The 72,089-nt window shown below is 35.6% G+C and overlaps 2 protein-coding genes across 3 annotated transcripts; one reads left to right on the top strand and one right to left on the bottom strand.

Annotated features, from left to right (window-relative positions):
* The first annotated feature begins 5,816 nt into the window (after positions 1-5,816).
* Positions 5,817-10,301, top strand: LOC21388448 (calcium-dependent protein kinase 32). Its single transcript, XM_010094619.2, has 8 exons — positions 5,817-6,761; positions 7,342-7,465; positions 7,572-7,715; positions 8,181-8,333; positions 8,449-8,564; positions 8,720-8,887; positions 9,313-9,546; positions 9,699-10,301. The coding sequence occupies exons 1-8, from the start codon at positions 6,264-6,266 to the stop codon at positions 9,852-9,854; spliced, it is 1,593 nt and encodes a 530-aa protein (XP_010092921.1). The 5' UTR covers positions 5,817-6,263; the 3' UTR covers positions 9,855-10,301.
* A 27,953-nt stretch (positions 10,302-38,254) lies between these two features.
* LOC21388445 lies at positions 38,255-71,306 on the bottom strand. Of its 2 annotated transcripts, none has more exons than XM_024163319.1 (20): positions 71,149-71,306; positions 70,591-70,932; positions 68,630-68,704; positions 63,021-63,136; positions 61,637-61,751; positions 61,391-61,519; positions 60,606-60,653; positions 60,174-60,364; positions 59,840-60,036; positions 59,444-59,736; positions 58,895-59,044; positions 58,374-58,802; positions 57,739-57,888; positions 57,494-57,569; positions 41,128-41,255; positions 40,098-40,292; positions 39,803-39,940; positions 39,597-39,719; positions 39,222-39,458; positions 38,255-39,001 (listed from the first exon to the last, which is right to left on the bottom strand). In XM_024163319.1, the coding sequence occupies exons 2-20, from the start codon at positions 70,735-70,737 to the stop codon at positions 38,855-38,857; spliced, it is 3,084 nt and encodes a 1,027-aa protein (XP_024019087.1). In that variant the 5' UTR covers positions 70,738-70,932; positions 71,149-71,306; the 3' UTR covers positions 38,255-38,854. The 2 variants fall into 2 exon arrangements, with proteins under 2 accessions (XP_024019087.1, XP_024019088.1); XM_024163320.1 differs by having other exon boundaries at positions 38,925-39,001; positions 39,359-39,458.
* Positions 71,307-72,089: the final 783 nt, after the last annotated feature.

Genomic DNA, 72,089 nt, shown 5'->3' with positions numbered 1-72,089 from the left:
TATTAGAATATGCTTCTAAGAATATATAATGACTTGTCTGAAAAAAAAAAGTGGATATGTTATAATGACATCAGATAAACATTTGACGATGTTGGAAACATATTTATTAGTCATATATATAAGGTTGATCTTTACAAACATTTCTTAAGAAGTCCCCTGACCTAATGTAGTTGGAATTAACATGCACAAGTGATGTTATCTTACGTAAAGTTATCTTTACGTAACTATATATATATATATATATATACATAGATCAATAATGCACCGTCCAAAAGAGATCATTGTTTACAAGGCATCCATCCCCTCATATTCTCGTGAATGTCACTTTTAATAAGTTCATGTTCACATGCAGCTTAACCGATCGAAAATCCCATTCTTCCAGATATGTGTGTGTCTATACACACACACATACAGGATAATAGGATCACAACTACGTACATTATATTTCAAGCCTAGATTACACGATTGATTTACATAACTCTAAGTCTCCCCCATAATGGCTGTACAAAATAAAGAAGGGGCCAAAAAACAAAGGGAAAAAAATTACATGCATGTCCTGAAGTGTGATCAGACTATCAGTATAATTCCTAGTTCGTTCTAATCACAAAATAACGAAAAAATATATAAAAAAGAATCGAACATAAGTCATAGGTATTGGACCATGGTGTCACTTCCTCCTTAAGGCCTTTGTAGTATCGATCTACTCAATATGTGTTTTATCCCTTCTGCTTTTGTATGTTTATTAAAAAAAAATGGTAATAAATAAGTAAATAAAATTAATAAAAAAAAAGAGCGCAATCTGCCTTGTGTGGGGAAACATCGATCATTAACCAAAATAACATGTGTGGAATATAGCATGTTCAACTATGACTATGAGAAAAGTAGATATTTTTGTCAAATATTAATTTCTTCAACTTAATCTCAAAAGTTTGGAATCAAGGAGCACCGGCATGCATATTAACTCTCAACCCTCAGTTATATTATCATAGAAAAATATTAGCATCATTCTTTCTATCACTCTCTTTATCATTTTCTACGTTCACTGTTTGATACGTATACTGCATTAACATGATATATATTATTATTAAAACAGAAAATGAATTCACGTATTAAACAATTAAAATAGTGATAAAGAATGTGAGAGAAACAGTAGTGATAGTATTTCTCATCATGCGTGTATCCTAGACAAGCAATATTCAATATTTTGGAACCTACTTTCCCACAACTACAACTACGACTACGACCTAGAAAGCAGCATGTTCCAGTCCTTAATAACTCAAAAAGTTGAAAGACGGAGAAAAGACTTCCAGTTACTATTTCAATTTCTGCATCATCAAATATAAAGCAATCTAAGCACCAACACCACGTGAAGTTCACTATCCTATGTTACAAATTATATATATATAAGTTCCAAAGGAATTCTGAGTGATCTACTTGGAAAATAAGAGGTTTTTGTTGCGAGAATATGTATTGAACTATATATGTATTTTTAAAAGGTAACATTATAACCAAACAATCTTGAATTTAATGTAATTGGACAAAAGTTTAATATTTGTATGCTTATCCATAAGATATTTCTTTACCTATTTGATCTTTTCCTTATCCAAAAATTCTTGAAAAGTAAATTTCTTAAGATTTTATACAGGGAGTTATTGCAGATATGAAAACAAAGTAATATTATGCTTGTAATCATATATTACCGTGTGAAATAGTCATGAAAACTAATCAAATTATCATTTTAGTACATTTATTGAATTCCCATTTAATTACTACATTGTTCAAGTGCTTTAATGTATTTTTGTTACATTAAAGCTTTCTTAATATATAGAAAATGGGAGTAACAGAACGGGGTGAATTTATTGGATGGAGAATGGAAGTGACTTGTTTTATTTTATCACTCTAGTTGGATACACATGAAAATTACTCTTCTTCTTCTTGTTTTTTTTTTTTTTTTTTTTTTTTTTTAAAAATTTTTTTTTTTTTTTTTTTTTTTTTTTTTTTTTTTTTTTTTGAAACATTCATTTTCTTTAGTTTCTTTCTTTTCTTTCTATTTTTTTTTAAAGAGTATTTTCCTTTTTTCTTGGAATGCAACTTTTTGTTTCTAATCATGTGATAATGTATGTATATGCCATACACATATTCACTAAAGAGTATATGAATTCCGGTTGGTTTTAAAAAAAAAAAGTATTTAAACCTCAGATCATAGATAATAATTATATTAAATTAAAAAAATATACAACATCACATATTCACTAAAGAGTATATGAATTCCGGTTGGTTTTAAAAAAAAAAGTATTTAAACCTCAGATCATAGATAATAATTATATTAAATTAAAAAAATATACAACAGTTTAATGAAAATCCAACGGTTTAAAACAATAAAAGTAAGTCTCTTTCTTATTCTATGAGAAAATTTCTTAATAAATATATTTTTATTCCGTTTTTCTTCGACCTTCTTATCAGTATAGTCAATTTTTAAACGTTAAATTTAGTCAAAAATTATATTAAATTAAAAAATAGACAGAATAAATAATTTATAATTTAAATTTGACAAATAGAAACACACTGTTCATTTTTTGTAAACTCTATTTTTATTACGCCAATCACTACCATATGTTAGGTAAGTAATTAATGTGTGTTGTGAACGTGGAACCTTTGCGGGCGGCAACAAGGGCACAGTCAGAGACTCTAATAAGTTGGTTAAAGTTGTTCAAACATAACGTTCCAAGTCAAAATCGTCCAGTTTGACTGGCCACTCAAAGTTGGCCGGTGTTTTTTTTTTTGGTGCTGATTCTGAGAAGTATTGAGAAAATGACGAGATTACCCTTTCCCACCCTTTCTCGAAACCAGACAGAAAATGACTTTTATATTTCTTTATATTTTCTCAGGGTCCACTTTTTATCTCGAGGTAAAGAAAAATAAGGGCCCGTTTGATAACCTTTTTAAAATAATTTTATTTTCAATATACAAATAAAAATAAGATTATTTTGAAAATTATTTTGTGATCGATTCTGAAATTATATATAGTTAGTTTTTTTGAGAGACTATTTTGAATATAATAACAAAATAAAATAATATTTTATTATAATTATTAATTAATATATTATAACATTATTGATAACTACTAGAAAATGAAAAAGAAAGGAGAAAATAACTTTTAACCGTTTTCTAATTCTGTCCACAAAAACCATTCTCACTAGGTGCATTAGAATTTCAAAATGATTTTATTTTTTGTATGAAAATGGAAATGAAAACGTTTTCAATCTCAGACAGAAATTATTTTTGAAAATGCATTTATTAGTTTATTAAGAGATTATTTTCAGTATAAAAAAATTCATTAATGTCTCTCTCTCTACTCAAGAAAGGAGAAAACGAGAAGCAAAAAATGAAAAATGACTAAAAGTCATTTTTCATTTCTCTCATTTTACACTAAACCAAAAACTCATTTTTATTTCCGTTTTTTATTTTTAATTGTATCAAACGTCGTTTCTCTCCTGTTTTTATTTTTTCTTTTTCAAAAAACGTGAACAACAAAAACAAAAACAACTCCAAATGCAACTACTGTTTTTATTTTCTTTTTCAAAATATTTATTAAACAAATACTATTTACAGACTGTTTTCATTTTCGTAACTTAAAAGACGTGCATAAACGTTTTTAAAAATAAGCAAAAATCAATTTCAAACATACCAAAGATGTCTAGCTGAAATTCCAATTATCTCCCAGTCAAACCTCTCAAAGCAAAGTAGAAAAACCATTCAAGGCCTAGTTCACTTCGCGGATTCGAGTTTTTAATTTAAGTTGAGATGTGACATTTTCTGAGAGTTTTTAACTGTAAAAACTTAAAACTAAAAACTCGAATCGATAAAATGAACGAAACCAAGTGTATAAAGTCGCCCAAGGGCCAAATTGCATTTAAACCACCACGTTCAATTTACATAATTAATTCGCCTGACGAAATTGCCCTTTGAAAATAAAAAATGGTTTATTGGCATGGGTATATTCGTGGAATTCAGGCCCCGTTCACTTCGCTGATTCGAGTTTAGAATTCGAGTTTTTCTACAGTAAAAAGTTCTCATAAACAATCACATCTAACTTTTTTACTACAGTAAAAAGCTCTCACATAAAGTCACATATAAACTCGAATTCTAAACTCAAATCAGTGAAGTGAACGGGACCTCAATCTTGCTTATGTATTTACTCCAACTCTAACTAGTTTTGTTGCGTTGTCTTATCACAAAAGAAATAGTTTTGGTTGGCTTCTAGAAGGCCAAGTGTCCGCAGCTCCTCTGGCCAATTAGATTAGGCCACGTGTCAGTACATGTAGCAACGAGCAGATCACTTTTGCCAACTGAATATACGACGTGTCGGCTTATTATATTGAACTCCATGCTGGTAGTTATGATTACGATAGTACCCCCAAGTCATCTTGGTATTTACTGCCATTTAGGATTAAATTGTCTTAAAATATATATATATATATATATATTATGAGTTAATTTTAAAATTCGGCCCTTAAGAATAATGATTATCTCACTTTACCTGTGAAACTCAAAAATAACATGAAACTCCCTCCAAAACTTATAATAAATTGTAATTTTGATATTTTGGTCAATGTTCTTAAGACATTACGGGCTTATTCTTTTAGAGTTTAATTTGAGTATAATTATTGAGTTAAATTTGAGTTATAACTTGAGTTAAACTTGTAACTTGAGTTTGTATTTGGTTGTGTACATTTGAGTTATGGTTTGAGATAAGAATCTTTCAGAGTTTGTATTTAAGTGAGTCAAAACTTAAATTTATATTTAGATAGTATTTTAATAAAAACTCAATGTTGATGAAAAATTTTAAAAGGGCATAGAAAAAAAATCATCTCAATCAGAATTAAAACGAAAAAGTTATAACATTTTTAAGAATAGAAAAAATACTGTTCATTAATTTGAGTTCGAGTTTCTGAACTCGAGTTGAAGGAGAAACTTGAACTAGGCTCCGTTCATTTCGCTGATTCGAGTTTAGAATTTGAGTTTTGCTATAGTAAAAAGCTCTCACAAACAATCACATTTAACTTTTTTGCTACAATAACAAACTCTCACATAAAATCACATCTAAACTCAAATTAAAAACTCGAATCAACGAACTAAACGGGTCCTAAACTTGAGTTTGAACTCGAGTTTAAACTTAAAAGAACATGAACTCAAATAAAATTGTAACTCGAGTTGTATTTTTTTGAGTTTTTCACTCAAAAGAACAAGCCATATATTTTTAACAGTTTAAACATTTTTAGGTAACTTAATTACTTAATAGAGGATAATACAAATTTTAAAGAATAGATTTTAAAACTAAAAAATAAAAACAAATACAAAGTTTTTCTAGTTTTAATTGCATCACTTTCTTCTTTATTCGCAGTTCTCATAGTATCATCGTCCTCATATATTGTCTTTTACCAACCAATATCATAACGTACACGTGACTACAATTTTTAAAAGTTGATGTCTCATTAATGAAATTGTCAAATTGTACGTTTTGATAAATTAGGCATAATCTTGGGTCAAATTATAACCGATAAAAAAATGACGCAACGCTGTTTTTTAAGAAAAAAATTGAAATTAATCCTTGAATTATTTTATTTGATTTATCATATTACCAAATAAAGAGAAGAAAACTTTGAGGGTACTTTGGGAATAAGAAGCTCATGATTTATGTTTTGGATATTTTGGGAAACGACAAAAAAGCCATCTTCCCCAGCTGATCCTTGCATGTACATCTCTCTCTCCTGAAGGTGAAAATCTAGAGAGAGAAAGGAAGAAGAAAAAAATAAAAGGGTAGTCTCTGCGAAAGGAAGGAGGTTGGACTTTCTAGTTCCTGATTTTCTCTCTCTCTCTCTCTCTCTCTCTCTTAATCTTCTTAATCAAAAAAACTATGGAGGATTTCACACGCTAAAAAAAAAAAAAAGAAGAAGAAAAGAAAAGAAAAGAAAATTCCCATTTTCATCGTCTTCTTCTCTTCTTCCTCGCCAAAATTCCCTTCATTTCCCTTTTATATTCACTTCTCTCCCTCCAAACCTTTCAAACCTTTTCTTCTCTCTCTCTACAATTCTCCATTTTCTCTCTCTAGGATTACGCGTTCCTGAATTTCTTTCCCCTCTCCCAAGAAAATTTCTCGATCGAATTTGGATCACAAGAAGAGCAAATTGGGATCTCGATTTTCCGATTCCGATCTCTAATTCACGACCGGAATTCCGACGAATCGTTAGGGTTTCGATTCCATGGGAAATTGTTGCGCAACGCCGGCTCCGAACAAGAAGGGGAAGAAGAACAAGCAGAACCCTTTCGCCCCAGATTATGGCGGGAACCACCATGGAAACGGCGGGAGCAAGCTCTCCGTGCTGAAGGACCCGACCGGCGAAGAAATCGAGCTCAGTTACGAGCTTGGCCGCGAGCTCGGGAGAGGAGAGTTCGGGATTACGTATCTCTGTACGGACAAGGCCACTGGGGAGACTTTCGCCTGCAAGTCGATTTCGAAGAAGAAGCTGAGGACGGCTATAGATATTGAGGACGTGAGGAGGGAGGTGGAGATCATGAGGCAAATGCCAAGACACCCCAACATAGTGACCTTGAAGGACACTTATGAGGACGACAATGCCGTTCATCTGGTTATGGAGCTCTGTGAAGGTGGGGAATTGTTTGATCGGATTGTGGCTAGGGGTCATTACACCGAAAGAGCTGCTGCGGCGGTTACCAAGACTATCGTGGAAGTTGTTCAGGTGAGAATCTGAGGATTTTTTTTTTTTTTTTTTTTTTTTTTTTTTTTTTTTTTTTTTTTTTTTTTTTTTTTTTTTTTTTTTTTTTTGGATCTGTGTTAATTACTGAACTTTTGGAGTTTGATTTTGTGTTATGGGTCTTAAGTATTTGATATCTTTTATGGGTATTGATTAAACCCTAGGATCATATATAGAAGTACTTTGATTGTGATACTTAGTGGAAGCTTTTATTTTTATCCTTTTTAATTTAATTTTGGTTGCATGAAGTTAAGATGCATTTGTGCAAGTACAGAAGTATTTGAGTTGGATATTGGTGGTCAAATTGTGATGTGGTTTGTGTTGTTTGGATTCTGTGAATTGATACTTTTACCTTTTTATTTGCCTTGTGGATTCTGCTTTATTCAATTTCTCTGCTGATCAAAGCCACTTTTTTCTGTTTGGTTAGAGTGTGCACCAATTTTTTATCGTGAAAATATTGAAATTAAATAATAATTGGATATATTTTTCCCCCTCATTTAGCTGCTTTATTTTTATTTTTATTTTCCTGTTCTGATCGATCTCTCTTTTCCTTTTTTTTTTCCAGGTTTGCCACAAGCATGGTGTGATGCACCGGGATCTGAAACCCGAGAACTTTCTGTTTGGGAGCAAGAAGGAGACGGCACCACTGAAGGCAATTGATTTTGGGTTGTCTGTCTTTTTCAAACCTGGTAATTTGCTGTTAAAGCTTTAGTTGCTTGCAATATTTGTTTCAGTATTGTTATCGTTATGTTGCTTTCTTCCGAGTATTTTGGCTGAAGTTTGGCACTTATGCAGGCGAAAGATTCACTGAGATTGTTGGAAGCCCGTATTACATGGCTCCCGAGGTGCTAAAACGAAATTACGGCCCAGAAGTAGATGTTTGGAGTGCTGGAGTAATTCTGTACATCTTGCTTTGTGGTGTTCCACCTTTTTGGGCAGGTTGGTTTTCTTCATCGTTAGGGTGACGTTTGTACATGTCCACTTGAAAGACTTGAAACTGCTAGGGAAATAATTATTCTCATATTCATAATATACAGTTTCTGGTGCAACAAAAGTGTTTATGTTTCAAGTCAAAAATTTGCAGCGGTTTGTCTGAAGCTGTTTTTATATCGTTTCCCAAAGGGAGTGGTCATGTATCCGTACTGATTATCTCACTCACATGGTTATATTCTTTTTCACTTATGAAATGGTTATTTCTGTCTTCAAGGAGTTCTGTTGTTGGGGGCAAGTTATGTTTGTTGCTAATTGCTATACATTTGAAAGGAAGATTGAAAGGGCTTCCTGAATTTCAAGATCAGAAAATTTGAAGAATGTTTTTCTTTTTCACAATGTACAATAATATAGGAACTGTTTACTTTGCTTTTGGCTAACTTTTAATTCTAAATGTATAATCTTATGGTGCAGAAACTGAACAGGGAGTAGCACAAGCAATTATACGGTCTGTTCTGGATTTTAAGAGGGATCCTTGGCCTAAAGTTTCTGAGAATGCAAAAGACCTTGTAAGAAAGATGCTTGATCCTGATCCTAGGCGTAGACTCACGGCTCAGGAAGTACTAGGTAACATTCTACTTAATATGGTTGAATAACCTTTTTCACTTGTGAACTTTGTTAGAAACTTCTTGAGTTGAAAAATAGAAAAATGAGTAAAAAATTTCTGCTCTTCCAAATGCAGATCATCCTTGGTTGCAAAATGCAAAGAAAGCTCCTAATGTTTCTTTGGGAGAAACTGTTAGAGCAAGGCTCAAGCAATTCTCTGTTATGAACAAGCTCAAGAAAAGGGCACTGAGGGTAATGTTCAGTCCAATCTCTTTTTGTTTGATCTTTTTGTTGAGAAAATCTTATCAGGCCTCCCAGTCTGTTTTGATTTTTTTTTTCCTCTTCTATTTGATGTGGTGGTGAATGATTTTCTTCTCCCTTTTCTTTTGAAATGTCAAAATTAACAGGTGATAGCTGAGCATTTATCCGTGGAAGAAGTTGCTGGAATAAAAGAAGGATTTCTTCTTATGGATACTAGCAAGAGAGGAAAGATTAACGTGGATGAGCTAAGAACCGGATTGCATAAGCTTGGCCATCAGATTCCTGACGCAGATCTTCAAATTTTGATGGAAGCTGTAAGTAATACCCGTGTTTTTGTAGCTTTGGACTTGTTGATACTGATACAAACTCAATATGAGACATTCATGTATTCACTCACATGCATATGAAACCATCGCCTTTAATGCTTCTGTTAAAGATCCTAATAAGCACAATATGAAACATATTACTGTTGATCACCGTAGTCAGTAATGACAGTTTTTCTTCTTTCCACTTTTCATTCTCTTTTGGGTCAAAATTGGTTCTTCTGGATGGTCTTGTTTAAAATTTGTCTAACATGAACAATGTTGTGCGTCAACAAAAATTCATAACATTTATGATCTTCATACCATATTTGCCATCTCCATGCACTGTATGGGATAGTATGTGCTAGAACACGTAATTTATGGATAAGAAACTCAACAAGGTGTACACCCCGGACTAACTAGAATTTGGCTTTCAGGGTGACGTGGATAAGGATGGATATCTAGACTATGGGGAATTTGTAGCCATCTCTGTTCACCTAAGAAAGATGGGAAATGATGAAGAACACCTTCACAAAGCCTTTGAATTCTTTGACAAAAACCAAACCGGATATATCGAAATTGAAGAGCTAAGACATGCCTTGGCCGATGAAGTTGAAGACAACAATGAAGAAGTCATCAACGCTATTATGCAAGACGTGGACACAGACAAGGTTTGTGCTGTCTCTATGAATGTCTTCTGTAAGTGGCTATTCTTGATATATATATATATATATATTTGTTTTTGTACCCTGATTATACTACCCAATATAGCCAATTGTTCTTGTTCAAAGTCCATACTCAATTCCCTTCTATTCACTTGCAGGATGGACGAATAAGTTACGAAGAGTTCGCCACAATGATGAAGGCTGGCACAGACTGGAGGAAAGCATCAAGGCAGTACTCGCGAGAGCTGTTCAATAGTCTCAGTTTGAGACTGATGAAGGAAGGATCATTGCAGTTAGACAATGAAAGTAGATAGAACTCAAAGAACAACGGGGAGAAGTTGCATTTAAAAAAAAAAAAAAGAATCTTTTTTTTTCTTTATTGGGTAATTGTTTCCGTAATTATTCTCCTTTTCACTCTTTAGTTCCTCCCCTGATGATTTTCTAATCCTTTTTGAGAGATTATTTTCCTTTTTTGTTTTTTGGGGATGGGGGATTTGATTAGGATTTGTTGCACAGTTTGTTGGTGTCCTTAATTGGTATATGTTTCATTTTGTTTGTTGTGAGAGTAGTTGGAAAAAGGAGTGCGTTCGACAAGAAAGTTAATTGTGATTGTAAATATGTTTTGGAAAAAAAAAAAGGCATATTTTTATCAGAATCATTATCTTGTATTCGTGAGGTGAATTATTGGTGGAGACGTTATGGTTCTCGTGAATCTTACTTGAGATGTAAAAGCTGGCAAAAAACAAGCTTTGTTTGTTGTATTTCATGTCTTTCTCATGCATCAATTAAGGAAGTTGCTCTTAGCGAGCCTTATACAATAAATGGCTGCATTTCTTTGGCAGGTTTCAAAATTCAAAGAATATTATTGATGGTTAAAAATTAGAGCATTCTCTGGTGACCCATTAATTTGTGAATCATAAACGAAGCTTATAAACTTAAAATAAAAAGAAACCACAACTTTAACAGAACTCGGATTCCATTTTAGTGATATATATATATATATATATATATTTTATAAACACAAATGTTATTGGAATACGTCCACAGTAAATAATAAAGAACATTCACATTCACTTAAAATAATTAAAAGGACTCACACAATACGTCCATAACTCAAAAACACAAATTTAAATATTAAAAAGTATTGATGGGTTGAAGGATTATGGGGTTGAGTCCGTCCAAAGTTGACCCTACATTAACGTGAGTCAATTTCGCAGTTAATTTGACTATATACCATTTCATAGAGGTGGTTGTTAATTTTTACTATTTTATTTGATTTCCTTTGATTCACATCACTTTCAAGTGGTCTAATATTTATATTATCCTTCATTTATATCTAAATTCTCAACCCTTCAATCAATCGCAAATTAACTCTAATTAATCAGTGATTAACCATATATGGTTGTCTGGGGTAAAATTGTCTTTTTATGCATTGTAAGAGATGTTAAAACGTTTCCAAGAAGTAGTAAAATTAGATGACATTATTACAGTAGTGATATTTTCTTAATTGACCCCTCAATTTCGTGTTTAGTGGTTTGAGCTTTGATTCTAGCCATATTTCAAACGTCGCTAAATGAACCCTACGTCACCCTTTTTTCCCAACTCTATTATGCAATTTTTTATGTCGTGATTAAGTTGAGTTTGTGTCGTAAACCGAATTGCGATGCTGAGAAAGGGAATATCTATGCATGATACATACTCATGTACATATCCATCTATTACCTCCTATAAAAGGAGAATGCGTTTCAGCGTGTGCCTAACGAAGCCTTTCGTGGTGGTTTTCTTATTTTATTTATTTATTTTTTTTTTCTTTGAATTCCTTCTTTTTTTCCTAGCAAATTTTTTTCTTCTTCCTCTCGTCCTTTCTTTTCCTTCTTTTTACTTTTTTTTTTCTTCCAACAATTTTTTTAATTGGGTTTTTTTTTTTTTAATTTCATCCATATTTATTTGCACAATTTTGTTCCATTTTTTTTCTTTTCTTTCTTTTTTTCATGTTGTTTTCTTTCCCTTTATACATACTTTTTTTTTTCATTGGGCAATCTTTTGAAGTGTGTGTAATCAAAATAGATCTTGTATCTTCATTTTAAAATGTGTATGATCAAATAATTTTTCTCAAATATGTAACCGCGTAAACTTTTTTTCTTGCAGGTACTGCTTTTTCTCTAATGTGGTTATCGTAATTATGGCCTCGTTCGTTTCGTTGATTCGAGTTTAGAATTTGAGTTGAAATGTGATTTTATGTGAGAGTTTTTTACTGTAGTAAAAAAGTTAAATGTGACTGTTTGTGAGAATTTTTTACTGTAATAAAACTCAAATTCTAAACTCAAATCAGCGAAACGAACGATGCCTATATTTACTGTAACAAAACTCAAATTCTAAACTCAAATCAGCGAAACGAACGATGCCTATGTTTCTCTAATTTCCCTGTTGAAATAATTTCTTTTAAATATGATACTACACAAACATTACACTCCTAACTACTTTTTTCCATAGGAACCCAATGAATAATTCAATTTGTAATTTATCACAACAAAAACCCTTTTTCTCTATAAGTGTGCTCTACTTCAATATATATATTTTTTTACCAAGTTAAACTCTTAAAGAAATAATGAATCAAAAAAGGAACCTAAATTGTTAAAGAAATTTTATATTTTCATATCCAAAAGGATAATCACAAAGTAGTTTCAACTAATATATATATCTCGAATGTTGTACGATTACATAATGATCATCCTAGAAAAGGACACAATTACACTAATTGATGACGTCCCTCGGCGTTAAGCGTATAATTAAGAATACCACTACATGAGTTGTAACTTTCCTCTACTAACATGTACAATATGCTTTTTTTGCTCAACACGTGTACAGTATGCTTACTACAATTTGTTCTTTCAAAAAAAAAATTACATTTTGTTCAGTGTAATGTTGGAGAACATTAGTGCCTTTAATTAATTGACTGTTTTGCGGATGTCTACTTCTTAAATTCTTTGGGTGGAAAATAACATAGGCTTGTTCAGTTGCATTTTTAAGTTATGGTAACTTAAGTGTAAATTTTGAGTTGAATTTGAGTTATAACTTGAGTTAAAATTGTAATTTGAGTTTGTGTTTAGTTGTGTACATTTGAGTTATAGTTTGAGATGAGAATCTTTCTGAGTTTGTGTTTGAGTGTGTCAAAACTTGAGTTTGTATTTAAATAACATTTTAATAAAAACTCAATGATGATGAAAAATTTTAATAGGATATAGAATCATCTTAATCGGAATTAAAACGAAAAAGTTATAGTGGTTTTAAGAATAAAAAAATACTGTTTATTAACTTGAGTTTGAATTTACAAAAAAATATTTAATTAAATAAAATTGTAACTTGAGCTCAAACTTTTTTTGAGTTTAAGTGCAAATGAACAAGCCCATAATCTCCTTCTAACTTAAGGTCATCTCATGATTTTCAGATGGCTTTCACGAACTACCCATTATAATTTTTTTTTTTTTTAAAACGAGGCGTGCGGTAGACAATATTTTACTGTTGCTCGTTTTAGTACTCTAAATGAAGTGAAAATATTGTTAGATTGTGAATTTATCCTACATCGTTAAGTTATTGGGTTGTTGGAATGTTTATATGTAGTGCACAAGTGACAAATACTCTTTTAGAATACATATTTTTATCACTTAATATTTATTAATATTCTTTTTAGTTAAATAATTATATTAGTCAAAAAGATATTAATTAAGAGTAAGATGTAAAGATCCTAATTTATACACTCGGGTAAGTTTAACAATTTTCTCTTATAATGTACATTCTCTCCCTTTGAACTAGCCTTTGGAGGTGAGTTCAACCCAAGACCTATTCAACAAATGCTCTTCTTCAACAAGACATTCATCCCAATGTTAATACTGATGCCCAAAATGCTTAAGAAGAAAAATAAAATCCAACATAGTTTTGTAGCACTTAAGCTCGACATGAACAAAGTTTAATGAGCGGGGTGAACAAAATTTTGTCCTTAATGATGCTTAAGATTAGTTTCAATTCCAAGTGTGTGAACTTAATTTATAGCTCTCTTTTCGATCTTAAAAACTCTAAATCGAGTACTAAGTTGTCAGGTGTAAATATTCATATTTAATACCATTAAAAGGAGAAAAAAACTCATCAATTCTTCAAATTTGACTACATGCATGTCCACCATAGTGATTAATAATTACCTCTAAATCACGCCCTCTGTGGTTCATCGAGTATGACTTTAGTTTGTTGCATTCTTTCCGTTTAGTATGAGGATTCTCACGGTTTGAACCATGGTTCTAGTTTAAATCAATGTTTGTTTGTAAAAAGTAAAAAGTGGTTTAAATCCAACATAACAAAATCAATGTTTGATTTAGAAAGAAAAGATTTAAGATTTAAACCTAGATGTGATATTTTAACCTTTTTGAATTCCTAAAATTAAAACCACCTCCTCCTTTGGTTTTAGTTGATTCGAACTCGAGGTTCAAATTACACATGATTCGAACTCAAAGATTCATAGTTTAAACCTCAAGTTCAAACTACACATTTCAAAACCACATGGTTCAAACCATAACCCTCATGCCAAACAGTCATGTTTTTCATGAAGAACAGTCTCTCTAGGGACTTTCGAGGTAGTCTGTCTTATCACTGGTTCCTATTTGGGCTAAGAGATCTGCTCTTATGATTAAAGTAAGCTCATAAGGAACCTAAATCTCATTGAAATGAAACTAATATCTCTTATAGTGGTTTAATTGTGCAACAAAGTCTGCCGTCCAATAATAATAAGAGGCCCAATTTCCAACTCTTTTTCTTTCAAAAATGATGGTGATCACAAGTATCCTTTGTTGGCGAACATTAAGGCCTTCCATTTTTTGTTTACCGTATGTCTTTGAGATGGCTAGTAAACAGAGGCGCGTGCTTGTTTTATGTATTTCTAATGACATTTTTGTTTTGTTATATATGTGTATATATATATATATATATATATATATATATATATATATGAGAACATTAAACCCATAACTTCCATTTCACAGTTCACACGAATTCTAAACATTATGTGCTATAGGAGTATTTTCATTCTTTACCTTATGTGAAGATGGGCATGTGCTTAAGCACGTGCCTTGTTTGTATTCATATTGCAAATATTGACGGTAGAATATATTATTCTGTGTTTGATTGAATTTTTTTTTTTTTTTTTAAAAGGAACAAAAAATTATATTTATAAATTATGTTTTACAACTATGTAATTAACTTGAATAGGATGAATAATATTCTAGATTTTATATCATCAAAATATCTTTTTTCTCTTAATTTATCATTGACTTCTCCATTCATATTTGTCTTCTCTCTATTAAAATCACTTTAAATCTATGCCTATAGGGAAACATTTTAAAAATTTTAAATAACATTTTCCTACTAAAACACCAGGAAAACTCTGCTAACATTTTTCTACTGTTTTTAATATAATTTTCTTATATTTTTTTTTTCTAAAAACATATTATATTTGTTTTTTTCTCTCCGATCCATTTTCTTATTTTTTTTATTTTAAATGTAATTAGTGTTTTTATTAACATTTTCTGTTTTTGATGTTTTTTTATATTATCTACATATAATATATATTATCAAACAAATTAAAATAGTGCTAAATTATTTCTATCAGCACATATAAGATTCAAATTTAACACCCTAACTGTTGAGTAATTTTTATATATAGTCTAATATATATTAGCCATTCTTCTAAAAATACATACAAATAATTATATATATATATGTATTATATATCAATTTTATAAAAACACGGGGTAGATAATATTGAAAACAACGGCCTTTTTTTAAAAAAATTTTAGTCAGTACACAAAAAAATAAAAAATAAAAATAACAATTTAGTTATTGTCCGATTATACATCTTGTTAATTATTTGTATTGATATATACGTGTGTAATTGGTAGAAGTTCCAGCAATGTTGATGTTGTTATTTACACGTGTTTAAATAGTTCGATCGCTATTTTGCACGCATCACACTTATATATAGGAAGATATACAAAGAAAACTAAATGAAAAACAAGAGATTATCATTTGTTACGCGTGATCTTTTCATCCGCTGCATATTATAGAGCATATAGAAATAGCCTTTGTAAATACTAGCGATGCGGGATTTAATCTTTTAGACACTTGCATTGATAAGTACAAAAAAAAAAAAAAAAAATCATAAACATCAAAATTGCAAGCCATGAGCTTTGTAAGGTTTCTGATAACTAGTAATATCTTCTATTCCTAAAGTAGAATCTCTTATAATATAGACGATCATCGGTCAAGATAAGTGATGATCAAGATAAGTCCGCTGACACAATAAGACTATCAAATTTGACACTACAAATCGTTTCTATTGACCGAAAACTTTGTTAGTCTTAAAGTTCGATTATAAAAAACGTACGTTGATACTTTGATAGCAAAGTTCCTGTGCAAATTATGAACTCTGACTGGATTGCTAGAAATAATAGGTTCTCAATTGTAAATAAAATTAAAAAACCAATTAAACCACACACTATTAAATTGGATCTTGAAGCATATAGAAAATTGATGGTTTTAGAATTACCTCCTCCTGCCGGCAACTGAATAACGTCGGTCATTTTGGCCGGAATCCGATTAGCAAACTGAGAAAATCAAAGGGAGCTTGGAGGGGTTTTTGAGCTCTTCTCTTCTCGTCCTCTCTCCACACTCACACAGACCACACACGCTCATGCACAGGGGTTAAGCACAAAATCCCCTTTTGTTTTTTTTTCTTTTGTTTGCAACCTTGAAAATGGGCCTTGTTGGGCCTTAACGAAAAGGTTGAGATAGAGAGAGGGAATTTGACCCAATAGGCTGACTAAATATTTAGAGAGAGTGAGTCTAAAGGCTTTAAGCACATTAATAATAAAATTGTCCATCCCATTATGTTATAATCCCATGCATAAACCCTATTAAAATATAATTGTCCATAAAGTTATGCTCTAATTTGTAACATATTTGAGTGAATTAACAATAATTTATGCTAGTCTATATAAATATTCCAACATTCTCCCACTTGTACAGAACAAATCAAACAATAAATATACATTCACTCAATATAAGATGTCCACAAATAAAAATCTCACACAAGAAACAAATGCCCAAAACAATTATGCATAATAATGCACCGGTAGGATGCAAATATTATACATAATCATGCTTTTGAGATTCAGATAGCACTGCAGCGATAATTATCTGGATCCAATAACAAAATGAGACTAAAACCAAATGTCTCCAACCAAATCGTCACTTTACATGCAAACATGTGTGCATATCATACAACAAAGTGACAATGATCCATAATATGCATGTATTATATATAACACATGAGCAGTCCATACAAAACGACATGCCAATCATACATCAAATTGTGGACTCCCACTAAATCAATACAACTCTAGGCTTATAACAATCCCATATTAGAGACGTGCTCCTAAAACACACATATAGGTAAGCCTTTGGTTAGTGGGTCTGCCAACATGTAGTTGGTAGGCGTGTATACAACATCAATGAGAGATTATGTAACTTTCTCTTTAACAAAATAGTACTTGATATCAATGTGCTCGGAGCGAGAAGTGCCTCCTAGCCTTTTTAGAGAAAGATACAGCTGCTGAATTGTCACAAAAGAGTTTCAGCGGTCTATGAATTGAGTCAACAACTCCCAAAGCTGAAACGAAATTCTGTAGCCATATTGCATGACAAGGAGCCTCATAACACGCCACATACTCTGCCTCCATGGTCGAGGAAGCTGTAAGTGTCTGTTTGACACTTTTCCATGAGACAGCTCCTCCTACCATCATAAAAATATACCCAGAAGTGGATCTCTTATCATCCACACAGCCTGCATAGTCAGCGTCACAAAATCCAACAATGTGAAGAGTGTCGGAACGCTTATATGTCAATATATGATCCTTGGTAACCTGAAGATACCTCATGACTTTCTTAGCTACTTTCCAATGGCTTAGTCCAGGATCACTCAAGTATCTACCAAGCATGACCACAACAAATGCAATATCAGGTCGTGTACATACTTGAGTGTACATGAGGCTGGCAACAACTGATGCATATGGGATAACTTTCATCTGATATCTCTTTTTATCATTTTGTGGACATTGAGCCTTAGAAAACTTATCACCTTTAACAATTGGTGCCTTACCAGGAGACAAGAGTGCATATTGAACCTCTTTAGAACACGATCAATGTAGGTTTTCTGAGACAATATGAGAATACCATTAGTCCTGTTTCGAAGGATCTGTATTCCCAAAACATAAGAGGCTTCCCCAAGATCCTTCATATCAAAATGGCCAAATAGCATTTGCTTTGTCTCAAGCAACAAGTCATTGGATGCGAGCAAAACATCATTAACATACAAAACCAGAAATATGTAACTACTCCTACTGACCTTCATATATATGCACTGATAAACAACATTCTCCTTGAAGCCATTGGTGGTGACTATATGATCAAACTTCAAATACCATTACCTTGATCCTTGTTTCAATCCATAAATAGATCTCTTGACATAGAACCCATCTCATCTTTCATGGCATCTATCCAGAATGAGGATTGAGAACTACTAAGGCTTCCTGGTAAGTGACTAGATCAGAGGCATCACTAATATCATACTCATGTTCCTGCAAATAAACAACATAGTCATCTGGAATTATAGTTCTACGAACCCTCTGTGACCTCCTTAAAAGAATATCACCACCATCTATACTGCCTGATCCATGGGCACATCATGAGTAACAACTTGTCCTCCATCTATTGCTGGACCAACCACTAGAGTATCAAACACAAGTATAGGGACAATAACACATTCTTCCCTGAATACAATCTCTCTTGGTCCCTGACTAGAAAAGAAATCATCCTCAATAGACAGCTCTGTCAGACTCAATCACTCTGGTGGTGTGATCTGGACAATAAAACCTGGAGCCTCTTGATCCGACACAATAACCAACAAAGAAACCACTAATGGTCTTCGGATTACAGGGTCTCACTTTCGCTTTACAACCCCAAACATGAAGATGCCGTAAGCTTGGCTTCTTACTTGACCATAACTCATAAGGTGTCTTTGGAACAGACTTACTTAGTACTTGATTCAAAATATAAGCTAGTGTCTTCAAGGCCTCACCCCATAAAAACTTCGGCAATGTAGAATAAATCAACATACATTGCACCATATCAAGAAGGGTGCAATTTAGTCTCTCCAAAATCCCAATCTGTTCAGGAGTTCTTGGGATTCTATACTGTACATCAATGCCACATTCCTGTAAGAATCTAGCAAAAGGTCCAAGATTCCTTCCAGTTTCATCATACCTACCATAATATTCACCGCCTCTATCAAAGTTAGCTGATTTGATTTTCTTTCCCTTCTGAAGTTTAACATTAGCTTTGAAAGCTTTAAAAGCTTCTAATGAGTCAGACTTTTCCCGAATAAGCTCAATATGACCGTAACGGGAGAAGTCATTGATGAAGGTAATGAAATACCTATAACCACCCATAGCTGGAGGGATGAATGGTCCACATATATCAATATGGATCAACTCTAATGTATCAACACATCTATTAGATCTACCCTTTCTAACCTTGGCAGTCAACTTTCCTTTGATGCAATCGACACATGTAGAATAATCAAAAAAATCAATATCATGTAAAATGCCATCTCTTATCATTATCTCCATCATTTGTCTAGAAATATGACCCAAACGCATATGCCACAACATGGAAGACTTATCATTAAATCTAGGACATTTGGAACCTACAAGAGTATTAAGGGAGGAAGCAACAATACTAGAGGCATCATCTAACACAAGCTTATACAATTACCACACAAAGTTCCATTTCCAATCAAAATTGAGTCATGGTACAAGTCTACTTTTCCATTTCCAAAAAGAAACTATATCCACAGTTATCAAAAATAGATACAGAGATCAAATTCCTCATAATCGAGGGTATGTATGCAACATCATGTAACTCCAAAAAATGTCATGTAGTTAGCTGTAGTTTGACTATCCTCAAAAAATCAACTTTGACTCTTGTACCATTTCCCATGTACACATGTTACTCTACATTAGTTGGACTCCTTCTGCTTATCATTCTCTTTCTTCTGCTCTAGCCAAGGTTTAAAATTGTTACAATCTGCCTTCTTGTGTCCAAAAATGCGGCAGAAGTTGCATTTCCCATTAAAACCATCTTTCTTAGAGCCAGAGGAAGATGGAGTGTTGGTATGTCCACTTGGCTTGGCACCAATACCTTTCTTTTTTGGATATTTGTTTCCAGTAGAGTTCTTTAGAGGGAACTTCTTTTCTACCCAACCTTCTCTTAGTCTATTACCATAGAGATGCTTATGGCTCTACCATTCTTAATGCCATCTTCTTCCTTAGCAAGAATGGTTGTCATTTCATCCACAGTCCATTGCTCATTTTGAGCATTGTAGCTTGACTTGATCGAATCGAACTATGATGGAAGAGTAATCATAACAAACCAGACCATATAGTCCTCACCAAGATCCATACCAATCTCTTTGAGTTTTTGATAACAAGACATGATCTTGTCAATGTAGCTTCTAATCCCACTAAGATCATCATAGAAAGTGGAATGAAGGATGTTCAAGTACTCATTTTTCTCATTCTTTGAGAACTTGGTGTACTTCTTGTTAATAACATCCAGAAACTCTTTAGTAGTTGTGTAACACCTTGAAGAATTAATTGAGATTAATTAAGGTAATTAAGATTATTAGTGTGCCTAATCTGGATTATTAATTGAGTATAAATTAATAAATGTTTCTGACACGAGTGAGTTTAAATAGTTCCAAGGTATTTAAATTATTCTCAGCAATTTATTTAAACCTAGAAGTGTGTATGAGCACATTTCCGGACTGCTCTTTTAAAATATTATACATATGTCTTTTTCTTTTCTTTTTCCTTTTCTTTTCTTTTCTTTTCTTTTCTTTTCTTTCTTTCCTTTTCCTTCCCGTGCATCTTTCTCTCTCACTCTCTCTCTCTCTCTATCCCGTGCATCTCTCTCTCTCTCTCTTTCTCTCTCTCATTTTTGTCTCAAATCAAACGGATCTTGACCCAAGGAAAGATTTAAAGAAGTTTTCAACGTCAAGAGAAGGATTCAAGGTAAGATTACTGAAAGAACCTCTATTGAATCTCAAGTTTTTAAATTTCAAAACTTATTTTTGGTTCAAACCGGATTTTGATGGTTTTTGAGTAAAACTAGGGTAGAAATTGGAGATCTTGGGTTCTTTGGACTTGTTTTAGGACCTAGAACCCAGATCTAGTTGTTTCCCTTTGAAATATCTCGATTTGGGACTGGATTTGCAGGTTTTTAGACTGATTTCCGTGAGCTTCTCTCGCGCAGCTGATTCCACCGGTCCATCTGTGTGGTCGACCGGATCACATAGAAACCGGTCGACCTATGCGGTCGACCAGTTTGCAGGCTGACCGGTCGACCGGTCTGGTCGACCGGTGTGCACACTACCAGTCGACCGGTAGTGTTGCACTGCTCTATCACCGGTCAACCGGTTGACACGGGTTTGACCCTGTTTAGCCTGAAAATGCTGTTTTAACCCCTGTTTTCGGGGAGAACCCAAATTCGCTTCATTTGGGGACTTGAGATGAATGGATTAGCATCTTTAATCCTTGATTTGAGATTGAAAACCCTTGGGATGATAATTTGAAACATGAAAATGGATTATGGCACACTAATTGAAAATCTTGGTACATAATTGAGATTTGGATCGCTTTAGGAATGAGAATTGATCCTAAAGTGTTGTGATAACTCCATGAAATGGAGTTATTTAGCTTATTTTGTGGATTAAAAAGTATACTTGTTCTTGAGAATTTATTTAGTTTTTAATACTTCTACCTTATTTTTATTTCATTTTATTTTATTTAGAATTAATTTTATTTTTAGTTTGTTTTAGGTATTTTTATTTTATTTTATTTTATTTTTATTTAGTTTCCTTTCAAAATAATTATTTTTCTCATTATGTAATTTAATTTTAGTGATAGGTGGGCTTAAATTATTACCTAGAGGGTAATTAGTATTAGTTTTCTCCTATATTTTGTCTTGTTAATAGTTTTTAGTTATTTGTGTTTCATAAATTCTCTCTCTCGTGATTAGCGTTTAAAAAAGAGCTAATTTAGGTACATGTAATGGTTAATCTCAGCTTTAAGAAAACGTGGTCATTTGGAGCTTTGAGCAGCTTTTCATTTTTGGAGTATGAAGGAATCCTAGTCAGCATTACTGTGCATTGCTACAGCAAGAGAAGCTGGGCCAGACGTGTGTTTTGCTGACAGCTGGACCTACGCTGGTTAATAGGTTGATTTTGTCCGTGAAGGATGCTGATTGAGCCACTCATTGGAGGCTTTCTCATGTGCTGCCACGTGGAATTAGGGTGCAATAAGTACCTGCAGCTGAGAAGAAAGAAGGGGTCCTTGGTCATATTTTGTAACGTAGAGGCGGCTGAACTTGGAAAAGGAAACCACCTCCATTTCTCTGATCAAGTACCAGCTCCAGTACTGGAAAGAAGAAGAAGGAAACGTCACAGGGTGTTGAACGGAAAGGAAGGTCCATTGTTGATGCAGGAAGAGACCATTGTTGATGCAGGAAGTGCTAGAAGAAACCTTGGAAAAGGGGGATTCGGATTCTCTCCTCATCACCTTAGTTTTTCTTACTCTCAATACTCTGTTTTATCTTGTTGAAGAACATTTATGTTTCTCTATAAATCTGAACTCGAATCCATATATAACTCTATGAGATTATGATTTGCTGGCTGAGATTGTTGAGTTGTTTAATATTGAAATGTTAGTTGATGTTGAATGGATCTGATGATTATTTCTTTGTTTATTCAAGTGAGCTGAATTTGTGCCTTAACTGTGATTGGGAAATCATAAGAGGGGAGCATAGCTTGATTAGATCTGGGAAGGTTTAGTTGAGTGGACACAGCTTGAATAGTGCAGGTTCTTAGATCTTGTTTTAGATTTTTGATTCACATGATATATGAATATATTGTGTGTTGCATAACCATATGATTTAGAGCTTCATTCTCTGATTTTAGAGTCTAGATTTGCAAAGGGATTTGTGGGTTTTAACTTTAAGATCAGTAGACAGAGGATTGGAAAATCCCTGGTTTAGTAAATCTGGTTAACAAGAAGTCTTCATTGCTGTCCGTTGCTGCAGCATCGCGCATCATTGATAGGAGACAGTTTAGCAATTGTGAGCCACGCAAAGTGACTTTGGCCAATTTTATTTGCACATTTTGTTATTAATTAGTTTTATCTTTGTTGTTCATTTATCTTACAGTCAGATTATTATTAGTTTTTAACATCTTAAAATCAACTTTAGTTTTCTTCTTAAAAACTTGAATAGAATTAACTTAGCAATTTGATTTCAAAAAGACTCAATCCCGATGGGATGATACTTGGTTATTCATCATTTTACTACTTGTTGACTCGTGCACTTGCGAGATTCTAGATTCACAATTTTAGGCAACATGTTGTCTTGCATCAATGATTGCTGAGGATTCAGATTGAAGGGGCTTGAGGAAGCGGAAGCCGGAAAAGGCAACGCTAGTCCCAGGTTTGATCGTGCGAGGTAGGATTTCTATCCTTTTCCCTTGTGAGCCTGTTTTCAAATAGGATTTTGGCCTTGAAAATGTTTTAAAGAAAGGGATTGGTTTGTGAAAGAAAACATTTTGAAAACCATGGCTTGTTTAGTCATGGAACCTCATGGCTTGTCCAGTCATGGGGCCCACGGCTTGAGTAGTTCGTGGGGTCGTATTAACGATTTTAAAATGTTAATGAATGATTTCTTAATAAAGAGATCTTGTGAACTGGTAATAGAGTCTATTGCTGTAAGCCTAGATAGGATGCGGAGAGTGCATCCTCGGGGGCAGAACCCGAAACTCGAGCTGGGTAGGCGAGGCACTTGGTTAGGTAAGTAATTTGTACTAATTACTTGCTGAAGCCTGTAATATGGAGATTTTACATTTATTTCCTTTGAGAAAAAGGATGTGAGGTTCCGGCTGTCTATTGAAACTGAATGTCTATTTATTTACGTACCCGTTTATTTATTTACTTGCACTTTATCTATTTATTTACTTTACGTCTTTGTAAATAACATCCTACTAGGCCTTTCGCTCACGTTTTATGTTTCAAATGTATTAAACCCCTCCTAGGAGACTCTAGGAGCGGGGCACTGTAGCTGGATAATTGCTACGGAGCAGCTGAGTTGTGTTGCTGTTGGAATCAAGTGAGGATCGTGGACATCCTCTTGGACAAATGTAAGGAATTTAAGAAATTCTGTAAACTTATGTAATATTTGGATTTACTAGATTGTGGTTGATGTCTGTTGTAATGATTATTTACATGAGCATGTATGTACGATACTGTATGTCCTGTGGGGTGGAGCCCTGTGTGTCAGAGGCTCCAGGATTCTGTAGTAATGTAATTATATTTTAATGCAGTTGAGTGGGGCTCGTCTGGGAATCTGCTTTATTAATCCCTAATCGAGCTCTACGTCACCCACCCCGTTTGGGGGGCGTGACAAGTTGTGACCTTAGGAATGCTTTCACGAATGGAAGCCTCCATATGGTACCTCATAATCATCAAACAACACATGTATGAATGGACCCAATCTTCATAAAGCTTCTTGTCATCTGCATAACTCTTATCAGTGGGTTTAGGAGGTTCAGCCTCCCTCAAGGCCAAGTCCAACCTTACAACAGTTAGATTCATCATGAGAGATTCAATCCATTGCTTGTAATTTGTCCCATTCAGCATCAAAATGGCAGAGATTCGATGACTACTCAAGGCTGAAGAAACAAAATGGGCATTCAACATTAGGCATGTGAAAACAATATCATGCTATTTGCCCATTTCTTAGCCTTATCAATTATCCAAAACAACATGACCATCACATGCTAGAGTCCTTTTGAGCAAAATAGGACTTATTCACAGGTAAGGGCAATTTACCAATCACCACAACCAAATGCATTAATCCAACCACTAATAGGATGGTACAGATCATACGGTTCATGATGCTCAATAAAATCCCTTCACCAATCTAAGCATCCTACCAAGTAATAAAATTATCGACAGGACAATTTAATCACCTGTATGGATCTTAGTATTATAGGTTTAGTTATGGGAGAAATGAACAATTTGAAAACACAAAACTATTTGACATGTTCCGACTTACGATAGGCAAGTACATGAACATTTAAGATTGTCATTTTGTCACAATTTAACATGCCATTTTAATTTAGCAAATAAGATGAAAAATTAATGGCATTCAAATATCAAAACAAACCAGCATAGAGAAGCCCAAGAAAATGATATTTGATCAATGTGAGAATTAACCACAAAAAATATGATCAAACAATACAAAATATCCATAAGTATAGTCTTAGTGTGGTTAAAACGTCAAATAAATAGTATGGACAATTAGAATAGGATGGTACAGATCATACGGTTCATGATGCTCAATAAAATCCCTTCACCAATCTAAGCATCCTACCAAGTAATAAAATTATCGACAGGACAATTTAATCACCTGTATGGATCTTAGTATTATAGGTTTAGTTATGGGAGAAATGAACAATTTGAAAACACAAAACTATTTGACATGTTCCGACTTACGATAGGCAAGTACATGAACATTTAAGATTGTCATTTTGTCACAATTTAACATGCCATTTTAATTTAGCAAATAAGATGAAAAATTAATGGCATTCAAATATCAAAACAAACCAGCATAGAGAAGCCCAAGAAAATGATATTTGATCAATGTGAGAATTAACCACAAAAAATATGATCAAACAATACAAAATATCCATAAGTATAGTCTTAGTGTGGTTAAAACGTCAAATAAATAGTATGGACAATTAGTAAATGAACTTTGAAGCAAAACAGTGAAAAGAATGCATAAATCAGACATCTCACATGCCCTCACCCGAGCCCTTTTTTTGTGTGTGCAAATCTGGTCCTTAGAAAATGACATGTTGTTTCACTAACGAGGCAGCCCCAGTGAACCTTGCAAACGACATGTCATTTTTCACATGGATGGAAAAATGACATGTCGTTTTGATCTTCCTTAACCTCTGAAACTTTGCCGATTGGGTCCGATCGGATCTGTAACCCGAACTGCCGAAAAAGTAAGTTCTGGATGTCCATTTTTGATGTTTTTGGATGGGGTTTGCTCCAAATTTCATTCTCTTTAGTTTTCAACCATCAATTTCACTCAAAGAGCCATAAAAAATAAAAACCCCATGAAGAACATGGACATACAACAAACTCAAAAAAAAAAAAAAAATACTATAGCTTCAAATCTAATAAGTTTGCTCTGATACCATTTGCTAGAAATAATAGGTTCCCAATACTTGTAAATGAAATTAAAAAACCAATTAAACCATTGAATTCAAAAAACACACTATCAAATTGGATCTTGAAGCATATAGAAAATTGATGGTTTTAAGATTACCTCCTTTGCCGGCAACGGAATAACGTCGGTCATTTTGGCCGGAATCCGATCAGCAAGCTGAGAAAATCAAGGGAGCTTGGAGGGGTTTTTGAACTCTTCTCTTCTCCTCCTCTCTCCACACTCACACAGACCACACACGCACATACACAGGGGTTAAGCACAAAATTCCCTTTTGTTTTTTTTTTCTTTTGTCTGCAACCTTGAAAATGGGCCTTGTTAGGCCTTAACGTGAAGGTTGTGATATAGAGAGGAAATTTGGCCCAATAGGCTGACAAAATATTTAGAGAGAGTGAGTCCAAGGGCCTCAAGCACATTAGTGATAAAATTGTCCATCCCATTATGGCCCTTGTTATAATACCATGCATAAACCATATTAAAATATAATTGTCCATAAAGTTATGCGCTAATTTGTGACATATTTGAGTGAATTAACAATGATTTGTGCTAATCCATATAAATATTCCAACATGGATTGCATTACTCTACACGTACGTCCAGCTACTACCGGATAGGGATGTGATCATATTAGCGGTGTCAAATGGGCCGGACCGTCCATGGACGGCCCAGCCCAGCCCGTAACAATGCCGGATTAAGCACTGCCCAGTACGGTACTGGTACAGACCGTGCCGGCCCGGCACGTTTGATGGGATAGGCTTGGGACTCGGCTTCTCAGCCCACGGCCTAAGCCCGTGAAGGCCCGCAGCCCGGCCCAAGCCTAGATCGGCCCAAGCCCGGTTCGGCCTAAGCCCGGATTTGGCCCTTGTTCGGCCCAGCCCAGGCCTGCAAAATGGCCAGTGAAAAAGCCTTCCAGCCCATTCTAATTGTGACCATTGGGCCCGCAAAGGACCCAATGGTCACAATCTGAACAAAAAAAAACCCCAAAAATCTCTTATAAATATCCCTTAATTTCACCATAAATCCCACACAACAATTCACTCTCAACTTCTCATCTCACTCTCATTCTATCTCTCATCTTGTCTCTTTGATTTTGATTCTAGGCCTTTTTCTCGCGATCACTCATTTTCTTGCTCTTTCAGTTACAAAGTTTAAGTTAAACCAATTTCCAGAAAATGGCTGCATCAAACTTCCCTGATTTCAATGTTTTTCCTGAGCTTGGTGATGAGCCATTTTTCGAGGATGAAATGATGCCTCCCAACCCCACCCTCATTGAACTAGAAAATGCTCCGGTTGATAATGCTTCAGTGCACAACGAGGAAGTTGGAGAATGCACCAGGGAAAAAAGAACGCGAACTTCTCCTACATGGCAGCATTTCACAAAAGAGCCCAAACGAAATCCAAAAACAGGTGAAATGGAAATTCATATGGTATGTAAGTATTGTAAAAAACACTTTTCTAATAAAAATGGTGGGGGAACTGGTCATCTATATAGACATTGGAAAGTATGTCTACCGGTGCACTAACGTGGGAGTGTGGACTCCCGCCAATAAACACTATCACTCACATCACAAGGGTTGTCAAATTTTACATACGATGCACAACGTGCTCGTGAGGCACTAGATAAATTTCTATCTAGTGCCGAATTACCTCTTTCTTTTACAGATGATGCATTGTTCGAAGAATTCATACAGACGGCCTTCTGCCCGTAATTTAAACGGGTAAGTAGAAACACAACTCATTTTGATTGCATGAAAGTGTTTTATGTAATGAGACAATCTCTTGTTGATAATTTTAGGACTTTTAATGGTATTGTATCTTGTACTTCTGATTTATGGGAGGGGTGCAATAAAACTAGATATTTATGCGTCACGGCGCATTATGTTGATGATGAATGGGTTTTACAAAAAAGAATAATAGGTTTTCATTTATGTCCATATGCTTATAACGCATCAGCTATTTTTGATATAATAATGGACATTTTTGGGTTTTATGGGATAGAAGATAAAGTTTTAACTATTACTTTTGATAATGCATCAGCTAACACGACTGTAATTAACATGTTTAAACGTAGTTTAAAACCAGCGTTTGGGGGAAAATTTTTCATCAACGGTGTGCGTGTCACATAAATAATTTAGTAGTTTTGGCAGGAATTGAACACATTTCAGAGAATCTAACAAATATTAGAGAATCTTTATCCTTCATATCTAGTTCGGGAGCTCAACTCCAAGAATTCAAACAATATTGCAGGAACAGTAAGATGCGCCCAAGAAAGTTCCCAACTGACGTGAGACATATGTGGAATTCCACCTAATTAATGTTGAAGGTTGCACTCCCATATTCACAGCTCATCGCAACGTATGTAAACATTAATAACGATCGACTTTTAATTTTCGATACAGATTGACAGATTGATGAGTATTTTTTAAATTCAAAGTTTTTTACAATGCTACTGAATTACCATTCGGAGTTTATTATCATACTGCACATTTAGCTTTACATCAACTATTTAATATTTCAGAAACATTTTCTTGTTATAGGGATACAATACTTTTTGGAAACATAGTTAAGCTAATGTAAACTAAATTTAAAAGTTATTGGTCACGTTATCCTATGTTATATGCATTAGCAACCATTTTAGATCCTAGGTGCAGAGTAAATGGGACTAAATCTTTGGTGACTGCTACAGCAGAAAATATAGGTATTGATATGCAACTAACTATTACTGACGCTAGGAAAATGTTAGAAAAGGTATTTGGTTTGTATGAAGCAAAATGCAGCACATGTCAAAAAGAACAGAGAACTTTGATGTCAACTAGCAGTTTGGGGCCTAAAGGCTCGTCGTGGAGTTTCTGGAAGAAGAAAGAGAAAACGGTAGGATCATCACAACACAAGCGTCTGCCGAACTGGTAAAATATTTTGAAGCAAATTTTGTAATTGATGATGACAAACTACACTGTCCGTATAGCTCGTGACATTCTGACAACTCTAGTGTCAACAGTAGCATCAGAGCAAGCAACCGAATTCTTGATGAGAAGATAAGCAAAATGTATCTAGATATCTTGGAATGACTAATGTGCGTTAAAAACTGGGAAGATGCCAGAAGACGAAAATAACAATACACGAATGATTCAATGCAAGACTATTTTTCTAACTTAGAAATAACAGAATCTTCCTTAAGCACTTAGGTTTTATAATTTACTATTCCTAGAATACTGAACTTTTTTTTCCTTTGCTAAGGTTTTGTCCTGATCTCCCCACGGGTTTTACTTGGCAAGGTTTTACTATTACTGACGCTAGGAAAATGTTAGAAAAGGTATTTGGTTTGTATGAAGCAAAATGCAGCACATGTCAAAAAGAACAGAGAACTTCGATGTCAACTAGCAGTTTGGGGCCTAAAGGCTCGTCGTGGAGTTTCTGGAAGAAGAAAGAGAAAATGGTAGGATCATCACAACACAAGCGTCTGCCGAACTGGTAAAATATGTTGAAGCAAATTTTATAATTGATGATGACAAACTACACTGTCCGTATAGCTCGTGACATTCTGACAACTCTAGTGTCAACAGTAGCATCAGAGCAAGCAACCGAATTCTTGATGAGAAGATAAGCAAAATGTATCTAGATATCTTGGAATGACTAATGTGCGTTAAAAACTGGGAAGATGCCAGAAGACGAAAATAACAATACACGAATGATTCAATGCAAGACTATTTTTCTAACTTAGAAATAACAGAATCTTCCTTAAGCACTTAAGTTTTATAATTTACTATTCCTAGAATACTGAACTTTTTTTTCCTTTGCTAAGGTTTTGTCCTGATCTCTCCACGGGTTTTACTTGACAAGGTTTTTAGCGAGACAGTCATTTATGTGTACTTATTCATATTATCTCAATTCAATAAAATCACATCTTTTGATGGCATATGATATATTTTCTTTTTTATTTATTTAAATTTTGAAAAAAAAAATTACAAGGGCCAGGGCCAACCCGTGAAGGGTCTGGGCCCAAGCCTGGCCCTGGCCCTTATGGACTAGGGCCGCAGGCCTGAGATTTTCTCCTCAAGTCTAACCTTAGCACGACCCTGCAGTGTGCAGGGCCGTGCCAGGCACGGCCCAAGCCCGCCACACGTTTGACAACTCTAGATCATATCATTATCCCTCAAATGAGATCTCTCAGTGCGGTCTGCGTGGTGTTGATGTTATGTTAATTATTAAAGGTTGGTTGTGGGAATTCGAGCAATGGTATGTACAGGAGTTCAATTGTGAACATAGACTAAATGATTTTTTTTAAAATCTCAATTACGTATTAAAAAGTATTAATTTTTAGTTGAAATAGTTTTAACCATTCAAATTATAGAAATTGTCTCCAGTCAGGCACTTGAAAAGTACCTGACCGAAATGACAGTTGTATAATTCTGCATAAGTTGTGTATATTTACATGTAAATCGTGTATTTACATGTATAGTCATGTATATTTAACATGAAATACAACAAATCAGCCAATATACATATTTTCATGCTATGTGTTCAATAATTGCTATAAAAAAATATGTGCTTTGAGGATTAATATACATTGTCGTTTCTTATAACTTAACATACACGACTTTACATGTAAATATACATGATTTACATATAAATATATTCGATTTATGCAGAATTATACACTGCCGCTTCGGTCAGATACTTTTCAAGTGCCTGACCAGAGACCTTACCTCAAATTATATATATATATATATATATTGTTATTTGGTGTAACAATCAAAATTGGATTATTACACTCTAAAAAAGTGAGATATAAAATAACTTTTTAGATAAATTTTATTTTTGGCCCTTGTAAATTTTAGTCTTTTATCACTTTATCCTTTAAAATTTAAAATTTAGTCTGTACTTTGAATTTTGAAACTTTATTAATTTTGCCTTTTTTGTTTATTTGATTAAAGGATTTGATGGTGTAATGAAAGAATTTGAGGCGTGGCAGTTACTAGAAGTGTAGTTTAATTATATATATATATTATAAATACCTCCGGAGTAAGTAGCCTATTTAAAAATGCATCTTAATCTATCATAACATATCAAAATATTTCCTAATTTATAGAAAATATAACAAAATAATAATTTTGCTAATGTGAATGTCATTAAAATAATTAGACATATTAAATTCTAATTAAATCAATAAAAGATTAAATATTAAAAAATAATAACAAAATAAATATAAAAACACTTGACATCAAAATGTTCAAAAATTTAATAAATCAACTACGTCTTTCCAAAAATAAAAAAACCCAAAAAGAAAAGAGAAATTTTTTTTGAAAAATCTTCTTCCGCCTCAACTCTTAAAGTGCAGATCACCAAAACACCCTTTTTTCCTTTGATAAGAGGAAGAAGGTTTTTCTCTTTTGAAGAGGAGAAAGGTTTTCTCTATTCTTGTCTTTTCAATATATATTTTTTTACTTATTTTTTAGGTTTTTTTGAATGTTAATGGTATGCCACATCAATTAATGTTTTTTTTTTTTTCAAATTTCTAAAAACCCAAAAGACAAGTAAAAAAATATCGAAAAGATAATAACAAAATATTGATACTTGAAATTTCTCACGGTATAGATTCGGCTCAAATCCCGCAACACAACTCAAGCTATGGTACGTGAACCTAACACATGCTTCAGGGACCTCTATGTGAGCCATGGTTTGGTAGGCTAAAGAACGTAAAAGAGTCATTTTATCTAGTCCGATTAGACCCTCGGCTCACAAACACACAAACTAAGATTGACCATGAACGCACCGCAAATACTTGTTCAATATAAGACCACTATTACTATAGACAGAAGATCTTCACAAAAGAATTGGGAATGTGAAAGATGCTCACTATATGACGTGGGATAGCTTGAACAACCATCTCAATAAGGATTTTTTTCTCCTCGCTGAGAAGAGAGAACTCCAAAGTTGCAACTTGTTCCAAATGTTGAGAAAAGTGCATGTGTGTTGTCCCACATAGAAAGTGGATGAGAATGTGAGGTGTTTATATACATGGAAGGACTCAAGACCTAATAGGTTAGCCTTTTGGGTCAAGTTGGGTTCTTAAAGTGTGTTGGGTCAGTTTCGCATATGGTGTCTCCCCAACAAGTGGTATCAGAGCCGATTGTTCGTATGGGTCAAGCGATCACACTTGGTTACAGTTCCCGCAATTGGTGCTATAGCAGGTGCGGATGATAGAGAATTTGGTGGACTCTCATGATTTCACCCCCTTTTCCATGCTCGAATTGGCTCCCATTTAGAGTGTGATGCTTGGATGAACCGGCTACTAAAAACTTTAGTTCAAGAGGGAGCTTGGTAAACACACATGATGGGGAGATTGTTAAGAAAAGTGCATGTGTGTATTGTCTCATATGAAAAGTATATGAGAATATGAAGTGGTTTATGAAGGATCCAAGACCTAATAGGTTAACCTTTTGAGTCAAATTAAACTCCTAAAGTGTATTAGGCTAATTTCGCATGCGGTGTCTCCCAACACTAAACTCTAACCTTTTATGCCCCTGAAGCTACAATGTATCAAATTGCTGAGTTTAATTTTGAAACCTTTGCTTTATCAATAAAAGTTGTATTTGCAGCTGGTAGTATATCTATATGAATTACATCACAAAGAATGTTACTCTAAAAACTAATTAATGAAATAATCGTGGTTATAAATGAAGATCTAGATTTTTTTTTTAAAAAAAAACCATCAATTATCTAAGTGCAAATATTTGGAACCGAGTCAAATGCTGATATTGCACATTGATGATGACTTTTCGGAGAATGAAATTTGATAATTGAAAGACAATCACAACACAACACACATCACTGGGTGCGACTCCCCCTCTCCTCGGCCATTCGATTCGCATTCGCCCTCCATCCGTTCACTCACTCATTGGCAGCTTTATTCATCCCCTTTTTTTTGCCCCACGTTTTTATTAATTAATAATTGAGTTCATTTATTTTTCATCAGGAAAATTGCTTCTTCTTGTTTTTTTTTTTCCTAGTGAACTTTTAACATCTATTCTCTTAACTTTTTATTATTTTAACACTTCCGTTTTTAATTTTCTTTTTCGGTAATTTAGTGCTTAAATTTATAAATGGTAGTTCTATACGCACTTTTTTTTTTTTTACTCTCCACATTCCTTTTTAAATACACACTTCACATAATTTTAAAAGAAACAAATTTACTTTTTATACACCCATATCATTCCAAGATTACCCTTAATTATTTATATTAAATAATTAATTCTTGTACACTTCAATTTTGTTTTCACACCACCATTTTATTTTCATTGGTTATTTAAATAATAGTGATTAACGATCTTAGTATTAACATGTGTGTATCCTCCTCAATTTAACTCTAACTCTTGTTAATTATTGGAGTTGATTTGCTAATTATTGTAAAATTTGAGGGACTAAATTAAAAACAAATAAGTTTAAAAAATGAAAATGTCATAACACGAAAAGTTTCTGGGGCTCAAATACTTAAAAAGAAAATATTAGTGTTTCATTCGTAAAAGAAAATTAGTCATAGTTAAGCAATTAGTTGTATATAACGATGACGATAATGTTGAGAATTTGCTTAAGGTCTTGGAAAGGGCTCACAATCAAAAGACAAAGGGTGCATTTGAAATTAATTTTTTATTGTTTTTTAAAATGTTTTTTCACATATTTTAAGTTATGAAAATAAAAATAGTCTGTAAATCGTGTTTGTTTAGTAAATATTTTGAAAATAAAAATGAACACAACAATAATAATGATTTTTTGAAGGAATTAGAAAACAGTTAAAACTTGTTTTCTCTTTTTTGTTTTCATTTTCTAGATCTTATCAATAATGTTATAATATATTAATTAATAATTATAACTATATACGATTTTATTTTTTTATTATATTTAACACTATCTCTTAAAAAATTAACTAAACATAATTTTAGATTCGATCTCAGAATAATTCTCAAAATAATTTTATTTTTACTTATGTTTTAAAAATAAAATTATTTTAAAAATGTTACCAAACGGGTCCAAAAAATTTTACGTGCCGTTGCTTTTGAATAATATTATTTTGGAGTTTACTTTTCAGTGTAAGAATCTCATCTCAAGCGTTGCTTTTGAACAATATTATTACGGAGTTTCCTTTTCAGTGTAAGAATCTCATCTCAAACTCCAATATGAGGGCTACTAATTTGTCTCTTTTATTTATTTATTTCCAGGTTTGTTTCGTTTGGAGATGTGTCAGTTTGCGTTTGGGAATGACCACGTACATTTTCCCAATGTTTGTAGCATATTCTCTAGGACTGATAATATAGATCACGATACGATAAAACTACTTAAAAATAACATGCATTTCGTAAGTTAAGATTAAGAAAAAAGATGTTTGAATTAGAATTGGGTCGATCTAAAATTGACACGAAAATATGGGTTAATTTCAGACTGGACATGTCTAACCGAACCCGACACGGAACTCATAAAAATTAAAATATATATATTTTTCATTATATATTTTAAATTTTATTATGAATTTGTGATATCATGATAGTTATATTCAAAATTTTATAATATTATTTACTTAATTTTGATGGATATTATTATATTTTAATGTGTTATGGATTTTAAATTATTTCTATTAAGTAAAAAACTAAAGAAAAGTATATAATTTCATGTCAATTTTGAATTTACAGATCAATTTTGTGTCACGGATAATTTTTGTGTTGTATCGTGTCAACCCGTATAGTGGTCGTGTCGTATCCATGTTGTAATTTTTTAAAAAAATCGTGCTATGAATCGTGTTTGAGTTGATTACAAATTTAAAAAAAAAATTATCAAAATACAACACAAACACAATACGTGCTTAAAATATTTTTGAAAACAGTCCTTTTCATGCGGCAATATATACCAGAGGCTAGTACTAAAAGATCGTAAGAATAAAAGTTAAGCAAAAAATAAAATATATACCAAAGGTAATGAAAGGTCTGTTAATTACTCTGAATTAGTTAATTTAACAATATTTTTTTTATTTGTTTAATTTAAAAATTTTTTTTTTTTTTTTTTTTTTTTGCAGTAACGATTGTCAACTAAAAAAAGGTCTAGTTAAGAGGGGAAAAAAAGGTCTTCTGTGCTGGCAACTACGCAGTGTCATTTGCAACTTAAAGTCAAGAATGACGACACAATCCCTTGTGTGCGCGCGCATATATATATACATATATATACACACACACACTTTTACTATTAACTGAGAAAAGATAAGAACTGATCATGAATTTGATCTTGAGTTAATTATCAACCTGATACCCTACAGTTTTGAGGCCCCACTTGATTAAATTGTCTGTCAACCCGACTATAAATTATTTATTCTCGAAAGAAATAGACCGTTGATTGAGAAAAACATAATCTCAACTTATTTATTTTATCTATTTAAATTATTAATTTTAATCTTATTACAGTTAAAAATTTATAAAAAATTATATTTAATTTTTTTATTATAATTAAAAATTTTCGTATAAAATTATATTTTAACTCAAATTAAAAAATTAAATCAATAAATTAAACGAGGCCTTAACATATTAGTCCCTCGTCCAAACCAATTAAGGTGCTGAGCCAACCCTACTCAAAAATCTGAGATTTTTAATTTTTAATTTAATTTTTAATTTTAATTATGTCCGATCTATACTGTGAAAAAAAGAACGCGGGGTGGGAATTCATGAACCCGAAGTACCACCGACCTGGCCGAACTTGATGAAAAAGCAGGTAAAAAGAGCCCAACCCTGATGTTTCTCACTCTCTCTCTCTCTCTCTCTCATTTTCATTTTGCATGTGCCGCAGCCCGCAGCCGCTCCTAGCCTCCTATCTCTCAAAATTTCCTCACTTTTCCTCTTTCAATTCCTTCTTTCTCTTCAATCTTCTCTCAGATCCCCTCCAATCTCCTCTAAGAACCCCAAAACCCCCCCCCTCCCCCCGCCGTTCCTCCGTCATCGGCTCCTCACAGTCCTCAGGCTAAGATTAAATAGCAATTCTTCTTCTTCGTCTCACACATTTCGAACTGTGAAAGGTTAGAACTTAGAAGCAGAGGCTCTCTCATTTTCATATGTTCTTTTGTGTTCTTCTTCTTCTTCTCACACCTTTCAAACTGTCAGGACTCAAGAAGATCGAAAAGACAGCGACTTAGGAAGATCGAAGAAGAAGAGTGAAAGATTAGTTTTTATTTTCGTATTTGAACTTCATGTTCTTATTGTCATTTTTCTGGTTTCTGTTGATTTCTCTTTCTCGTTTTTCTGTTCTCTCGAAATATATTATTTTGTGTAGCTATGCCTTGTCCACCTTCGAGAACTGAGAAGTTGATGGGGGAAACCTAATCTAAATTATAATGATTAATTACTAACTGTGAATTACTATTGATTAGTATATTACATATTAATAATTATAATTTAATATTAATTATTAATTAAGTAATTACTATTTATTTTTTATTTACCAACTATTTATTAACTAATAGATTATAATTAATTGATTGATATATTAATTATTTATTATTTATTTACTAACCTATTATTACTTATTTTATTATTAATATGTTATATAATTAATTTTTGACAATTAATCTTTAATTAAATAATTAATTACTATATTATTTATTATTTTATTAATAAAATTAAAAACTTAATAGTAATAAATTAATATTTAATTAATAATTAAATAATTACTATTTATTTATTAGTTATTAAATATATCTATTTATTAATTATTAATTAATATATAATATAATTAGTAATTAATAATTAATTATTTAAAATAACTTTATTGATAAGTACTAGAAAATGAAAATGAAAGAGGGAAAATAATTTTCAATAATTTTCTACTTTCTTCACAAAAATCATTCTCATTTTCTTCACAAAAATCATTCTCATTGTTTTTTATTTTCAGTTTTGTTTTCAAAACATTTATTAAACAAACGCAATTTATAAACCGTTTTCGTTTTCCTACCTCAAAATAATGCAGAAACATTTTTGAAAACAATTTCAAACGCACCCAGAGTTTTTAGTGTATTTAATGTTCCTTAGCATTTAGATTCTTAAATTAAATAAACTTTTAGGTCTTGTTCATTTTACAACTCAAGTTCTATTACTACACATTTTATCTCATAAAAATTTAAATTCAATTTTTTTACTATAGTATTTTTCTCTAACATACACAACTCAAGTTAAGACTTGAGTTGTGAAACATACTCTTAAATTCAAATTTTATTTAAAGATAACGGAGTTACTAAAATACTTCTAAATTATGTACCACATATAAATAATGTGTTATTTTTTTTGGTTAAAAATCATATTTTTTGATAAAAATCGTAACGTTAGAAGTTAAGCTTTTTTTTTGTATAACTATTAATTATGAAGCTTTGTAATTTATAAAAGTAAGTTTATAATTTTCAAATAATTTAAAAATAACAATATTGTAACAATTAAATGAAAAGGCCAATAATAATTAAATGCTAAGATTTGATATATACTATACTTGGTAATAATTTTGATATTAAGTATAGCATATGTCAAATTTATTACTAAAAATAAGACCATCTCCAACTTCTATGTGTGAAAATAGCATATTCAATATGTTATTTTTCTGTTTGCGCCAATGCAATAAAATTTTTAATTTTTAAATAATTTAAAAATATCTATACTGTTATAATTAAACGAAAAGATAAATATATAAAACAAATAAAAATCAAATGTGAAAATTTGGCAAGTGTTATATCTGGTGTTAAATTCCATACTAAGTGTCAAATTTGTCACTAAGAATAACATCACATTGAACAATGTTTCCTACTCAAATACTAAAATTTGACATTGACACACTCATTTAGCATTACATCGTAGATGTTCTAACATTACATATAAAATGTTATTTGTCATTTTTACATTAGGGTACTGTATTAGAGATACTCTAATATTTCTGTTTTATTGGTTAGACTAATTTATTCCCAGACAACTCCAAGAGATTGTGCAAATATTCCCTCATGTAGCCACACAATTGTGGCCGATGCTTCACAAGAGGCATGAATCATTTTGCTTCACAAGGGAAATGAATCATTTTCTTTTTCCTATGGGATAATATATTTCAAAGTATGAAAAGGCATCAAAAACATCAATCTACGTACAAATTTCTACCATGGGAAACATGACTCACAACCAATTCCATCAGAAAAGTTTTTTTTTTTTTTTTCCAACTAATGGACAAATAAATCGCAAACAGTGTTTTATCCCAAAAAAAAGTTCCCAATTTGATAAAAGCAACAATGGGACGTTTCCCTTAAAAATAGAAAATAACAATAATAAATCGATTATGCAACATTAGAGATATTGCTCTTTAGTGATAAAGAAGAGTCATCTCTGCTATATAGAAGAATCAAGAGATTCATTGAAGCACACAGGTCTATCTCCTAAGACATCCTGTGTGTGATTTACTATCAAGTCTACATTTATTGTCTGATCAATTCAACTCTCATGTTTTACATTCACCATCACAACAACACTGGAACTACAAATAAATACAATTTTATATAATCAACGGATCGAATGACAATGGAAGCTCTGAAGCACAACAGAACCTGAAGATGAGTGAGAAGGAGACATGGTAGAAAACAACTCCTTTGCACTCCTTTTCATAGTGTTTGGGGGGGAAGCAAAAAACTCAGCTGATCTTTGATCTGCGGCGGTCTCTTATGCGGAGCTAAGGAGATGAGTAAAAATGTGAATAGTTTATACGACAGATCTGGCGAGTCTTTGAGCCTGGAAGAATCCACGGGTGGCTAGATTACCGACAGATTCCTGCCTAGTTCCTATCAATCAAGATACATATTTTCACACTTGTAAGGACTCTTTTAGCAACCAGCTGCTTTTAGGAAGTTATCATACGGACTTGATGCCGGTAGTTTGAAGAACTGAGGATGATGCTGGTATTCTGTTGCGCACAACATAAGAGCAGGACCAACCGAAGGTTTGCATGCATTGGGGGTGAAGTTATTAACCTGCATTTGCATTTAAGTTCACAAAAATTTTAGAAGAGCCCATAGATAATATAAATCAAGCAAGATTTCAATAACCACAATGGCCAAAAATTGCAAGTTTTTAAGATCAATTGTATCATATCTGCCTGCTGAAAGGACATCAATGATGCTACTCTAAGGGACATAACAATCATATGTGTGGCTATGCGCATGAACGGATAGAAGTGTGAGTGGGTAGTACCTCAAGGTAACCAACATCAACATAGGAAGCGGAGATTATTGCTTTCGATTCATCATTTTGATTATGATATGAGAAGTCCGTCAAATATTCTTGTCTTTGATGGCCACTTATTAAACCAGACATCTTCTTTTGCTTACCCATAAGAAGTGCTTCACAGTGCAAGGCCATTTCCTTGTAAGGCACGTCAGGTCCAGTCGAGACTGAAACCCTTCCAACTTGATGCGTAGTTTCAGAAACCTGCAGACACAAAAGCCTGTTATCACAATGTTGCAACAAAGAGCATTCTCGCCCTGGAACAAGCTTGATGATTAAACAATTAAAATCCTTTGTATTACGAACGCAATTTAAACTAAGAGATGGTGCTGGCTAACATACTGATTCCAAAAGTTGGTTCACACTCAAAATACTGGGAGTTTCCACAGCAAATTCTGAATGATTTTTGTGACTATCAAACGAATCTGCAAAAGAATCCTCATCTATTGAAAAAAGTGGAGCAGCCTGCGTATTGAAAAAAGATTTTTAGTTTTCTCCCAAGCATAATTGGAGGAATTAGAAACTATTGAGTGTTGAGAAGGAATTACCTCCTTAGATGTACTACTTTTCAAATCAACCTGATATAATTTTTCGGGAGTATCCAATAACAACTGGGATCCAAGGGGACAAACATCATCAGGAATGAAGTCATTGAGAAGTTTGTGTCTTATAGTCGATGACTCGGACTGCAAAAGGAGACCACTGAATGTTAAACAAATACATAATCAACAATACTCAAAAGTAAGACTGTCTTCTGCTTGAGATTTCAAATTTCCAAAGAGCTTATTAATTGACTATTAAAGGAAGTCAGAAAGGCGGGAAACTATCATGTAAAAACTATACATCTGACAAGTCTTCTAAGCTCTTCACTATTTCAGAAGCAAAGAATTCCCTTGTTTGATCTTCAGTAATTTGTATTTCTGAAAGCGACTTCATGGCCAAGCCATCATCTTCTTTAGATCCATAAGCATTTTCCTTAGATCCAGAGTTGACAGCCTGCAACTTGTGATCTTCGACTAAGCGTAAGAATGGATCAACCTGATAAAAGAACACAAATAGTACTAAGAACATAATTGAGATGGCACTGGAGATGTTTAATTACTACAAGTTACAGGAAATGAAAGCATTGCTGCCCCAATTCCAAACAAAATATTGTCTCTCAAGTGCAGTGTTAATTAATTTAGCCAATCAGTTGCGTCATAAGCAATAGAGTAGCTCTTTCTCATGCAAAAACTTTTGAGCTTATTAAATAACTTCCAAGGCATCGTCATCTCGCACTCTCTCCTAATTGAATTTTGTGCAAGGAAAATATTGAGACTACAGACGATTTATTTCTCAATACCTCAGGCGCACGCAAATTGTTTAGAGCTGCCGATCTTATTTGGGTGGCCCCTGCTCGGTGTAGTGACGTTATGGTGGAGAAACCTGTCGGTTTTAGAAGGGGAAGGAAAGCTCGAGTGGTTTGGAAGGCGATGAGCACTGCTATCTTCTGGGAGCTCTGATTGGAAAGAAAGCAGAGAATTTTTGAAGAGAACATGTCTAAAGAAGATTGTTTGAGAAGGCAAACTTTTTGGCTTCTTTGTGGGCATCGACAGATTCTTCCTTTAAGGATTTTCCTCATTCCTTGATTTCATTATTGGGAGGATATTTTGATGTAATTTGGTGTTTGTTAGTTATTGTAGGGTGTTCAGTTTTCTTGTTGTGTCTTGTACTTCTAGTTCTTTTCTCTTTTGGGAGGATAGCTCATCCATCTTCCTTTTGTATTTTTTTTCTGTTTATTTAATAAATTTCCAGTTTCTTATAAAAAAATGACTTCCAAGGTAAACCATGAAAACCATGCAAGCGTAACTGTTACAGGCAATAAATAACATACCATTTTATCTCTAATTGCTGCTTTGGCAACATGAACAAGGGAAACTATATTGTATGCTTTTAGTGAAAAGAGAATCATTGAAGTTGCCAAGATAAAGAGAGACCTGCGACGTGATGGAGGAATCGACCCTGCAATAGAAAGAAAACAAATGTCTTAAATACATATTTTGACGTCACAATTATAGAAATAACAAAGAAAACACATGAAAAATAGAAGCCAAGTATGTGCTGTCAATTTATACAGTAAAGTATCAACGCCCTAATTATCTAGTAGCTAGCATAGCCACCATCATGACTTATCACACAATATTTTTATGTTAAAGAACGAGTTGAATTGAAACCTAGCAAGCACTTGAGAAAATTAACCATCTCGTGGCTACAAGTAAATGTTCGGAAACACTTCTCAAAGTGAAGTTTACTGCCATCTCAAAGCTATTACCCGGAGAGATCTGCATATTTAGTTTCCTTCTCTTCACGTGCTTTTGGAATTTGTGGAAATTCTTTGATTATTTCCCAGATTTTCAGAGATGTGTTAGCTGATTTGTTTACTGTTTTATTTTCTTACAATAAGGAGATTTGGGTAGCAAATTACCCAATCTCATTTTTATTTAGTTTCCTTATTTTATGCGAGTATTTTAGATAGGTTTGACATTTGTGTTCCCTGATTAGTGGAGTAAGGTTTTCAGCCTCTCCATTATATAATCGTGTACTCTTTGGCTTCAATGTATAGAATAAAATTCATTCCCTCATACAACCACATGGTATCAGAGCCTCCTTTGAAATGTAAATCCTAAAATGACAAAGTACGGAATGACCACCGAGGTCAACTCCAATCAAGAAGCTGCTGCTACAGGCAACAATGGAGGATTAGATGGTAAACTTCCTATTACAGGACGACCTTGGTGCAATCATTGCAGAAGACCAGCAGATTGGAAACCTCCGCGTAAAAGTCGAGGAAATTTAGTCTCAATTGGTGAGAACCCAGCACGACCATCCGAAACCAGTCTCTTCAGCAAAGAAGAATTGTTCCTTCAAAAGAGGTTTAGCACGTCTCAACAAGTCCCTGCCACCATAGTGATTGGAACCGGATCCTTGGCACAAAAAGGTAATTTTCTAAGTGCCTTGAATGTAAAAAGAGAGAAACCAAGTTCATGGATTGTGGACTCGGGAGCATCGGATCATATGACAGGAGATGTTAAAATTTTTAATTCATATAGTCATTATCATGAGAATTTCAAGGATAGCAGATGGATCACTTTCAAAAGTGGCTGGTACAGGTTCTGTTATAATCTCGAAGAATCTACCCTCAATTTAGTCCTATTAGTCCCAAACTTAGACTGCAATCTGCCATCTATTAGCAAACTCACACGGGAAGTCAATTGTGTTACTAAATTCTCTCAAAACTCTTGTGAATTTCAAGACTTGGATTCAGGGAAGACAATTGGCAACGCTGAGATGTGCTTGGGGCTTTATTTCCTCCAGGTCAATGACTCTTTTAAAGGACAAACTCACAGGGTAGATTGTGTCGCATCAAAAAGTCAGTGTCATAAAACTTCTCTTTATGTTGCTTCTTCTTCTTCTTCTTCTTCTTCTTCTTCTTATTTTTTTTTGAATAAGAAACTTAAAAAATTTTATCAATAAGAAGACGGATGAGGAATCCATCAAAGAGAATACAACAAAATAGAGACCAAAAACAGAACCAAAATAACACTCAGGTACAAAACTCAAAACATTTTTACCAAGACATCCTCCCAACTTAGCAATGTCAAAGAAAGTGAAAAATCTTTAAAAGCATGGTCAGTAGATGCCCATAGAGAAGGCAAGAATCTAGCTTTGAGCCACACAGATAGTATTGCTTTGAGCCGGAAAGATGCAACTTAAACCAGCAGCTCTCAACAGTTTGCACCATAAAGAACGAGCAACGTCATAATGGAGGAATAAGTGATCCATTGTTTTTTCATCTGCCTTACATAAAACACACCAGCTAGGAGATAATGCAAAATTGGGATGTTTTCTTTGCACCAAATCAAAAGTATTCAATTTTCTATGGTAAAATAACCAAATAAAAACCTTCACCCTATAAGGAGCACAAGATTTCCAAATGAAATTGAAAGGCTCAAAAGAAGGGCTATTTGAAATTTTGATTAAAGAATGAAAATATGAATTACATGAGAACCCTAGTGGATCGCACAACCAAACCCAATGATCTGCAGTGGATAACAAGGAAACATTTCCAAAATTGAGAGTAAGGAAGCTAAATGCTCGCACTCACGGTCATTTAAATTTCTGCGGAAATTATAGTTCCAATTAAGAGAAGAAATATCATCCACTACTGCAACCTCCTTAATTTTGACACCCCTAGCTCCCACAAGATTATTGTCTAGAGGTATTTTAGGCTGTAAATAAATTAGGAAAATTAGTTTTAACAATTCCTGATTTTCAGGGATTGTGCTAGATATCCTTTCCTATTTTCTCTCTATGTAAACTCTATAAATACTTAGCCATGTAATTATTCAATACATGAAAATTATACAAATAATTTTTCCATCCCTAGTTTGCGTCATGGTATCAGAGCCCTAGGGCGACTCTCTGGGATTTCACGCCGCCAAGCAGCCTTTATTGATGCCGTTCATCCACGCCGCCAAGCAGCCTTCATTGCTGCCGGTCATCACAGCATCATTCTATTTTTTTTTTTCTCTTTGAAATCTGCTTGAGCAGCCTTCATTGCTGCTTTTCTTCCCCTTCATTCAATCATGTCCAATTCTGAACCCAAGGCCACCAGCACCACCAGCACTTCCTTGACTACTGAGGATGTTTCTCCTGCCCAGAAATCCGGAGACTTGCAGAATATTAGAGCCTCTTATCGACTCAATGGGAGAAACTATCTCAAGTGGTCACAAGTCATTCGCACGTACCTCAAAGGAAAGGGAAAAATCAGCCACCTGCTTGGGACTGGACCAGCAAAAACAGACCCCAGATTTGTGGCATGGGATGAAGAGGATGCAATGATTATGTCATCACTATGGGATTCAATGGAACCAGCCATTAGTGATACTTGTATGTTTCTGACTAGTGCGAAGGGGATACATTCAACGTACCTATTCAAAGGCACGTGATGCAGCCCAGGTGTATGAGATAAAGATTAAGACAAATGGAATGAAGCAAGGAGATATGACTGTCACAGAGTATGCCAATTTTCTGCAGATCATGTGGCAAGAATTGGATCACTATCTAGTGTTCGAGATGAAATGCCCGGAGGATGCAGCAATTCTCAAGAAATATATTGAAGGTGACAGAGTGTATGACTTCTTGGCTGGTTTGAATTCCGAATTTGATCAAGTTCGGTTGCAAATACTCTGTAAGGAGGAGGTTCCTTCACTAGAAGAGACCATCTCAATTATTCGTGGAAAGGAGAGCCGAAGGAATGTGATGCTAGAAAAATCGAGTGGTATGGAAGGGTCTGCTCTGGGGACTAAATTGGAACATCAGGAGAAGAATAAGGATGACCAGCCAAGGAATTCAGGAAGGGAGAACCAAAGAAGGGAAAATCGAGATACTTTGTGGTGCACCTACTGCAAGAAGCCGAGGCATACTAAGGAAAATTGCTGGAAGTTGAATGGCAAACCTCCAAGCAGTGAGTGGGGAACACATGGAGGACAACAAAGGCCCCAAGCTTATCTCACAGAGCAATCAAAGGCTGAAGAAGGACCGGACAACAAGGGATTCAAGGGAGATAAGATAGGGTTCAAAAGGGATGAGATTGAAAAATTACGGAGTCTATTGAGTTCTCTTGAAAAACCATCCGGAGCTAGTTCCTTAGTTCTCTCAGGTAAACCAGTGATTTCTTATGGATTGCACGCTTCTGACAAGTTTTTTGATGATTCTTGAATATTAGATTTTGGAGCCACGGACCACATGACACATTCCTCACATTTTTTCCGTACATATACTCCTTGTCCGAGTAATAGGAAGATTATTGTTGCAAATGGAGAATTAGCTACAGTGGCAGGGGTTGGGGGGGGTTTTTTTTATTCCTCCCCGGTCCTGCCGAAGTTATCAGCTAATCTTATTTCTATTCAAAAACTTACAACTGATCTTAAGTATTGTGCAATATTTTTCTTGTCTCATTGTGTTCTTCAGGATCAGGCCTCGGGGAGGAAGATTGGACTTGCTAAGGAAAGAAATGGTCTCTATCACCTGGAAATTTCAAAGAAAACCGCCAGTAACCTGCACGTGTCTCTTCTCAGTTCTTCCAATAAAGATGCCATTTGGCTTCACCATTATCGTCTTGGTCACCCGTCCTTTAGAGTCCTACAAATTATGTTTCCACAATTGTTCATAGGATTTGATATTTCTGAGTTTCATTGCAATGTTTGTGAACTAGCAAAACATACTCGTGTTCCTTTCCCTATCAGTAATAAAATAAGTGTTTTTCCTTTTCAATTGATCCATAGTGATATTTGGGGTCCATCTACTATTCCTAATGTATCAGGGGCTCGTTGGTTTGTCTCATTAATTGATGATTGCACGTGTGTAACCTGGCCGTTTTTACTTAAACAAAAATCTGATGTCAGTAATATTATTCCCAGCTTCCATTCCATGATCCAAAACCAATTTGGGGTAAAAATAAAAACCTTTAGGTCAGACAATGCTAAGGATTATTTCAACCAGGTTTTATCACCCTATTTTCAAAAAGAAGGAATTATTCACACTTCTTGTGTGGATACACCCCAACAAAATGGGATAGCTGAGAGGAAAAATGGGCACCTATTAAATGTCACTAGAGCCTTGTCGTTTCATGGGAGCACGCCTAAATCCTACTAGGGGGAAGCCATCTTAACAGCCACGCACATGATAAATAGACTACCCTCACGTGTACTTGACAACAAGAGTACTATGGAAATTCTTAATGCCCACTACCCTCACTTGAGAACCTCAAATGGCCTTATACCTAGGATATTTGGATGCACAGCCTTTGTACATGTCCACCGTCCAAACAGAGGGAAGTTAGACCCTCGTGCAATCAAATGTATTTTTGTTGGCTATTCATCCACACAAAAGGGATACAAGTGCTATCATCCTCCATCAAGAAAATTCTATATCTCAGCTTATGTTACCTTCTTCGAAAACAAATCTTATTTCCCTAAGTCCCATCTTCAGAGGTTGACAACTAATCTTGAAGATGGTACTTGGTCTGAGTCGTTTGAGTCTTTTGAACCACTTGATCTTCCGTCTACTTCTCATTCTCCTTTAGTCATCACTTCGGTCACCCCACAAGGTCCTGCCCAAGAGCCCGAGTCTTCCAACACAGAAACCGATCCTACTTGCCAACCCCAAGAGTCTGTCAGTTCTGAAAATCCGAAAGAGCCTGCGTCCCAAGGTTTTCTCAGGTGTATACAAGAAGGGCAAAAGCCCAACCTGACACAAGTCCAAGAGACCAACCCGAGTCCTGAGAATGAGGGCATGGTGAGTACAGATTCACTCCTAGACACTGAGACAGTTGAAGCTTCAGCCGATGACTCTCATTTGCCCATTGCCATTAGGAAAATATCCCGAGAATGCTCCAAGAGGCCACTATATCCTCTTTCCCATTATGTCTCACCTAAACGCCTGTCACCATCCCACAAGACGTTTATAGCTAGCCTAAACACAATCTCCATACCAAACACACTTTCTGAGGCGTTATTGAAGGAGGAGTGGAGGAATGCTATGAGAGAGGAATTAGAGGCTCTGGAAAAGAATCAAACATGGGAGATAGTGGAGAGACCAAAAGGAAAGAACATAGTTGATTGCAAATGGTACACTCAGACTTATAGGGTGGATTATCAGGAGACATTCGCTCCGGTGGCAAAAATGAATACTGTGAGGATTTTAGTGTCGTTAGCAGCCCATTTTGACTGGCCATTGCTACAATATGATGTGAAAAATGCCTTCCTCTATGGAGACTTGGATGAGGAGATATATATATGAGCATCCCGCCAGGATTTGAGGGGAATAAAACCAGTGACAAAGTCTGCAAGCTTAAAAAGGCTCTATATGGGCTAAAATAATCCCATAGAGCATCGTTTGGCAGATTTGCTAAGGTAATGAAAGATTCGGGTTATAGGCAAAGTCAAGGTGATCACATGTTGTTCTTCAAACATTCAGCCTCAGGGGGAGTGACTGCCTTGCTTGTGTATGTTGATGATATCATCGTAACGGGGAATGATGAGAAGGAGAAAGATAACTTGAAGAGAAGACTGATTCAGGAATTTGAGATAAAGGAACATGGGAGATTGAAGTATTTTCTTGGGATTGAGGTGGCATACTCTAGACAAGGCATCTTTGTATCCCAACGGAAGTATGTGATTGATCTTTTAATAGAAACTGGAAAGGCTGATTGTAAACCGGCTGCCACTCCTATGGACTCATATATCTCACACACACTCAGCCTGATATAGCTTACTCAGTGAGTGTGATCAGCCAATTTATGCACGATCTAAGGGAGCCTCACCTTCAAGCTGCACATAGAATACTGCACTACTTAAAGGGCAGTCCCGGAAAAGGGATCTTATTCAAAAGGAACTCTGTTTTGACGTTAGAAGCATATACAGATGCAGATTATGCAGGTTCTATAGTGGATAGAAGATCAACAACTGGCTATTGTACATTTCTTGGTGGTAATCTGATAACATGGAGGAGCAAAAAGCAGAATGTTGTGGCTAAATCATCTGCAAAAGTTGAATTTCGGGCTGTTGCTCAAGGGATGTGTGAACTACTTTGGCTGAAAATTCTTCTAGATGATTTGAGAGTCAAGTGGGAGGAACCTATGAAGCTCTACTGCGGCAACAAGTCAGCAATCAACATCGCTCACAATCCTATTCAACGTGATAGGACAAAACATATTGAGATTGATAGACACTTCATCAAAGAGAAGTTGGAAGAAGGACTCATGTCCTATGTTCCTTCGAGAGGTCAACTGGCTGACGTTTTAACAAAAGGATTAAATTGTTCTAATTTTCATGAGATTGTAGCCAAGCTGGGAATGGAAGATATTCACTTCTCAGCTTGAGGGGGAGTGTCGAGAGGTATTTTAGGCTGTAAATAAATTAGGAAAATTAGTTTTAACAATTCCTGATTTTCAGGGATTGTGGTAGATATCCTTTCCTATTTTCTCTCTATGTAAACTCTATAAATACTTAGCCATGTAATTATTCAATATATGAAAAATATACAGATAATTTTTCCATCCCTAGTTTGCGTCAATTATATAACCTAGGAAAGGTGACAGCTAAAGGCACATCACCTACCCATACATCCTCCCAAAACCTAATGCGGAACCGTCACCTAATCTCCATTTGACTCTCTTGAGGAAAGAATACAATCCTTGAGAAAAGAATTTCCAAGGGTTCCTATGAGTGCCTCTAGAAACACCATTAGAGTCCCAATTGTTAGGTTGCAACCCGTATTTACTTCTAATAACTTTAGCCCAGAGAGAGTGTTGCTGATAGGATCCCGCCTAGGCCCCCTATTAAGTTTACCTATTCAAGAAAGGGTAAAAAGGGCATTGCAGGTGATGAGATCAGGGCAAGGGAGGGAAGAGGTAAAGGCGTGTAGAATTTGTTGGAACCTTGGGTCAATTTGGGAGTTAGAGGGTCCTTGAAATCCCTCATTCTTTTCCTTTTCTTTCTTACGTCTGTCGTTCTAAGCTGCAAAGAGAGTTTTCTTTGTAATGGCTGTATGAGAGAGATTCATTAATAAAAGGAGCCATGACCCATTTTTCTGGTTATTCAGTCTATAATTCTTGCATTTAGTGCTAGATTGTGGAAGTTATTTCAAGTTCCTATCAGTTTGGTATCAGAGCGGACGATCCATGGCGAACCGACCAGTTGAACCCCGACCTGAGAATCGTGAGGATACTGTGGAGCGACGCTTGGAGCACCTCAACGAGACAGTGCGCTTCCTTGGAGCGATGGTTGATCCAATGCCGAGATTACAGGAAGATATGATGATCCTCATAGATCGGGTGGGCCGAGTTCAAGACGTTGTCAAACGCATAGAGGCGCTCCTCGGACAGCACTTGGGGGAAGGGCGCGGCCCTGAACCCCGGCAAGCGGCAAGAGAAAGGGACCGAGGGTTGGAGATTTGGCCGGCGTCGCCAGTTCGGCGAGGGCAAGCAGAACATCGGGGAAAGAAGCTAGAACTCCCGATCTTCCATGGCGAGGACCCGTATGGTTTGCTGTTCAGAGCTGAGAGTTATTTTGCGATCAATGATGTAGAAGAGGATGAGAAGGTTATGGCGGCGTCCGTTTGCTTAGAAGGACGAGCCCTAGGATGGTTCCAGTGGGCGGAGACTCAGGAACCGTTTGCTGGCTGGAGGGACTTTCGAGCTGCCTTGCTGCATCGCTTTAGCCGAGCTCGAGAAGGGGACCCAACTGAGAGGCTGATGTCGCTGAAGCAAGGGGAAACGGTGGCGGAGTATCGTGATTCTTTCGAGACGCTGGCGACAGCGTTGAGAGGAGTGCCGGAGCCGATTTGCACACGCCCATAAACCTACAAGAGGCAATGGATTTGGCCCAGCAAGTAGAAGATAGGAATGAGGCCCAAGATAAGTTCAGGGATTGAAAATGGGTCGGGGGTGGAAACCAAATGGGCTAGCTCGAGGCTACTCATTTACCGACCAGCCCAGGGCTAACTCCTCCCATTTGGAGATTTAGGAATTCTAGAACTTTCCCTCGAGCAAAGTCAGATTCGGCTATCGCTCAAGCATCAGCGGCAAATCGGGACCCGGGGTTCTGACGACTTACAGACGATGAGATCAATGCTCGGCGGGCCAAGGGGCTTTGTTTCCGGTGTGACGAGAAGTTTGGGCCGGGGCACCGATGTAAGAACCGACAGTTACAAATCCTCTTGGTGGCCGGGGACGAGTCAGAGACGGAGGAGGCGCAGGAAGAGGAGGCGGAGCAACCGGCTGGGCTTCCTGACGAGGCGGCAGATTTATCCCTCAATTCTTTGTTGGGCTCCACTTCCTCCAATACGATGAAGGTCCTTGGGCGGCTAGGTTCACGAGAGGTGGTGGTTCTCATTGACAGTGGTGCATCCCATAGCTTCCTGCCAATGAAGGTGGTGGAAGAGCTGGCCTTGCCTTGCGCCGCGACAAGGAGCTACGGGGTACAAGTGGAGAATGGTATGAATTTTCGGCAGCAAGAGATGTGCAAGGGGGTACACTTGTGAGTGCAGGGCTTTTGCGTCGTTGAATATTTTTTTCCCTTCGAGCTCAGAAGCGCCGATGTGGTTTTGGGTGAGATTCGTGCGGACTAGTCTAAGTACACTATGAAATTCCTTGATAGGGCCGGCTGGGTATGTTGGAAGGGAGACCCGTCCCTGAGCTGCTCGCCGGTGAGTTTCCGAGCCTTGTCCTGGCAGTTTTCTCCGACACAATTGAGCATACTACTTGAGCTAAGTGCAATTGCAGCGGGCGGGTGAGGACGAAATCCTGGAACTGCAATTTCCACCGGAGTTGGTCGAAGTTTTGACCCGTTACGAGGAGGTGTTCTCTTCTCCGACCGGGCTGCCACCCCATAGAGCGGCAGACCACCGCATCGTGCTAAAGGAGGGAGCCATACGGTCGAGCATCCGTCCATACCGCTACCCCCATGTCCAAAAAGGTAAAATTGAACGCTTGGTCGCGGAGATGCTCTCTTCAGGAATAATCTGCCCTTCGGGAATGCCCTCTTCATGAATTTTCAGATGAATCAACTGAATCGATATCAGAATTCCAATTATCCAAGTCTTCATCCATTACCTTCACCAAATACTTCACAAGCTTCCTTCTCACCAGCATTAGGGTTGTAACCATCCATTTTCTTAAGCATTCTTCTCACATAATGCATCAGCACAGCAATTGTACGCTCATCCTGTGATTGTCGATTTTGCCTTTCCTCATACATCGTCTTATTGAGACTTGGGCCACCGCTTCTTGTTTTACCCTTGTCAGACCCGCCACCTGAAATACAGCCTTTGGAGAATTTTTCCAGAGGTTTGGGCCTGAATTTGCAATTATCAAATAGGGTCCTTAGTTTAGGCCCACAGTGCTTTTCCCCATCTGAGTTAACCCTTTTATGGGCTGGGCTTGGAAAGGATTGTGGCCCACTTTCAGCCCTACCACAAGACTCCACCTCTTCATCTTCTGAATCTTCCATGCCACTCTCCAACCAATTCAATGGATTAAATTTATTGGTTACACCTTTACCAATCACCTCCACAATCTCTCTAGAAACACATTTCACTCTAGATTCCACCATCGACTCTTCATCTTCCCCACTCCTAGAATTTCTAAAAGCTAGATTTCCATTATTAATTATTTCCTCCGCCCCTTTGCCTACATGTTCCAAGATCAGTGCTGCAAATTCAGACGGCGGGCATGCCCGGTGCCTGAAAATTTTCAGGCACGGCGGGCAGGTGCCTCTCGCCGCCCCACCATGGTATTTTCGGGCACGGGCTCGCGCAGCCCGAAAATATTCATCCCCCCACAACTGCCCGCCACCGTGGAGAAGTCGTCCCCCGCCGTTTGCCGGAATTTTTTTGAATTTTCCGGCATTACCCGAGTTACTTGAATTTTTTTTACCGTTGCCCGAAAAATGCCCGAATTTTAAACCAAACGAATCTTTTTTGCCCGAACCCGAATTTTGCTCAAAAATTTGAACCCAACGGTCGGACCGAACTGCCCGAAAATTATACTAGTCGTTGGACCCGAATTTTTGGGGGAAAAAAAATTTTTTTCAACCCAAAAATTTTCCTATAAATACCCCCCCTCCCCCCAACCATTTTCCTCACCCAAAAACTCTCATTCTCTCTTAATCTCTCTTAATCTCTCTCAAATCTCTCTTAAATCTCTCATAATCTCAAAGCGCTCTCAATCTCTCTTATTTTTCATAATGGCTTCTTCTAGTTATGGTGGTGATATTCCCATTGATGCCCAATTCAACATCGAAGAAGGGTAATTTCTTAATGTTTTTCAAACGCAGGAATCGCAAACTATAGAAAGAGTTGTTGATGAAACTGTAAATCTGACACCTGGTGGACGTACTAGAGGTCAGGGACGTAATGGTGGTGGCACTGGTGGCCGTGGAGGAGAGGCAAGCAGTAGTACTAGTGCAAGTGTTGCAAGTTCTAAGAAGAAATGCAAGCGCACCTCAACAGTTTGGGAACACTTCAACACATTCGAGTAGGTCGACAATAATGGTAATATTAAATACATAGCTCAATGTAAATATTGTGGTGAGAAATTACAAGGTAACACTATTCACAGCACTACACACTTAAGAAGACACTCTGAAAAGTGTCTTCAAAAGCAAGGAGGTGGAGCTGATCTCCGCCAAACGCAATTATCGTTTGACTGCTAAACTGGTGGTCTAAGCACGTGGAAATACAATGTGCAAGTTGATCGTATGGAAATGGCACGATTAATAGCCACATTAGATCAACCACTAAGTTTTACTGAACAAAGAAATTGGCAGCGTTATATTAAAATTGTACATAATCCTAATGCACAATTTTTTTCTAGAACTACTCTTAGGAAAGATGCATTAAAATTATATAAACAAGAAAATGAAACATTAATCAACCTTCTACACTCTACTAGCGGTTGCGTTGCGTTAACGACGGATATTTGGTCCGCCGTTGCCAACAAAAATTATTTAGCTGTAACCGGACATTATTATAAAGGTTTTGATTTGGATAAGAAAATCTTAAGTTTCAAATGTGTTAGAAGATCACATACTGCCAATTTAATATATAACACAATTTTATCTGTTATTGATGAATATAGTTTAAGAGATAGAATGATGGCCATAACATTAGATAATGCAACTACAAATACTAAAACAATAGAACTTTTTGAAAATGATTTAAGTTTATTCGGTAATAATGATATATTTCACCAACGTTGTGCATGTCATATAATTAATTTAATAATAAAGTCCGGTTTAAAATCAATGGCAGATCATATTAAAAGAATTAGAGATAACATTGCTTGGATTCAAGGTAGTAAACAAAGAATACAAGATTGGTTTATATTTCTACAAGCATGTAATCAAAACCCTAGAGCATTAGCCTTAGATATGCCCATAAGATGGAACTCCACTTACATAATGCTTGAACAATGCATCCCCTATAAAAATGCTATAACAAATTATGTTAGTGCAAAATTAGGACCAGGATTTATTGATAAAACTGATTGGCAAATTGCCGAACTCTTGTATAACTTTTTAGGTAGATTTCACGAAGTTACCTTAAAGCTTAGTGGAACTTATTACCCAACTTCACCATTAGCGTTAGGAGAACTTTTAAGAATGTCTATTTTATTTAGTGAATTTAGGACATACGGGATTTTAGGAGTTCCTATCGCCTCTATGGAAAAGAAGTTTAAAAAATATTGGTCTAAATTACCCATATTGTATGGTTTCGGTGTCATTTTTTACTCTAGATTAAAATTAGAAGGTTTAGAAAGTGGATTAGATAACTTAGGTGGATTTTTAGCTATCGACACTACTGACTAATTTTCTATTATAAAGGAAAAAATATATTCTCTATATATCTCTTACGAAAGTAGGTTTAGAAACACACCTCGTGTTGAACAACCGCAACAACGAGACGACAATCCGCATTCATTCCTAAATGTTTTCGGGTTGTCTAAGAAGAAGAAGACGACGACGACAACTCAAGGTCAAGAAGAATCTAGGAGTGGATCTTCATCAAGAGGTGGCGGCGGATTCAACGAATTAATGGCCTACCTGAGTAAGGACTTAGTTATAGACAGTAGTGAAATGTTTGATTTGGTTGATTGGTGGAGAGCACGAACATTAAATTGGCCGATCCTAATACAACTGGCAATGGATATTTTTTCGATCCCGGTCTCCACTGTTGCAACCGAACGGAGAAACGCATTGCAGCAGGATATTATTGAAGCTTTGGTGTGCATCAAGGATTAGGATCGTTCCGACCAACAATCTCACCGGCAAACCAAGAATGGATCGACGAATTTAATAGATTAACTTTTAATTTTCAAGACGATCCTTCTGCTTCAAATTAAATTTTATTATTCTAATTTGTAAATATTTATTTACTTTGTAATTTCTAATTTGTATAGTGTTATTGTAATCTTGTATAGACTTTGTAAGTTTGTCAAATTTGTAATTCGTCCCACAATGATTGCACTCTTTTTTCCTTACCAAGTTTTTATCCCAATTGGGTTTTTCTTGGTAAGGTTTTTAACGAGGCAATCATGAATTACCAATTTAAAAATCAATGAAGAAATATTTTTTTTATATAGTTCGTGTGTTCATTTCAAATTTCAAATTGTAATATACAACATAAAAATATAATATAAAAAAATTTTGAAAATTCGGGTAGCCGGTCGGGCATCGGGCAGCCCGACCGGGCATGGGCAGGCACTCCCTGCCCGAAGCCCGTCCATGGGCAATTTTCGGGTCGGGTCGGGCAACCTGAATTTTCGGGTAGTTCGGGTGCGGTACTCGGGCAAAACTTTAGACTTTTCGGTAATCACGGGCAGCCCGTCCAAAGTTTCAGCACTATCCAAGATATTCCTATGACTCTCAGACACTTCGGTTGCGTTTGGTATGAGAGTTCAAATCAATGTGGTTTTGATTTTAGAACCAGGAATCATGATTCATAGTTTGAACTTGTGGTCCAAACCATGATTCTGGAACCGGAATCAGAACCATGGGTTTAAATCATCTAAAATCAAGAGGGGGGTGATTTTATTTTTAGGGTGGTTTTGGTTTAAAACATCACATTAAGGTCCAAACCTTGAACCAGAACCATATAAACCAAACACTAACTTTTAAGAACCATTTTTTACTTTTTTGCAAACAAATAAAGGTCGGAACCAGAATCATGGACTCCGGTTCTAAAACCCTCATACCAAACACAACCTTCATCTTCTCTAGTCCCACCCGCTGGCTCTTTAAGTCGTTCAAAGTAAAGTATTTCAAGTTTAACGATTTTCCGCATTTTTTAAGAAGTAAATGTTTGAAAGTCAAGATAACTGTGACGGTCCGTGAGGAGTCGTGACACCTGTAGCCCCACCACCCTACGAATTGTGCCCCAAATTAAACATACCTAAATGAATTATTTCACCATGGTATGGAAGTTCTATTATAGGCTCCATAAACCCTTGAGGAAAACCTCGGATTTTAATGTGTATCTAAGGAACGTTTGATTCAACGTTTCATTAGGGATTTCTAACAAACCCCCACATGCTTCTCCGATCACTTTTAAAGTGTGATAATTCCATAGATTTAGTGCAAGTCCTTCAATACCTATCCAACTATTTGAGCATAGATACTCCACGGTTTTATGTTGGCCACAGACCTTCCATTCTCAGTGCCAGGAAGATCACACCTTGTTTGTCAAGCATGCTCCTCAACGAAAAATGACTATCTTGATTGTGTACATAGACGATATCATCCTAATAGGGGATCATGAGGAGGAAGTGAGCAAACTTAAGAGCTTCTAGCCAAAGAATTTGAGATTAAAGATCTGGGAAATCTCAAATACTTCCTCGCTATGGAAGTAGCAAGGTCTAGAAAAGGCATGTCAATTGCTCAGCGGAAGTATATTCTAGACCTTATCTCAAGGAAACAGGAATGCTCAGATGCAAGTCTGCAGATACTCCAATGGACTCAACAACTAAGCTAGGAATGAAAAATGGAGTGTGCTTGTTGACAAAGGAAGATACCAAAGACTAGTTGGAAAGCTTATATATCTCTCTCACATAATTAAAAGTTCAAATTGGATGTTTCATAAGCCCGCTCATGAATAATCCAAGTGAAACACAGATGGAGGCAGTGTATAGAATTCTAAGATATCTAAAGATGGCACCGGGCAATCAAGTCGAGATATAGAAATCTTTAAGATGCTGATTGGGCTAGATCTGTAACTGATCGACGATCAACTTCTGGAACTACACTTATGTGTGGGGAAATCTAGTCACATGGCGAAGCAAAAAGCAATCTATTGTTTCAAGGAGTAGCATTGAAGCTAAGTTTAGAGCCATGGCACACGGCATGTGTGAAGGAATATGGCTGAGGAGACTATTGAGAGAACTGAAAATCTCTATTGAGGAGCCTATGAAGATTTCTGTGACAACCAGTCTGCTCTGCTATTAGTATTGCAAAAAACTCAGTGCACCACGACAGAACAAAGCATGTGGAGATAGATTGTTATTTCATAAAGGAAAAAATAGAAGAAGGGATAATCAAGTTGCTGTACACACCAACATGTCTCCAAATAGCAAACATTCTCACTAAAGCCTTACCAAGAAGCAATTTCGAAGAACTAAACAGCAAGTTGGGCTTAATCAATATTTACACCCCAACTTGAGGGGGGAGTATGGAAATCTTTGATTATTTCCCTGATTTTCAGAGATGTGTTAGCTGATTTGTTTTTATTTCCTTAGAATAAGGAGATTTGGGTAGCAAATTATCCAATCTCATTTTTAATTAGTTTCCTTATTTTATGTGAGTATTTTAGGCAGCTTTGACATTTGTATTCCTTGATTAGTGGAGTAAGGTTTTCAGCCTCTTTATTATATAATCGTGTACTCTTTGGCTCCAATGTATGGAATAAAATTCATTCCCTCATAACCACTGAATTAAACCCGTATGCTCGCACTTTGACAGCCTGAAACTTTTTCATTATACCAAATATTCTTTTGACAAAGTTTTATCCTTTAGACTGTGAAGTCTCTTCGACCATTGCTCATACAAAATTAAATATCAAAAGTTCATTTTATTTAAGATGAAGCAATTCTATGGTCTACTTGTTTCCCTCATGTGTGGGTGTGTGTGTGTGTGTCAAATTGGTCACGGAATAGCCAATTTTGATAATATGCATCTGACACAAGAATTTCTTCACTACCCTGGTCCTATATCTCAAACAAATCGCATCTTAATAATGGTTCTATAAATGCTTCCATAGAAAGACACAAAAGGTTACTAGCTCCAGTTTGACTTTAGCTACGAATTCATAACTACCAGCTCTCTTAAGACACAAACTAATTCATAACAGTGTCAATGCATATTAAGCATTATAGTTTATAGTTAGTCAAAAAATAGGCCCTCCATCTTCTGCCCATTATTTTACTACCGTGTGTTTAACTCAACAACAACTGCCTTAACTTACTTGGCTGGAAGTACAAGAAGATATGTAGCTTATAAGCTTGTTAGGAATTAGGTGTCTTAGCAGTAAGAAGACCGATTATGTAATGTTCATCTAATTTCATCAATAATGAAGGAATGAATGAAAGAATAAGCATATATAATCCTCAATATTAACATTGTTCAAATGAGTTTTTCAAAGCTCACCTCCATCATTAAGAGAAATACTCCGCAAGGAAAATGCTAGCTGAAAGCTACGCACTAGAACCTCATGACTAGAATTCTGTTATACAGATATAATATGATTAGATAAAAAGACTACAAAAGTAAAAATAATAACTCGATTAATATAGAAAGGTAAATTATGAACTACGTTACTATTGAAGCATCATTGTCAACAGCTTATGTAATGAGAAAAACCTTATGGTGTAGCCTTCAAAAAGAACAATTACCTTGGCTCGGGAAAACAGCAACACAAGGCTATAAGTATGAGCAATTGCTTCATAGTTCTCGGGCATGTTTGCGGGAGATATGGACTGTGCCCAAATTGACGATAGCAAGAGAGTTATCTGGTGGCTGCTCAGCCTCAAGGAATTAGCCTCCTGAAATTGGACATGCATAAAAAAAATATATATATTTAAGAGAGAGAGAGAGAGAACATAAAGCAGATTAAAACCAGTTTGGATCTTTAAATTTTTGGCGGCATGATTCTGCCAGCAATGAGTCTTCTTCCATCCAAGCTTGAAAACTTACCATACAATACAACTATCAAGTCATGGCAATAGTGAAGATTAATTGACAAATCATTTGAGATAAATCCACAAAATGTAGAGGCCAAAGTCATAGTTTTTAGTATTGTTACTAGTGGTGATTAATACATCTTTATTTAGTTATTACTTGAAGGTAGAATCATGCCTTAAAGATGTCAAACCTGTCAAACTTACAAAGTTAATGGGGTTTCAAATTGGAAATACAACTGGGTTATGGTTTAAAGATCGTGATACAGATATCTGAAATGGTAAAGTACACAGCAAAAATTTGTCTACGGGGGGTGGGGAGACAGAGAGAGAGAGAGGTTCAAACTCACTGGTTCCTTGGTTGAAATGGTTGTACATTCTTCTTCTGTCATCAAAGGCTCAGGCAAATTTTTCATACTATACGCCCGACTGTAAGAAGAGTTCAGTGTCTTCAAAGACATAATATTAGTATCTCTCGATTCATCAAAGCTGAAAAAATTTTCTTGAGCATCTTCAAAAACATTTTCCTGTGACAAAAATTTCTCCTTCCTTAGCTTCTCAAAAAGTGCAGCTGAAGATGAAAAGACAGAGACGGTTCTGGATAATGTCCTTGGCAGATCCATGCCCTTCTTTGACTCAAGAATAGATGGGGATGAACGAGGGAAAACTGAAGAAGGCACGAGAACAACAGAAAAAATACGGTGGGCACCAACTCTCGTTTCATGGTCCGGATGGACCATAGCTGGAAGTAGCTGATGGAACAAAGTCTCAGGAAATGCCTGAGTCAAATATGAATGTCAGTGATCATTATCATTGTAAGACTGAAAGAGCGGGAAAATAAAAATAACTGAAGTCAATGTTAACTTCTTGCCTTGTTTTGATAAGATAAATTCGGTAAAGAGGCAACGATTTGAGCAGTACGGTAAACTGCAGATATAGTAGTTCTAGCTATGACAGTGATAGTTGAGATATTCTCCATCATGGTAGCCATAACGTCAAGAATTGGGCCTGCTTCTCCAACCTATCAGCCAATTGCAGATCAATACTTAACCGTGGATATATTAATAACTATAAAAAATTTCAGCAGCATAGTTAGAAACTTATATAGACTTGTTGAAGTACTAGAAACAGGAAAGCAATTTCCGAAGAAGCACAAAGTACTTCTGGCTTCGTATTATAAGCTCATCCACATTTTAGATGTAAAAGTCCCACTTGAGGCTAGCTTAAGTGGCTGGGTGCACGAGTGTATGATCCAAGGTTCGAATGCTAGTGATATCATTTCTGTTAAATATAATGGGAGCCATAGGCTCTACACCGTATCAAAAACAATATATATATATAAATGTGTGTGTGTGTGTGTGTGTGTGTGTGTGTCTATGTATATGCATATCAGATGTCAAAGTCATTTCAGCATTTGGACCTTATATGATAACTGTACAAGGCACTTATCCACCACTTCTCCAAAGCTTTTATTCCACTTAATCACATCCTCTCCCAGATTCTCATCATCAAGTGAGCAGTGTATGCTCTTCCTAAGGTGTCTCATGATGTCACTTACTGCACCAATTATGGCCACAGAAGGCTCCACCTTTGCTTGTTGAGCAAGGAAGGTTGTAACTTGAACAATATCCAGCTGCATGTTGGGCTGCTTAAGAACATTTTTATGATCTAAATGCTTGACTAAGATGGACAGCAAAACATGCGTATTTTGCCCTGCAAACCATAAGTTGGCAAAAAAAAATTTTACAATCAAACTAGGGATAAAACAACAGAAAGGACGTTGGAGTTGCTGAATAGGAAGTTCTAAATAAATTACCAGAACTATCCATTAAAAATTGTATATCCTTGAGAACTGGGAAGGCAAGCCCATTATTGGGAGACCATAAATTTCCATTATCAAAGTAACGGAACAAAGATTCCAAAACACGCCGTATTGTAGTGGCCTCCTTTGCTAGCTTGGCCATGTTATGGAGGCAAACCCTGGACCAAAAGCACGGGTTTCTGGCATCTTCCCTATGAAAAGAACAGGAAAATAAGTTAGTATTAACTAATGGTTTAAGACCAAGTACACATAGGTTTCCAGACATAGACATCAACAAATGTGCAGACACACAGAAATACTCAAAGAATTTTGATCCAAGAGAGATTACGATGTCACATTCACTTCGCCTTTGTTGTTCAAAATGGCCCTCCAAGAAGGTACCCTTATCGTGATGTCTGATGAAGGAGAAACATGTCCCTTATTTTTTAGCACTTCCTCCACCCAACGATTTTGTGAACCTTCAAAATTCTCGGTCTTTTCCTTTAGACCTCCATAATTTTCTAATACTACTGAAACAACCTGTTATGGAATTAAGAAAACAAAATTGTTACCTGCTAAAAGGATTATAGAAATACTTGGTTATCATAAAGCAATGTAATAAAATTGCCTACCGAATAGAAGTCATAAAAGAAAAGAATAACATTATAGTGAAGGGGCAACTTTGGTTTGAAATTTGTTTTCCATCTTATAACTTTATGCAAGATATTGGAAACTAAGGAATGGTAAAAGTAAAAAATGCAAAAGGTCTGAGTATACCTACATTATCGAACTCCACCAAAATATGAGAATTTTCGCCCATAAACCAAACCTACAAAAATATTAGACCATTCAATTGCATGTGGAATGCATGAAAAATGTTCTGGGAAACTAAAAGTAGTGAAAGGAAAAAAGAACGTTATCTTGAACAAAAATAAAAAGATATGAGGCTCTTTGTTATAACTGGAAGAATTTCATTAATAGGAGCTAGATTCAATTTGATGCTTTTAAAGAGAAAGCAAAAGCAAAGAGGCCACTTAAGCTTAATCCCATAGAAAATAATTTAAGTGCTCGAGAGCTAGACGAATGTTTTAATTTGGCTCTGGTGAACTAATAAATATTCTAATCATGACTGGTAAATATTTAGAGTACTAAAATGTTCTTTTCTATGTTAATAAGAGGCAAGAACCTATCGGATGTTCAAGTAATTACTGAAGATATTGACAAGTAAATCAGATGATATGAGCTAATTATGCAGTCTCCATCCATTATTCACGTAAAAATTTAATAACTGAACAAGTTCTTTTCCAGGCATCACTTATTAACACCAAACGTATGATTTAAAAAATAAAAAATCTGTTATCATTTTAAAGGGAGCATGGACTTCATCAGTTCTCTAAAACTAATGTGGTTAATTTGCTCAAGTTTTCACTTATTTATTTCCTTCAATGAAAGATATATGATTCAGAAAATATGATTCACAAAACTAAATTCGTTTCTTAATTTCCTAAGGACCAAAAACATGTTGGTATAATCTTGCAGTTAATATCAGTCATGTACGAAAAGTACCATTGCAGAAAGTGTTTGCAGCCCAGCTGAACGCAGATTATCTGCTCGTTCATCTCCACCCACCTCTTGAGCTAATTGACAGAGCTTTGGAATAAAGCCTTCTAAGTTGAACATGTAACTCCCGTCTGCCTGCAAAATTCAGTATAACACATCAGAATGTTTCCTTGGTTGAAAACCTGAAATTAATGTTATCGTATAAAATATGAATAAATTTTATTATATTGTAAAGAACAATCAGGGACTGACCTGATTATTCACAAAGTCAAAAAGTGTCTGACAACCTATAATTCTCATTTCATCTTGCCGTGTTTGTTCCAGCAGAGCATGCATGATACTGAGTAAGCTACTAGCCAAGAGAGGCCTGGAAAAAATAGAAGAATGTATGCCTTTTTTGACTTATGAGCATATGAAACGATGTACAACCATATTTCCAATAAGGAATTTTATATGGTCTACCGTCTATGCAGGTTGGAAATGGTTGTTATAGATACCAAAGAGTAAAAGTGACAGTAATCAAGAAACAAAAACTTTAAGCACTGAAGAAATAACCAGATTATTTTATCTGCCCAAACTAAACAACATGTGAATCAACTATATCTATCATCTTAGTATATTTGGCCATATAGGTACCTCTAGCCTGGTATTATTGTGCGAAGCTTACGCCTCGAGATGCGCCTCAAGGCTAGTGAGGCATGGCATCAAATTTTCCTCCTATGGGCCCCTTAAAAGTTCTTCGTTCGGCCATTTCTAAAAGGTTCCTTGGGACTCTTTTCTTACGGAAATCTACACAGGCATGACGAAGTGTAAAGATTTATGCCCCTTCTTAAATATTAAGAGATTTCGACCCTCACTTTCTTCCTTTATAAACGAAATTAAGAGTGGCAGAATTCTAAGAGAATGTACAAAAATAATGAGATTATTTAAGGATGGCAAGTCCCATACTCAAGTGTTTAGGCTTGAGAAAACTAATGGCAATATATATATAGTGAAAAATGTGGAAACTTGAAAACTCTACAAAGTCCCCTTCTCTTACGAATCTTTACTCAATACTTAGAAAAGATCTTTACTTAATATGCACACGTAATAATCTAAATCTTTACAAAAATTGACGAATCTTTAATTGATATTGACTATTGCATGCATAGTATTAGTTACAGTAATATGCATACCAACAGTAATGTTGTAACCACTATGTGTTAGGCAGTTCCAGATTTCGGGAGTGACCAGTGATCTCTTTGACTTTGTGCTTATTTTGTTATGTGTATTTTTCAATTTTAGGATACCATTAGATTTACGACTCTAGAATTACTATGTATCTTTAGTTCTATAAATCTGTTAGTGTTTTAACATGAGGCCAACGCCTTGCCTCACTGGCGTAAAATGTCTCAGTTTCATATTTAAAAGGCTAAATCTAGAATAACCATATATTGCCCCATTGACCTTTTATTAAAATCAATAATAATAATAACTGGAGGAAAAATAAACAAAAAAAAAAAGAATGGAAACGGTGACTTATGATGTAACAAATTTCTGGGACAAAAAATGAAACAATGAGAAATTACAATTGCAGAAACTTCAAATGCAAATGGAAAACAATGAGAAATTACAATTGAAAAAAGTACTGACTCACATTTGCTCCTTGCAAGAAACCAACAATTTCCTGTAAATGCAAATGACAATTTTGGCAGATGGAAAATTCTCACTTCTCAATTCCTTGTAACACCTTTGCTCAAGGTTATTTGTGATCTGATCAAAAATTTGAAACCTTCGTCAAAAGAGTAGAAAGAGTTCCATTTTAGATATTTATTAGTCAATGAGTTTGTCCTTGAGTGTCAGAATGATCTCAGTCACTAAAGAAAATAAAGAGATAGTTCCACACTGGGGGTGCCACAAATGAAGCTCTGTAGATTTCTTAAAGGGTGAAAGATATCGACTATAACAAAAGGAGTTTCCTGCTACCATGTACCATCAGATATTAACTGGCAATTGGACTATAACAAATATCATAAAGAAAGGAGTTTCCTGCTACCATGTACCATCAGATATTAACTGGCAATTGGACTATAACAAATATCATAAAGACGCTACTTTGATATAGCTTATTAACATGATCAACAAGTTACTAAGACATTGCCAATTGAAAGTTTCTGTCGTTTGGATTAAATAACATAAACTATAGAAATTAGGAAAGTAGACTAAAGTCATGGGCCGGATATGTACCAATCCGGTTAATAAGGGCATAGAGATAAATTAAGAAAGTAGTTTATTCTTTCAATTTTTAAAGAGATTCCTTGAGATAAGGATCTCCCTCAATCAAGGGATTTACTTTCCCTATTCCGCGGGAGGTTTTTCCTATAAATATTACCCTTGTACAGAAAATAATCAATGAGAAATACTTTCTTTTCTGCCCTGAAACCTACATGGTATCATAGCCTAATAATCTCCTCAATTGATGGCTGAAACAGCCATTACAGAAGAAGGAAGATCCTCGGCATCGTCTAGGGCAGAAGGCCCTAATCATGGTTAACCAGATCGAACCACCATGGCTCAAGGGGGAGACTCCACTCATTTTTCATTCCAATTGACTCTCCACAAATTGAACGGGAAAAACTACCTAGAATGGGCACAATCGTTGAAGCGGGCCATAGATGGAAGAGGGAAACTTGGTCATCTGAATGGAGAAGTGAAGAAACCTGGAGATGGAGATCCGAAACTGAAAGCATGGAGATCAGAAAACTCCCTAGTTACTGCCTGGCTGATCAAATCTATGGAACCAACCATAGGTAAACCCTACCTTTATCTTTCATTGACTCTCGATGTATGGGATGCGGTTAGAGAGACTTATTCTGATCTTGAAAATTCCTCACAAATCTTTGAATTGAAAACCAAGTTGTGGAAATCCAAACAGAGTGAGCGTGAGGTTACAGTTTATTATAATGAGATGGTTTCCCTATGGCAAGAGTTAGATCAATGTTACAATGATGAGTGGGACTGCCCAACTGATAGCGTGAGATTCATGAAAAAAGAAGAGAGTGATCGAGTGTACCTCTTTTTGGCTGGTTTGGATCGAGTCTTTGATGAGATTAGGTTTAGGATCCTTGGAAAAAACCCTCTACCAACTCTTCGGGAGGCCTTTTCTGAAATTAGGAGAGAGGAGACTAGGAGGAAGGTCATATTGAAAACCGAAGAAGATAACAAACCTGTAACTACTGTGACTGACAATTCTGCCCTTGTGTCAATGAGGAATGAATCGGAAAATGACAGGAAAAAGAAGCCTTGGTGTGATCATTGCAAGAAGCACTGGCATATACGTGAAAACTGCTGGAAGAACTGGAAGAAGAAGAATGCTGATAACAGAGGTTTCTTGGCTCAGGCAACCAGTGAAGATCAGGGACAGCAAAGTACTCCTGAAGGGGCTGCCTTTCACGAAGGAGCAATTAGAGCAACTGCACAAGTTTTTTCAGTCTTCACAATTCCAAGTAAACCAGTCAACCCCTTCATGTTCCTTTGTCCAAACAGGTAATCTTGTCTCAGCCTTTATCAGTGTCAACCCTAAACAAAACAGCTCCTGGATCATAGGTTCTAGAGCCACTGATCACATGACAGGTTGCTCCCAATTTTTTTCAACTTATACCCCATGTGCAGGGAATAAAAAAATTAGAATAGCTGATGGTTCCCTCTCCGCAATTGCTGGAACAGGAACAGTTAAAATTTCCAATTCTATAATCTTGCATGATGTACTTCATGTTCCTAAACTCTCTTGTAACCTTGTGTCTATTAGTTAGATAAAAAATTCCCTTAATTGTCGTGTTATTTTTTACTCCTCTTGGTGTGAGTTTCAGGACATGGTCTCGGGGAGGACAATTGGCAGTGCTAGGAAAAGTGGAGGTCTCTATTTTCTTGAAGATGGAACCGACTTAGGACACCAAGTTCAAAGTTCCTATTTAAACTCTATTTTCGTTTCTAATGATGTTATGCTTTGGCATTATAGATTAGGGCATCCAAGTTTTTATTACTTAAAACATTTGCTACCTGATTTATTTAGAAATAAAAGTCCATCTTCATTTAAATGTGAGATTTGTGAACTAGCTAAGCACCATTGTTCTTTCTTTCCTCCTAGACCATATCAAGCATCAAAACCGTTTCTGCTAATTCATAGTGATGTTTGGGGGCCATCTAGGGCCTCAACAATGTATGGAAAAAAATGGTTTGTTAGCTTTACTTTATAGATGACCACACACGACTCACTTGGATATATTTATTAAGGGACAAGTCCGAAGTAAAAGAGATTTTTCAGGTATTCTATGCAATGATTGAAACACAATTTCAAGAAAAAATAAAGGTGTTTAGGAGTGATAATGGTAGAGAATACTTTAATGAAATCCTATGGGGATATTTTTCAAAAAATGGCATAATACATCAAAGTTCATGTTCAGATACACCCCAACAAAATGGGATAGCGGAAAGAAAAAACAAACACCTTCTAGAAGTCACTAGAGCATTATTATTTACTAATGGTGTTCCTAAGTACCTTTGGGGAGAGGCACTCCTAACTGCAACATGCCTAATAAATTGCATGCCTACCAAAGTTCTAAATTATCAAACACCTCTAAATGTCTTCAAGAATACATTTCCTACCTCTAAGTTGACAACAGACTTACCCCTGAGAATGTTTGGGTGTAGTGCATTCGTTCATATTCACAGTCAAAATAGGGGAAAGTTAGATCCCCGCACCAGGAAGTGTATATTTGTAGGATATGCTCCGAATAAAAAAGGGGTACAAGTGCTATGACATAAAATCTCAAAATGTTTGTCACAATGGATGTTACCTTCTTTGAGTCTCAACCATTTTTTGGCACTCGTCTTCAGGGGGAGAGAGTAAATGAAGATTCAAACTTTGAAATAGAAACCGAAACAAAGAGTCCAAATTTCCTAATAAAGATGGAGTTGAGTGACTTAAATAATGAAAACTTGAACTCTGAGTCCATAGAGTCATCTCATAACATTAATAAAGATGCAAATAGGGAACAAACAGGAACAAAAAAAACTGTTGGTTTACAGGAGGAAGAACCGGAAGCAATGAGTAGAGACTGAAACTAACCAACACTGCCAAGAGCCTGAACCACAGATCAGTCCGGATCCTTCATCACAGGACATCCCCAACTCTACTCTAGGTAATCCTCAAACAGTACCTATCCACACAAACTTGTCTAATCCCGAATCCGAGCCCAATATACCTGAGCCTGATCTCCCTATTGCTAAACGCAAAGGGGTCAGAAGTTGTATAAATGTCTAGCTTTGTGTCCTACAAAAACTTGTCACCTATTTTTTCTGCGTTTACCTCTCAATTGTCTAGTGTGGAGACTCCAAAGAATGTGCAGGATGCTCTAAAGGTTCCTAAATGGAAGGAGGTTGTTCTCGAAGAAATGAAGGCCCTTGAAAAGAATGGAACTTGGAAAGTAACAGAACTGCCGAAAGAGAAGAAGATTGTTGGCTACAAATGGGTATTCACAACAAAATACAGATCAGATGGATCTTTGGAGAGATAAAAGGCACGTTTAGTAGCCAAAGGGTTTACTCAAACGTATAGAATTGACTACCTTGAAAACTTTGCTCCAGTTGCAAAGCTCAGTACTATCAGGGTACTCCTAACACTCGCATGTAACTTAGACTGGTCACTACAACAACTAGATGTGAAGAATGCTTTCCTTAATGGCAATCTGGATGAAGAAGTCTACATGGATCCACCTCCAGGGTTTGAGGAAAAATATGGAAACCGGGTATGCAAGTTGAAAAAGTCCTTATATGGTTTAAAACAATCTCCAAAAGCGTGGTTCGAGAGATTTACTCAATTTGTGAAGAGACAGGGATATGACCAAGGGCAAGCAGACCATACTATGTTCACAAGGCACTCTAATGGGAAGGTAGCTGTCCTTATAGTATATGTTGATGACATTATTCTTACTGGGGATGATATTGCTGAGATGAATCGCCTAAAGCAGAGTCTGGCTTCTAAATTCGAGATTAAAGATCTAGGCTCAGTAAAGTATTTCCTTGGTATGGAAGTAGCCCGATCAAGAAAGGGGATTGCAGTTTCACAAAGGAAGTACATGATTGATCTACTTAAAGAGACAGGGGTGAGTGGATGTCGTCCTGCAGAAACGCCAATTGATCCGAATCAGAAGTTTGGAAACAAAGAGGGAAGACCAGTGGATATGGCACGGTACCAGAAACTAGTTGGGAAGCTAATCTACCTATCACACGACCAGACATAGCATTCGTTGTTAGCCTAGTAAGCCAGTTCAAGCACTCTCCTCATGAAGAACATCTAGAAGCAGCCTACCGCATCCTAAGGTACTTGAAGAATTCACCGGGAAAATGATTGTTTTTTGAAAAGAATGAACAACGAGGTATTGAAGCTTATACAGATGCAGATTAGATAGGGTCTACTTCAGATAGAAGATCCACATCTGGCTATTGTACGTTTGTGTGGGGAAACTTAGTAACGTGGAGTAAGAAACAAGACGTAGTAGCCTAAAGTAGTGCAGAAGCAGAATATAGATCAATGGCACAAGAGATCTGTGAGATGATATGACTCAAACGGATTTTGGAGGAACTAAGAAGACCTGTGGTTATGCCTATGAAGCTGTATTGTGACAACAAGGCAGCAATTAGCATTGCCCACAATCCAGTCCAACATGACAGAACAAAACATGTTGAGATTGACCGGCACTTTATAAAGGAAAAGATTGAAGTTGGAGCCATCAGTATGCCATTTGTTCCAACCTCACAACAAGTGGCTGATGTTCTTACTAAAGGACTGTTCAAACCAAACTTCGAGTTTCTCATTAGCAAGTTGGGCATGACAGATATCTATGCACCAACTTCAGGGGGAGTGTAGAAATTAGAAAAGTAGACTAAAGTTATGGGCCGGATATGTACCAATCTGGTTAATAAGGGCATAGAGATAAATTAAGAAAGTAGTTTATTCTTTCAATTTTTAAAGAGATTCCTTGAGATAAGGAGCTCCCTCAATCAGGGGATTTACTTTCCTTATTTTGTGGGAGGTTTTTCCTATAAATATTGTAACCCTTGTACAGAAAATAATCAATGAGAAATACTTTCTTTTCTGCCTTGAAACCTACATAAAGCATCCAGTTTCCTTCTTTTTCCCACCATAATACATTTTTTAGTTCCCATAATACACATTATAATTGAACTTTTCAGCACAAATCGTACCTTTGGAATGCGCAGAGGATTTTTAGTTGCATATTCACATAATTTTCCAATCTTCCTATCATTAAGTCCTTCTTCCTGTCAAAATTTGCAAAAGAACACCCAAAAAAAAGGAAAAAACAAACATAAGTAATTACAAAGAGGGAAGCGAGAGTGACATCAAGAAAAAAAAAATGTATCAAAAATAAATAACCACAACAAGACACATCAATCAATAATGCTTTCCTGATGAAGGTGCCCAATTTCACATCCAAATATTATTTAAAAACAAAGAAAGAAAGATCCATCTACATTGGTTGCATGAGAAGTGAAACCTGTATAAATTTCTTATAAAAAAACAATGACACTTGAGGTTAAGCCACTGTTTGGAAAAACAGTGGCAGAGGATTAGTCCAATAGCACCTAAGAACAGTTTTAAGCTCTGATTGAAATAAGGAAGTTCTGAAGTTGTTCAAGAAAACAAAAGGACATAAAATAATGCAGTTTGCACACAGCTAATCATAGAAGATGTCATAAATATTCTCAATGTTTACCACAAACATACAAGGCAGAGGCCAGCCCTAAACAATTTGTACGATAGTCTCTATCTTTCACCAAGTATAATGCCCATAAACGCCTAACAGCTTGAGCAACAAGGCATAGCTTTTAATATGGTAGCTGACGCTAGGGTAAACTTTTAACACTCATTTGCACAGCTGCAAACTCGTAATATGAAGTTGTGGACTTCTAACTTCTCAGTGGCTTTTCCAGTGTCAATTAATACAACAGCCCAACCAATTGTCATTTCTATGCATACTGCTGAATGCCACATAGGCTAACACAGTGATTAGCAAAGCATCAGGTACTTGAATTATGTTGATTCAAGTACCACTTGCCCTTTCTAAAACTCATATTAAATATAAGGTAGGCTTTTTTAGAAAAGCAGTATTCAATTGTTTCCCTGGCTTATATACGTAACACAAGAGAATCGAGCAAAGATCAGGACTATCCGGGTGGGTTCTCTTTGGACCACTCCTTTTATGGGTATAGGAAGCCTTCCCTTGTGGTTTCCACTGCAGGATCAAAATTGTTTCCTTTCGATCCCTTCATGTACACCTTTATTTGACTTTTAAGACTCATTTGCACAGCTGCAAGCTCATAATATGAAGTTGTGCACTTCTAACTACTCAATGGCTTTTCCAGTGTCAATTAATACAGCAGTCCAACCAATTGTCATTTCTATGCATACTGATGAATGCCACACAAGCTAACACGGTGATTAGCAAAGCATCAGTTACTTGAATTATGTTGGTTCAAGTACCACTTGCCCCTTCTAAAACTCATAATAAATATAAGGTAAGCTTTTTTAGAAAAGAAGTATTCAATTGTTTCCCTGGCTTATATACATGACACAAGAGAATCGAGCAAAGATCAGGACTATCCGGGTGGGTTTTCTTTGAACCACTCCTTTTATGGATATAGGAAGCCTCCCCTTGTGGTATCCACTGCAGGATCAAATTTGTTTCCTTTCGATCCCTTCATTTACACCTTTATTTGACTAATATGTCCTCCTATTGCGGTAAACTAAATAATAGGTACAGATATTTCACAATGCTGTAAAAGTTTCAGGGACTGATAACGGATTCCACTATCACTATTGGCAACGATATCCTCTTATTTCCATAATGCGATCATTAGTTGCAAAGCTACAATAGAATGAGTATGCGTGCTTTCATTTACTTATCCAAATTCTTTAGAAAAATGAAATAAATTCTATTATCTCAACAGTAACATACAGATCAATAGAGCAGCAAGTTGTTCCCATTTTCAGGCCACATTGCTAAAATCATTTGACTACTTAGCCTTAATTGCATCAAGTCAAACAATGGACTAATTACACAAGACTTCACACACAAGTAACTATTACCAGTTATATATCTTGTCATTGAAAACCACGAAACTACAAAATTCCCAGAAACACAAACCTGGTTACGAGGAAAAATGTCGGCAATGAGCTTCTTGTACCTCTTCACAGGCTGCCTAGATCGGGCCCGCATCGCCGGGCAGAAAAAACAAAGACTTCCACAAGCAGGCAAAACTCGCCTCGAAATCATACCTTCAATGGCGCTCATTTTCGTCTCAAATATACCAATGTGTGTGTGTGTGTGTATATATATGTGTATGTTTTGTATATTTATATATATGCCTTCAGAGATCCAATTGGGCTTCAAAAACGACGTCGCTTTCTTTCCCTTCCAAACCAACGAAGAAAAACCTCTGGCTCTGATTCCTCGGAAGGGAAAGAAAGGCTCAAACGAAAAACCAGCCTGCGATTCGCAAAATTGAAAAATTTCCCAAAACTCGATCAACTTTCTGGGAAATTCAATAAAAAAATCCTAAGAAACAAACAATGTACCTTCCGAATTCGATGAAAACGCCAAAGAGGAATCAGAATTCGACGATTTCGTCTTGAATCGTTTGAAAATTTTCCATTTTTCCCAAGAAAAAAATATAAAAATACGAAAAAAATTAACAGAAAATACCTCGGATCAATTGCCTGAAAAAGCAGTCTCCAGAGGCTGGAGAAAATGGAAAATTTGTCTTCTAAGCCATGCAAAAAGCAATGTACCGCAATTTCAGCAAATTCCACCGCAAGCTGATGATTCTTCTCTCTCTCTCTTCTCTTTCTCTCTCTACAAACGTTTCTCTTTTTTTCTTGTTTTGAATTTTTGGCTTTTTTGTTTTTACTTTTATTATTATTATTATCAACGTAAATATTGTCCGTTCGGCGCCTGCCAATAATGATTGAAAAATACGTTCAACGGATATGAGTAATAGTGGGACCCACAATGCCAGCTCTCAGAGAGTGCGACCCCATAATTCCTGATCGAGGCAGAGATCATCATGACCGTTGCTTTTAGGTCCCACATGGAATTTGAGAATTGATTAAATTAGCTGTCTCAACAGTTAATTAATGTTAATTACCTGCCTCTTTTGAGTTGCCCTTTTTTTTTTCTTTTGGTTTTTTTTAACACGTCATATATTTTCGCTTAATTTCAGTTACGACAATAGAGTTTGGACAACATTTCCGGCCAAAAAAACAAAATAGAACATATTTTGGAAAAGAAAATAAATTTCAAAACTGTTTTTTTTCTTTTCTTTTTGTTGGATTAAAAATGTAGAAGTACTTAAGAAAGAGTAACAATTATAGGTTTTAGAACTTATTTAAAAGATACACTTAAACTCAAATCGTAATATTTTTACAGTAGTATTTATCTCATAAAGAGTTTAAATTATAAAAAAAATTTCTTCAAATTCCTGTTAATAAATTCAAATTATAATTTAAGTTTTAAACCGCCCTTAACCATTGTGAAAAATGGCTTCACTTTGTTATGAAGCGTGAATATTTACAACAGTCTAAACATTTAAAAAAAAATGATATAACTACTAGAGATATAGGAGGAATATATATATATATATATAT

Source organism: Morus notabilis, unplaced genomic scaffold (assembly GCF_000414095.1).
Source record: "Morus notabilis unplaced genomic scaffold, ASM41409v2 Scaffold210, whole genome shotgun sequence".
Lineage (NCBI taxonomy): Eukaryota > Viridiplantae > Streptophyta > Magnoliopsida > Rosales > Moraceae > Morus > Morus notabilis.
This window is presented reverse-complemented; position numbering and strand designations above follow the sequence as displayed.

Bases quoted from the DNA above. Each gene is read 5' to 3' on its own strand.
- LOC21388448 (XM_010094619.2), top strand. From the start codon at position 6,264: ATGGGAAATTGTTGCGCAACGCCGGCTCCGAACAAGAAGGGGAAGAAG. The intron at 7,466-7,571 runs GTAATTTGCTGT...GCACTTATGCAG, and splicing joins GTCTGTCTTTTTCAAACCTG to GCGAAAGATTCACTGAGATT. The intron at 9,547-9,698 runs GTTTGTGCTGTC...ATTCACTTGCAG, and splicing joins AAGACGTGGACACAGACAAG to GATGGACGAATAAGTTACGA.
- LOC21388445 (XM_024163319.1), bottom strand. From the start codon at position 70,737: ATGAGCGCCATTGAAGGTATGATTTCGAGGCGAGTTTTGCCTGCTTGT. The intron at 58,803-58,894 runs GCAAGAAGTTAA...TATTTGACTCAG, and splicing joins ATTTATCTTATCAAAACAAG to GCATTTCCTGAGACTTTGTT. The intron at 39,941-40,097 runs GTATAGTTTTTA...CTCCTTTTGCAG, and splicing joins GCTTAGAAGACTTGTCAGAT to TCCGAGTCATCGACTATAAG.